At 43.8% G+C, this 70,727-nt stretch overlaps 4 protein-coding genes across 17 annotated transcripts in view; all 4 read right to left on the reverse strand.

Annotated features, from left to right (window-relative positions):
• Positions 1-2,817: 2,817 nt before the first annotated feature.
• On the reverse strand, positions 2,818-31,093 carry LOC117396922 (tyrosine-protein kinase ABL1-like). 2 transcript variants are annotated; one of them, XM_034909149.2, is made up of 11 exons: positions 28,584-31,093; positions 12,282-12,446; positions 11,738-12,033; positions 9,435-9,707; positions 8,998-9,082; positions 8,310-8,487; positions 7,407-7,591; positions 6,769-6,921; positions 6,577-6,666; positions 6,183-6,308; positions 2,818-5,763 (listed from the first exon to the last, which is right to left on the reverse strand). In XM_034909149.2, exons 1-11 carry the CDS (start codon positions 28,714-28,716, stop codon positions 4,127-4,129), a joined length of 3,321 nt encoding a protein of 1,106 aa, XP_034765040.1. In that variant the 5' UTR covers positions 28,717-31,093; the 3' UTR covers positions 2,818-4,126. The 2 variants fall into 2 exon arrangements, with proteins under 2 accessions (XP_034765040.1, XP_058861587.1); XM_059005604.1 differs by lacking the exon at positions 28,584-31,093 and adding an exon at positions 16,509-17,141.
• Positions 31,094-32,484: 1,391 nt separating this feature from the next.
• LOC131702929 (exosome complex component RRP4-like) lies at positions 32,485-37,248 on the reverse strand. The gene is made up of 9 exons (XM_059005629.1): positions 37,057-37,248; positions 36,298-36,399; positions 35,888-35,933; positions 35,371-35,460; positions 35,018-35,083; positions 34,713-34,781; positions 34,207-34,383; positions 33,490-33,618; positions 32,485-33,205 (listed from the first exon to the last, which is right to left on the reverse strand). The coding sequence occupies exons 1-9, from the start codon at positions 37,179-37,181 to the stop codon at positions 33,125-33,127; spliced, it is 885 nt and encodes a 294-aa protein (XP_058861612.1). The 5' UTR covers positions 37,182-37,248; the 3' UTR covers positions 32,485-33,124.
• A 1,211-nt stretch (positions 37,249-38,459) lies between these two features.
• LOC117964693 (PR domain zinc finger protein 12-like) lies at positions 38,460-44,103 on the reverse strand. The gene is made up of 5 exons (XM_034909057.2): positions 43,681-44,103; positions 41,300-41,490; positions 40,793-40,948; positions 40,450-40,567; positions 38,460-39,971 (listed from the first exon to the last, which is right to left on the reverse strand). Exons 1-5 carry the CDS (start codon positions 43,898-43,900, stop codon positions 39,523-39,525), a joined length of 1,134 nt encoding a protein of 377 aa, XP_034764948.2. The 5' UTR covers positions 43,901-44,103; the 3' UTR covers positions 38,460-39,522.
• A 15,323-nt stretch (positions 44,104-59,426) lies between these two features.
• LOC117422366 (far upstream element-binding protein 3-like) overlaps positions 59,427-70,727 on the reverse strand; it is a 23,789-nt gene continuing 12,488 nt past the window's right edge. For 4 of the 13 annotated variants that reach the window (XM_059005262.1, XM_059005266.1, XM_059005261.1 and 1 more), the window contains exons 10-20: positions 70,561-70,663; positions 70,311-70,411; positions 69,854-69,919; positions 69,062-69,203; positions 65,267-65,427; positions 64,578-64,648; positions 64,308-64,384; positions 63,942-64,010; positions 62,130-62,201; positions 61,587-61,717; positions 59,427-60,984 (exon numbers count right to left, since the gene is read on the reverse strand). In XM_059005262.1, the coding sequence (XP_058861245.1) occupies positions 60,976-60,984; positions 61,587-61,717; positions 62,130-62,201; positions 63,942-64,010; positions 64,308-64,384; positions 64,578-64,648; positions 65,267-65,427; positions 69,062-69,203; positions 69,854-69,919; positions 70,311-70,411; positions 70,561-70,663 (1,002 nt within the window). In that variant the 3' untranslated portion in view covers positions 59,427-60,975. The remainder of the gene's footprint in view (positions 60,985-61,586; positions 61,718-62,129; positions 62,202-63,941; positions 64,011-64,307; positions 64,385-64,577; positions 64,649-65,266; positions 65,428-69,061; positions 69,204-69,853; positions 69,920-70,310; positions 70,412-70,560; positions 70,664-70,727) is intronic. The other 9 variants (XM_059005267.1, XM_059005258.1, XM_059005259.1 and 6 more) reach the window with 8 other exon arrangements.

A 70,727-nucleotide genomic window follows, 5' to 3' on the forward strand; every position in this document is an offset into this window, starting at 1 on the left:
TCGATCATCACTGGCATTTAGTCACCGCTTTGATTAACCTCGGCTTATATAAACTTCACGCTGCAGAGACCCTGCACCATGAAACAAACAGTACGGACAACTCTGCAAAAGAGCTGCCCCAGCCGATTACCTAGCGATCATTCTCCAACACCCAAGAACTTGCGCAACGTAAGTATCAATTATATTAACCACTGGGACGTTTCTATCAGCAGCAGCTTTTTAAAATGTTATTAGGTTTTCTGAACGTGTTGGGTGGTATTTGAGTGTACTGATTTTTTTTTATAAAAGAAAAAGTAAAGTGGTTTTAATAACTGCATTGACAAAGAGAAATATAATACATAAACTAAATTTAAGCATTTCTTTTTGAAATTTGAACATTTTTACAATATTAAACAAGCGGTAGTGTAGATATTTTTCAGTAACACGTGTGTTGTGGTTTAAATGAGGCTTTTCCGTCCCTTTTTACTTACGATTTGGTTGGAAGCAACAGTTCCAGCGGTATGTAGTTCTAAATAAGTTCCTACACAAGAAACAGCAAAACGGTTCAAAACGACGCCATTCGAACTCAGACATGCAAAACTCATTTGCACTCAGTTCTATTTGCTAAATTGGATCGCTGAAACTGGAAAAGGTATGGAATGGTTACAAACACGAAGTTAGTGCGTGTTAAATACACTGTCGTGGTTCGTGTGTGACACTTTTGTTCCCCTCTCGCTTTATAGGGGGTGTAAATCGTATCCTCATATGAGGCTGGCATGCATTTGCGTCTTCCAGAGGGTCACCATAGGAGGTCGTCGTGCATGGGTTTATTATCGCATTGAAAAAAAAAAAGTTTAAACAAACCTTGTGTGAACTTGTAAGACCCGTTTATTAACCACGTAATCTTGTCAAATTGCAATAAACGAGATGTGTTCCTTTCATTGAAGAGTCTGAAAATGTACAATTTTACTTTTAGCCACTGGGTGGCACAATATGCTTTGCAACCCTATTCACATTTTTCTTACATCTCAAGGTTGGCTTAATTTTTTTATTTCAAATGGCTAAAACAAATGCAGCTGTAGCCATGAGTGGCTCATTTTGATGTGTTCTCTGTGCAGATGAAGGGTGCTTGCCCCCTGCCCATCCTGACTGGCTCATTTTGATGTGTTCTCTGTGCAGATGAAGGGTGCTTGCCCCCTGCCCATCCTGCTGCTCCTCCTCGAGCTGGGCAGCTGTTTAGTTGCGCGCACGAGTCTCAAGGATGGAGCGGCTTTGGAAGACCCGCAGCGCCTGAACGCACAGCTCAAGGGCTTCCCCCGCTTCTGGCTGAAAGCAGAAGTTGTCCGGGAGAAGAAATCGGATGATCTGAATTCGCTGGTGAGCGTCGCGAAGGAGCTCCAGGGCTACGGCAAGGAGCGAGCCGGATTTCGCTTTCGATTCGGGAGGGGAGAGGAGCTACCGGGAAGTGTCAGAGTGCAGGAGGCACCCGAGCTACTCCGGTTGATTCTGAACCCTGTCCAAAAACGAGCCGGCGACCTGGAGTCCATCCGATGAACTGAGCGGGTATCGCTTTCGATTCTGGAAGAAATGACCCAGACTGCTTCTCATACCGCAACAGCAAATAACACTAGGAGCTAAAAAGTAAAAAAAAAACCAAGCAGTGTTTTTGTTTTGTTTACATGTGGTTTGTTTGAAACTCAAGGTTTTGTCAAAAAAGCTTGCATTGGCTTTTTATTTCTGTATTTTTATTTATTTATTTATTTATTTTTGCATAATGCGAGTTAGATTGTACCGTAAACATAGCAGGTCATTTGACTAGTCGATGGATCTACTATCCTGGGAACAGCGTGTGGGCGGTTGGTACATGAAACTTGGCCGGTATCCACTGTAGACCACGGGCTGTAGTTGCTCGTTAAAGTTTTCTGGCCATGTTCTGCTAAAGCTACGATACCAGATAAACATTTCATTAGCGTTTCAATGAGAAGCTGCCCTGTTAAATTTCTGGCTTGCATAGTACTATTGCAACACGAATGACACATTAAACAGCAGCAGTTTGTTTTGCTCGATTCTGCGGGTAGTTATGTGTCGGCATTGTGACTACATTGACTAACATATAGAACTCGAGTTCCCCTTTTACTTAATAAAATACGGCAGTGTGGTATACCGACCACAACGGTTCTTGTTCATTAACTTTCCAACTACCGATAAAAGCGTTACCAAATAATTCCATAAATCATAGGGAAACCCGCCCTTCCATTCAGTGTGTAGGTAATCCCATGTGCAGTTTTGAAAGAATCACATGCATTTCCATTGTAAAACACAGCTACACGAGATCAAAGAAACGTCTGTTTGCAACCAACCTAAGGATCGTTAAGCAACCACGCTGCAGTTTTACAGTATAGTGTGTTACACTTCCATTGACTTTCATGTTGCTAGTAAATGACCTTCTATTTAGAGACGCTCCTGTTTTCTGCCGCTCAGCTATTTCGCAACACGTTCTATTGGCAAATCTGTGTGCAGCTTCAGGATTGCAACATTCCCATCGTTATACAGGGATGAACTGTTTCCAGTGTGTTTATACATCACTCATGTTTCAGCACTTTAATAAAAGCGATAGAAAATGAAGCTGGGTTTCTTTTCTCTCTTTCTAACACGAGTATGGCAAATTATTATGTATGTATGTATGTATGTATGTATGTAAATGAGAAAACACTCAAACTACAAATCCGAATACAGTGTACAAACACAGAAGGTATCGAAAAGAGAATTCCAGAGCCAAAAAAAAAAAAAACCGCCAGGGATGCATAACCAACAACCAAACAAAGTAACAAACTTAAATGAATTTCAAGTAACATAAACGCTTTGTATTTTATCGAACAACAAAAAAGCACCAAAGGTATTACAGAAACAAGAGGGACAGCACAGATATTTACAAAGGAAAAAAAAAAAAAGAAAAGTCTACTGTAATGGCGTGATACAAAACGAAACAGGTAGTGGCACATTATGTTTCATTGAAAGAAAATAAATCAAAAACTAAAAAAACACAGTACCATGATTTAAAAAAAAAAAAAAAAAAGGCAGCTTGCGGTAGCTTGTGTTCCGAAGTTACGGCCGTCAGTGAGGGCAGAGGTGATGCAAAGATTATGAATACTGAAAAATAATTACAAAGTTAAAAAAAGGGACAGTCCTGGGAAGAGAACCTCTGAATGCAAAAGTCTGACATTGGTTTAGTAAATATACAGTTCCTCTCAACAGTCGCCCCCAGTGCACAGTGACTCCAGCATTGATCCGACAGACCAGGCCAGTGTAGTGTTCACAAAAATACATCAGTCCTCAGTTCTTCTCCAATGTGCAGGGGACAGTAGTGTGTTCTCATTATAGTAGATGATAGCTTTACAGTCACTCAGTATAGTGGATGGCTATGTCCATCATTTGCGGTTCTGTTGGAGGCGTTTTAAGGCACTGGGGAGGAATGTGCACAGAAACTAAAGACCATCTTCTGGTTACTTTTCCCCCACCCTCCCAGAAGCAGCACTGTTCAACCTCCCTCTCTTCAAATCGCTGTCCAAGAAAAAGGGTATTGTTTCCACCCCACAGCGCAGAAGGAAAGCTACCAGAGAGAGACATACACGAGGCAAAAGAAAGGCAACAATAGCAAAATCACAGAGAAACTGATTCTTGTAGGGCTTCTGTTTTGCTGGTTTGAAGGCAGACCGCTTGCAAACCAGCAGCAAATCTCGCATTCTGCAACTCTCCTTGCAAATGGAATAAAAAAAAAACCGCGACACACAACAGAGCTGTGGTGCAGTTCTCAGGACATTTCAAGTGATGCTCAGCCGGGCCCAAGCTATTCACTGAAATGGCTGAGCAAGTAATATTACACCTTCTGTAATAAAATTAACAAGACAAACTGAAACAAATGAAGAAGCAGGTGCCTGTTTCTGTGCACAGAACCTCCCCTTGTTTTCCATCTCCAGAGCTCAGTCGGTCCAAATCGCGAGCCTCATTCCTGCACCAGATACCGCATTCTGATGCGTTTTTCTTTTCTTTTTGTTATTACTACTACTACTACTACTACTACTACTACTACTACTATTATAATATTTTTTAAAGATGTTTTATTTTTTTAAACAAAATCGTTCCTTCGCTACCTCTGGACGATGTCGCTGATTTCCTTGACGGATGAGAGCAGTTTGGAGAAGTCCTGTGCCGAGGAAGGGCCCCCCGAGCTGGCAGGGCAGATCTGCAGCTCCCTCAGGCTGACCTCCAGCTTGTTGATGGCCTCCCGGAAGGAAAACTTGTTCCTCATCTGCTGGATGGAGTCCACGTAGCCGACGCAGTAGCTAAAAAGGTTCTTGCCGGCCTCCAGCACCGCCCCGTGGCTGCCTGTCTGCTCTGAGTTGCGGCCGATGGCGGCCCGCAGCTGCTCCGTCCCCTCCAGGACTGTGTCCCGGGTGATGGCCGAGCTGGAGAGCTTCTCGGGGGGCTGTCGGGTTTTCCGCAGGGAGACGCGGGTGCAGATGAGTGGGATGAAGGCTGTAGGGGACGGCTGTTCACTGCCGGAGCCTGGTGATGGCTGCTGCTGCTGGTTGGAAACGGACCCCCCTGCGGTCGAAGACTTGCCTTGCTTGGAAGCGATGGGGAGCATCAGCTTCTTGCCGCTCTCGGGGGGCTGCAGGGCTTTCCCGGATTCAGGGTTAGAATCCGTGGCCTGAGACATAGCTTTGCCTTTGGCCTCCGCTGGAGGAAGAAGGGGCGCGTCCTGGGGCGGGCTCCGGGACAGCTTTCCTGACTTGGAGGAGGAGGAGGAAGGCGGAGGGGGAGGGAGTGCGGGTTTCGGTTTCTGCAGCTTCCCCTTGTCCTTCGGGGCCGGGTGATCGGGGGGCTGTTTGACCCTCCTCATCCTGGAGTCCTCGGACAAGCCGAGACCCGAAAAGGCATTGGGTTTGAGCATCAGCTCCGCCTGCAAGGTGCTGGTCTTGGTTCCCTCGGCGTGCCTGCGGATGAGTTTGGGCGTCAGGTTAGGGGGGCTGGAGCCGGGACTGGATTCTGTGTCCTTTAAAACCTCGTCCCCCGGCTCCTCTGTCTTTTTAGGCAGCCGCGGGGGCGGGGTGAGGGTGCCTCCGCAGGGGACGGGCTCCGCTTTATACTCTGTGGCTCTCTTGCGGGGCAGGGCGGGCTTGTTGTTCCTGCCTCCGAGCGTGCCGGAGTCGAAGTGCCGAGCCGAGGACTGCAGGTCCCGGGGGAGGGTGACGGACCTCCACTCGCTTTTGTCGGAGCTGGGAGGCATGGCGGAGGCGGAGCAGGAGCGCAGAAATCGCTTGGAGTTTGAAACGGGGTCCTCCTCGCTCGGGGTGGGGGCGGCTCTGCCCCCCGCGCTGGATTTCTTCCGAGTGCGGGGAGTGAAGAAGAGCCCTGCGGGTCCTGGCACGGCCACCACGCCGTTCGGGATGCTGGCCCCGTTGTTGTTGGCGGCGGCGACGCTGTGGAACTTTCCGGGGTCGACGCCTGCCAGGGTGTCGTTGAAAAAGGTCCCATTGTTGAATTCATCCCCGGCCTCCAGCCCCCCTCGCCTCTCCGTGTGCCCGTCCATCTCGCGGAAGGAGCTACTGCGCTTGGGAGGTGCCGGGGCCGTCTTCTTTTTCTTCTTGATCAGGGCGCTGAACAGGCTGGTCTTCTTGTCCCTGGGCAGCAGCCGGTCATCCTCGTTCAGATTGCTGTCCAGGAAAGGCCTCTCCTTCCTGGGGAGCATTGGAGACACCGCCACCTCGGGCTCCGCAGCATCTGAAAAGGAACAGATACTTACTTTATCAACGGAAACAGTTCAACTGTCCTTGTAACCAATATAATCCTGGCACCACTCTGCTCCTTGCAATCAGGGTTGGGGTCAATTCCCTTTTTTTTCAATTCCCAATTTCAAAGGAGGAAATGGAATTGGAAATTATTAAAAAGGGAATGGGAAATGGAATTGGGTATTGATTTTAATGACAGAATTAGAATTGAAAAGGGAATTGACCCAACCCTGATTGCAATTGGGTTGAACGCATAAAATAATTTCATGAAGGAACCTACAAATCCTTTCTATATTTAAAGGGTTTGCTATGCTGCATGCAATTAAGCTGCAAAAATGAGGCCCTGTAAGCTCTTGGAGGTATGAGAGGAGCAGGAAGGTTTAGAGCCGTAAATTCGTATATTGTGCATACCTGGGCTGTCGCCATCCTTGTCCATGTTCCTACGCATCGTCCTGGTTTTGGTGGGTAGAACGGGGGCTTGCAGCAGGGAACTGACATGCACTTTTGTACCCTTCTTTCCCAGCTCCTTCTCCACCTCTGCAGGGCAGAAACCAGAACTTGTTACACATTCGGTCCATCAATCTATCAGCACACACCAGCTGCCCTCATCCTTTATTAGTAACTGTCTAGTGGGAATGTGTTTACAGCGATTTATGGTCCACACCATCAAAGCATTAAAAGCCGGCCAGTACATCTGTGTTTGAGAGGATAACGTTTTAAAACCTTCTGTGTAAAATCACTCTGTAGTGAAGGCAGGTTACAAAGCCTATTTTCCCCAGTACAGAATAATAAAGACCTCACTCACCGTCGGAAATGCTGGATTCCTGAAACATCGTTTCAAAATCCTGGTGGATTTCGGCGAAAGACGGACGCTCTGCAGGGTTCCACCGCCAACCTTAAAAGGACGCAACATTTTTCCCCACGTCAATTAAAATCTTGCACAAAACTGAGAAAAAGTAGTGAAGATATCCAGGCGCTTCAGTAAGTGAATACTCACATCCCCGCATGAGTTCGTAGACCTTCTCTGGGCAGCCCTCCGGCCGGTCCATGCGGTAATCCTTCTCCAGGAGCTCGTAGACCTGAGACAGGTCGATGCCTGGGTAGGGGGACATGCCGTAGGTGGCGATCTCCCAAAGCAGGACTCCAAAAGCTGCATAACAAAAAAAAAAAAAAGGTAGGTTATGATCAGGGGTTGTAAACAGAATGGTACCTGGGTCTTGTAATTAAGGAAGAGGGACAGCATTTTTGATTCTAGACCGAATGTACTTATTTGTATATGCTTCATGTTTTCATCTGCTTGTTGGTGTCGGTATTATTATTATTATTATTAAGTCATTTAGCAGACACTTTTATCCAAAGCGACTTACAGAGTAGGGGGTGAACTATGCATCAGCTGCAGAGTCACTTGCAATAGGACCTCGGTTTTACGTCTCATCCGAAGGATGTATTTTTCTTCAGTTCTTTTTTTTTTACCTGTAACCCCTTTAGCTGACTGTGTGTAGAACTGCAGCTGTTAAGTTTACCAACTGCCCAATACCTTTACAATGCTTGATATGTTTATTCAAAGTCTTGGCAGGGGCAACAGTTTTAAAAAAAAACAATGCTGTCCGAACGCTATAAAATCTGATTGCTCACCCCACACGTCTGATTTAATGGAGAACTTGTTGTAGGCCAGGCTCTCTGGAGCGGTCCACTTGATGGGAAACTTGGCTCCTGCGTGCGCGGTGTAGGTGTCCCCCGTCATAAGCCGGCTCAGCCCGAAGTCTGCAACCTTCACCAGGTGGTTTTCCCCTACGAGGCAGTTCCTGGCAGCAAGGTCCCTGAAAGAAGACCAGAAAGAATCGAGGTCAGCTGTGCAGGACGCCAACAACAACATCTGGGGGTGGCGCAGCCGGAGAAGGGACTGGATTTCTATTTATATAACCTTTATTTAACCAGGAGATTAAAAACCCTTTTATAGGGGCGTAATGGCCAATGCAGGAAGAGTTCTGCATAAAAAAAATAATTAAAAACCATACGATGCAGCTGTTACAACACAACCAGTCAGTCATCCATTACGTTAGCAGTTTATTATTTAAAGAGGCATTAAAAATGAAACTGTTTGAGAAAATAAAAAGCAACTAATTACACACACACAATATATATATATATATATATATATATATATATATATATATATATATATATATATATATTTATTTATATAGCCTTTGCACAATCTTCTCATGCTTTGTTGGAGATAACATGTCATAATATTGTTTTTCATTTAGATGACTACAGATTCATCCCCTCTCCTTCCCCATCGGTGAGATGAAGTTAAATCTCCTAGGAACATAACCACGAATGCAGACGAGCTTGGTTCTTTTGCACAGTGATTAGGACGCCCACTTGGTCACAATCAAGTCCTGGATGTAGACAGTTTAATTTTCCTTTAGCATTAAATCACCCAACATGCTGGAACGGCACAATACGAGGTGTCCAGTACGAGGTGCAGCCCGGACGGACGAACGGACAGACGGACGGTCTCTGTGAGCGCACCTGTGAATGAAGTTCTTCTTCTCCAGGTCCTCCATGGCGGAGGAGATCTGCGTGGCCATGTGGAGCAGCACCACCGCGTTGACCTCCTCGCGGTTACACTCCCGCAGGTAATCCAGCAGGTTCCCGTGGGTCATGAACTCTGTGATAATGTAGAAGGGAGGCTCCCGTGTACAAACGCCTGCGGGAAGAGACAGCAACAGCTTGAAAGAAATTCAAAAACTGCAAGAAACTAACTGTGCGTTGAAGCGGGCACCTGGAGTACAAGAGAGAAAATGCCTGGCTATGTACAGCATGTCCAATTCAATACAGTTCTTAATTGCTAGAAGGCTACAGACAGCGGGGTTTATTGAATTGATTTAAAGGGTAGCAGATCTTAAACACAGCCATGTTAGAAATCATTAAAAAAAGAGACTTTGTGAAAACCTTTACAAGAGAGAGAGAGAGAGAGAGAGAGAGAGAGAGAGAGAGAGAGAGAGAGAGAGAGAGAGAGAGAGAGTTCTCTTTTTTTAACTTTAAGGTGCAAATAATGGCTTGTCTGGAGACTAACACGATCAACATGCAAAAAAAAAAAAATCTGCAAGCACACATATCCTTGAACACTCAAAACACACTAATCTGGGATTGGTTTCCTCCCTTACAAATCTCCTAGACCCACTTCATGTTTTCAAATTCCGCCGCTATCACTCACCCAGCAGCTGCACCAGATTGGGGTGCTTTATCTCCTTCATGACAGCAGCTTCTTTCAAGAACTCCTCCACTTCCATTGTGTCCTCCTGCAGAGAGACACACAAACAACTCATTCTGCTTCACCCAGAAAATCCTGCACCGCCTGCAGAGTGCCATGTCTAACTAGAGCCCACGTGACATGAACAAACAGGGGTCCTTCTCCCCAACATGCCCTATCTCTGAGAGCGAGCAGATCCAATGCATGACACTAGGGGGCGATCCAACACTTCAACTGTTTCTTTGAAAAACACCCCCTTTTACTGAAGGTTAATAATAAAACGGGTCTCACTATGGACTTCAGATTAAACAACCAATTAAGGCTAAAGGGGATCCCTAAAGCCCCCCCACAAGCAATGCTCCCAGTCTAGGCTGGTGCTCTGCTGCTTGAATGGAAAGTACCTTGAGGGTCTTGACAGCCACTGTGAGGTTGTACTTCTTCCAGACGCCCTCGTACACCTCCCCGTACTGCCCGCCCCCCAGCTTGTGCTTCATGGTGATGTCCGTGCGCTCCATCTCCCACTTGTCGTAGTTGGGGGAGACCCCGTAGACGGTGGGCTTGTTGCGCTTGGGCGCCGGGTAGTGCAGGGTGGTGATCAGCCCGTCGGCCACCGTGGAGTGGTGGTGCACCAGCTCTGCCAGCGCGTTGAAGCGGCTCTCTGAAGACACGTACAGCTGCAGGGGAGAGGAGGGGCCATTACTCACAGTCTGCGCGCTGGGTACGGCAGTCCAGCCTGGTGCTCAAATTAACTGAGAACGTCGGCTCAATTAAACCTGGCAGCAACAAGGCTCTGGAAGGCTCGATTCAAGAATTAAGGACATGGTTGGAAAAAGACCACGGACTAGAGCCGCACTGGAGGAACTCTGCTCTAGTGCAAGGAAGGTTTGCAAATCTACGAGTAGGGGAAGGAAAGCTGCATCGAACAGCGGGGGATCTCTGGCACAGCTAGCATACGGTAAAGGCAGTCCTGCAGCAGGGTGAAGTCTCTGGAACGCACTGAAATTATTTGAAGACACAACCTGTTATTTGAAAGGTATGCAGCCCTGGCGAAGCATGAAGCTCTGTAAAACACTGGTAGAACGACGATAGCCCCCCTACACTTTATTACCCCATCATAATCTGTGCAGGAATTTCATTACTGTCCCAGAGGAGATAGAGAATAAAATAAATTGCTCTCAGCGCTTCCAGACAACTAGCAGGGGGTGAATCTGGAGTCTCTGTGGGTAGAACTAAAGATCTAATTCCACCCCCTGAAAGTTAAGAGTACTAACAGAACCCAGATCAGGGCAATCTCAGCCACAAGATGATGAAAAACTAAATCACTCTGAAAACTACTTTACAGGGCAACGCTAGAATGTAATCTAACAGGGCACACTGCCTCTTACTCCCTGTGCAACGTCTGAACCACACATCCTAAAGATCCTTCTCTTTTGACACTACCGTGGTGCCTAGTCTTTGCATTAGCTGCTATCCTTAAATCCCTATCCCTCTTCTATTTCTCATCCCTCTATCCAGCTGGCGGCGTTTCAGCTTCCAGACATTCCTTAGAAAACAAATCAACTATTTAAAAAAATATATATGTAAATAAAACAGCAACACAGCACTTCAGTACAACAGCAGTTTAATAAGAAAAGAATGCGGACCGTTTTGATAAAAAAAAAAACCCTAATAAAAGTCATCAGTGATGACCTCCTCTGCGGCAGTAACAGCAGCAGACATTAAACTTGAAGGGAGGTAGGTGTGCTATGAGAGGAATGCCTTTGCCGGCAGGCTATAGCTGCTTTGCGCATTTTTCCAATGCCTCGCTCTCCTGGTGCTCGCCTCACTGTCCGTTGGGATGGGATCAGATCATTAGAATGGCTTCCCCTAATGACAGATGCTAAATTGCAGGGATGAGTAATGGTGGAGTGGCTAGCCAGTCCAGTGGGGTGCAGGAGACCAGCGGTCTGCAATGTGGCGTTGCCCTACACTTGAACAAGCTCTGCTCCCAGCTCTCCAGTGTTGAACCGGTTTGCACTTAGATTCAAACTGCACCTGGGATTAGTACTGCAGCTGGTCTCTACTGCTGCTGCACAATCACCCTGCATCTTAAAAGGCTGTGACCTGTAAGCACAACACTCAGCTCTTCAGTCTAGTCACCATGCCACTGATGACAAAGAGAGGCTCTTCATTCTCAGTTCTCCAGTGAAGAATCCACAAGTTCAAATTCTCAGCTTTCTAGTGCCGTTGTGCTGCAACATTAGTGGGCCGTGCAGTCAAATCAAATTAGCTCGAAGCTTCTGGGCTATTTACCGCCTTCCTGCTATACTCCATACAGATCCATTTCCTGGCTCCCCAGTACTGCCCTGCGCCACAAAACACTAAAAATGAAACCCTGAAACCCAATGAAGACCATCTCGCTATGACAAGTTACATCATAAGCATGTTCATTTTCACCTGATGAGGGGGGACATGCAGTATGCACCCAGTCCTGGATTTCAGAACTACCCTGTTTTAGGAATATAATGAAAACGAGCAGGTGCCAGCAAAATGAGCCTCAAGCGAAATCTACTAAGTCAGCAGGAGAACGAGCAAGTCTATTCGGTTACCACTGGGAGTAGTAATTCGTGCAGCTCATCAGGAACTGACTTAACAGACCTCTGATTGCACAAACTCCTGCCTCCCGATCGTCCCAACAACACCGCGGAAGGAGAAGTGCTCTCACCTTGCTGTCGGAGGCAGTGTTGATGCGGTAGTGGTAAACCCGGCCCTCGTAGCGCAGCGAGATGGACCTCTGCCCCGGGCTGCTCTCGCTCTCCCGCACCAGGAAGCTGCCGTTGATGCCACTGCTGAGCAGGTACTCGGCCGCGTTGCGGGAGACGGGCCCGTGGTACCAGGAGTGTTTCTCCAGGCTGTTGACGGGAGTGATGTAGTTGCTGGGAACCCAGCCCTGCCCGTTCTTTGTCTGTGCCTCGCACCACTCCCCATTGTGGTTGTAACCCAGAACACGAAGCTTTTCACCTGCACAAAACCAGAAGGGTGGTTACGTCCCTGGGACAAGGCAATCCGGCCAGTGGGGAGCTCAGTATAGTACATTTGAATAGATCTGCTGGACAGATCCACGGAGATCTCATTTACAGAGATAAAAAGCACCCTTGCTCTTCCAAAGTGTACCATTATGTTTAATAAGAGAGTTGGCAAATATAGATAAGGAAATACAGCTTCAGGCCAATTCTTTGGAGGGGTCTCACCTCGTTACATGTTCTTACCTTTGGTTATGCTGAGAGTGTTATCCCCACTAGCTACGAAGTCATACAGTGCAACAAAGAGGTTGGGGTCATTTTCACTGGGTCCCGCTAGCAAATTCTCTTTGGAGTTCCAACGAGCCGCTTCGGTCAAACCCTGGGGCTCGAAATCTGGTCGCTGGAGAGCTTCTGTGAAAGAAGAATATAGCTTTTAATAAAAACGTTTTATTCCAGGTCATCAAGTTCTTATGCCGAATCATCACAGAGCCCCAAGATAGAAGTACAGGGTATGTAAAAGCAATTATACAGCTCAGGTCACTGAAATAGCAGACTTCAATTTCGTGGGAGTTTCATTCCATTGCAGAAGGTCAAACTATTAAAAATTAGCCTTCGTCGAAACACCTGTGGAGCACATTAATTCATAATGCCTCATTTTGACGTGGAGACATTTTTCATGCATTCTTCTCCAATGGCCAATTACAAACTATGCCTCAGCGTTGATGGAGATGCCAGAGCCTTTACAAGGCTTGCGATGCCCAGGTTGAAGTAGGAGAAATCAATGCCTCAACTCAGTTAAATTATTCTGGGGATCCTGTCTGTGTAGTTGTGAGTGTGTTAAGGCAACACAAAATGCAATTGCATTACAGTAAATATGCCAAGATTTAACACAGAACAAATGCGGCCAAATCCTAGATGTGGTTCAGTTTACTATCCTTTAACAGCGCTGTAAGTTTTTAATTGCAGCACCAGTGGGACGTCTGACATATCAAACCCATTCCTTAGACCACAGACTCAGTGGAGCGTATTTGCCAAGCTTTTGCTTGGACCATGTAATGTGTTGAATTAGGCGATTCAAAACATACCCAAGTGGTTTCTTACTAGTTTCGTGCCAGACGCATCCTGTTACTGGACAGGTAAAAACAAAAGGAACGATTACAGAATAGGGGAACGTGCATCTCAAAGCACAACACACAGCACACGAAGACTGAGATTAGGAGTCAGCAACAGTAACGTGCCCCACGCTGCTTCACAAATTTGTCAGTAGAGATTTAGTTCTGAGTGACTTATTCTTCTCTTTTGAGCTGGGGCTGAGATAACCAGATCTCAATTCACGCAGAACCATGAATGGCTGGATGTGAACCTGGTTCAAGAGAATGTGTGTGAATGCAGAGTAGTGCTGCGATGCGCTGTTCATAACCAGCACTCACAACAGTGCAACAAGGTCATGGCAGACCGGGCTCGTTGCCCAAGGTCTCATAATAAATTAGTGGCTAAACAGGGATTTGAAACCCGGTTGCTATACTTTCAGTATTACAAGAACCCTAACAACTAGAGTCCTAGTTTACACAAAAAATCCCAGATCCTGTTACTCCCGCTCATTTCTGTTATTACACAGCATGTATTAGCACACGTCTGTCTGGTGTCTTTCTGTTTCAATGCCTGCAAGCTTGGTTTGTGTCATCAGTGACTTGCAACCACAAGTGGATGACCTGGCGATTCAGTCATCGAGGAGTTCCATAGTCCCCGCTCCTCCATTCCATTTCTGGATTTGTGATCTGAATCACTGAATTCAGGGGCTGGTGAAGGTGAAGGATTAACACACCAACACAGGACTAAAGCAGAGCTGTTCGGATGTATTGTTAAAAAGCCAGGTACACAGAAACCGCAATTTCGTTTCTGCTGTGCTCCCCCGCAGCGATGCAGGACGTGCACAAACGTTTACATTAGCAGAGCAGGGGGGTGCAAAGCTGCAAATGGTTAACAGCTTAAAACTGACCGACTGTAAAACAGGGAGTTCCAAGTTCTTTACTACCGTTAAGATCCCTTTCTTGCAAAGATAAATGGTTCATCAAAATCACATACTCCCCGGATAAATATTAACAAAAGTAAACCGCTACCTTTCTCTCTTTAAACGGTTCGCAGAAGACAAAGATTTTAGTTGGTACTATATTATTTTAGTACTACAGCACGGTATGTGTTATAGTCGAGTATTTACATTTACGGGGGCTCCACCACTGCAGTGGAAACATTCCACAGTACAGTAAATGTGTCAACTCTGTGTATCCGGATTGCTAATCAGATAACTGTCTTATAAAAAGGAAAACGACAAGTCAATCTTTCAGTTTGCTTTAAAGTCGCTTTCAATTATTTATTTATTTCCCCCCCCCCTCCCCCCAAAGGAAAAAGAGGAAGTCTCCACTAGCTGAGTAATAGAAGAGAAGCACACAGACTGGAGCCGACTCTGGAAGCAAACTGCTATTCAACAAAAACACTCCACACTCAAACATTCATTACATATTACTCCAGTCTTATTAAAATGTGTTCTTTCTAAAAGATATATTATTTTTATTGACTGCGAACAGTCTGGAAAACCTCAGTAACTGTTTAAAATAATGCACCCCCAGTACTGTGATATGAATTACTGCTATATAAGGACCACCTGTCTGTACTGACCAGACCCCCTTTCTCCTGTCTCTGGCAGTACACAGAGGCCACCTGTCTGGGTGCGTGTGTGTTTAACTCCAGTTGTCCCTAGATGGTATGAACAGGGATCCTTAAACTGTGTTTCCTGCCACAGAAACCCTACCAGCCCCCGTGAGCGAAACGTTAGACTGTACAAGCAAAACTGGCTCATTCCAGGAATACCACACATTAAAAAACACACAATACCCTTCCACACTTGATACAAGCATCAGTCACTGCCAAAAGAGCAACACAAAAAACGAGGTGGTTCTCAAACGAAAGCGTAGGGCAAACCCCCTGAATGACGAGACTTGAAAGGAACGACGGTAATTAAAGAAAGGCTCATTCCTTCCATTTGGTGATCCCTCCTTTTGTTTAATGGCTAAGTCTACATCAGACGTTAGCAACCCCTGAGCCACCGCTGATCACAAGGGGCGCGAAACCAAGGGCTGACCGCGATCAGTGAGGAATGAGCACATATCCTGCGCTGCTGTAAGAGGGAAGGTTTTAGGAATGTCGTAATGGTATAATAGGCTAAGAAGGGAATGCACTTTGCACATTTTTTTTTTTTCCTAGGAAAAACAGGAAGAGGTATACAACTGCAAAATAACAAAACACGCGGAATAAAAAGATTGAAGAAAAATGACTCGGGATTCACTCCCGGTCTGTAGCTCTAACTGCTAAGCCACACTATCTCCCAGTCCTGTAAAGATGAATACGTATTTCAATCCGCGCAACTTCAACCACAAGGATAGGGGTGCAAAAACAGCAGTGCGGTGTGTGTGTGTGTCGAAATGCACATGTTACAGACCAGATGGGCTGCCTTGTGAGATGTGACATCAGATGCTGCAATTCTGAGGCTAAGACACACCTGAGCTCATTACCGTTAGGTTGTGGGGCTAATCAAGCTCGGAGTAAAACCTGGAATGGGTGAAACTGCTCTGCAATTGGATAATTATTTCCATCCCTGGACCACCCCGCAATCTCTGACAAGTGGGCCACACTGCTTCCCAGCTCTATTAACTACGCCACATTGCCGAGCAGTCTTTGGCAGTAGTTTTAGTAACCCGCTCTGTTACCCAGTCCTCACGTTTCACCACCAGATCACACCTCAAGCTCCTTATCTGTAACCGCTAGACCACCTCAAACATAAAGTACAGCAGATAACAGGTGAAGCACCTCTAAACAGAGATAACAAGAGAGTCCGGAAACACTGAACTGCTGTGTACGCAGCTCTACATTTACACAAAACATACTGACATCTTATTTTCTTTTGTTTTAAATTTACACATCTCTGTTACTGAACACTGTTGCAAGCACACTAATCCACTGTCTTTGAAAAATTACAGGGATCTAAGAAAAAAAAAGCACAAAGTTAAAGTGAAAGCAATATTTATTGAACTCAATGCACACCATGATCAAATATCAAAGCCTTTTACAAAAACAAAAAGATCAAACGGGTATATAATTGCGCACAGACTGTGCTGCTCTCCTTGAACAAACTGACTAAGTGCTTGTGTTAAGAAAAGAAAAAAGTGTCCGTGTGGCTCACTGGTGTTCAGAGTCCCCCCCCCCACCCCTCCCAGAGCCTGTGCGTCTGGCTCCTCTCCCCCCTTCTCTCTTTCTCTCTCTCTCTCTCAACTCAAGCATGTGTGATGCAGCTGAGGCCTCGTCAGAGGGACTAGCAAGAAGTAAAAACTTTAGGAATTTGTCTGCCCAGGCCTCCAAGAAGCAGGCCGAGCGTCTTTCTTTCTGCCTGCCTGCCCCCGTCCCCTCCCCCTCTCTTACCTTCAAAATAACAGCTGGAGGACGACGAGAGGCCCTTTTTAGATTTACACCCCACCAATTTCAGGCAAATCTCCAACATTTTCATTTGTTTATTTTCACTTCCACTTTTAAAAATGACTTGTTTTACTTGTTCGGTATATAGATTTAAAAAAAAATAAAAAATAATAATAATTATAATAATAATATTTCAGTTATTAAAAGCTTGAGTTCAGGTTGTGTTCAGCCCTAGCCTGGCACTGCCCCGGTGCCTCGGAGGTAATCCGACTGCTGCTGCTGCAAAGTCTACAAATCTTCTAGTCGAAGCGTCTCCATTGTCTCTGCTGTTCCTCAGGAGCTTTTCTTTCTTTCTTTCGTACCCTCATGAACTCTCTTCCTCTGCGCCCACCCCCTCACACCTCGGTTCTTCTCCGATCGGTTGGTTTGTTCAGCCGCACGCCGCTGGAGATCCTGCCATTCCTCTCTCTCCCGCTCTGTCCGTTTGCTGGAGATGCACAGGGACTTGCTTGCGTTCCACTCTGCCAACAAAGGGCCCCTTTCAAGCTCTGGCTGCCTTGCTGAATGACATCAGCTGGCTGGATCCACCCACACAAGGCAAGGAAGGCAAGTTAACCCTGCACTTCCAACGGACGCACTGCACCGCCTCCTTCCTCTCTCTCTCTCTCTCTCTCACTCTCTCTCTCCCCCCCAGCACAACACAACGAAACAAGGCAAGTTTTTCTCATTGTCTTGGTTGGTCTGCAGGATAACAAAGCTGGTGTAACACTGTGTCGTGGGTAGGGGGTTGTACATTTAACATGTATGGTAAAGGAGGAATGTTTAGGGAGGGTTAATGCTAGAAGCACAATGTGTTGTGTTTATACTGCTGCACCAGCCACTTTTACAGCTTAGGAACAGATGCATAAAAAACAAACAAAAAAAAAAAAAACAATGTTTCTAGATAAGGAGCATGTTTACCAAAATAAGGTTTTGAAAAAACCAGCACGCTGATGGGTACAGTATATTTGAATTTTGTACCGACTTAAAATTTGACAAATACAGCGTACAATAAGCTACTTTAAGAAATGAACAGCCTTTAATAAATTGAAAAGATGAATTTTAGTGTATGGCGACTGGTGAATGACTAATTTCTCCTAACAGCGAGTACAACGGAAAGGCAAAATATGCTTACCACTAGTCAGACCAGTGAACTCACAGCTGACTGCGCAACACAATTCTACGTACTTTACAGCTGCTGTTCAGGAGCCAAAATGAATCGGTGTATCACACAGATAGACCACAACATTGCTTTCTACTGTTTTACTTCCCTGACTTTACCACGCAGCCTAGACACTGCATTTCATAACCCACTGAGGAACACGGAGCACAGCTTTGACCAGACTGTCTGATTCATTCTGGACCCGGTATATCACCACACCACATGCCTGCTGTACATGTACCTGGGGTTGAAGCGTGGTATACGACACGAGCAAAACCAACAGACCAAAACATTTCAATTGAACCCAGAAGCAAAACGGCATGAGAAACCTGCCTGGAATTCACTGCTTTGACACATTCAGGACGCAGAAACAACTCGCACTCCTAAAGACTCTCTCAAGACGCAGATTTTGCTTGGCAGTAATTTGTGTTCCTATCTGCCACTCTGTTTTCATACCAGTAGTGGCTGGCACAAAAACACCACGCTATGCATTAAGCTCAAGTATCGCTGCATTGCTTCACAGCAAACACTGTACTACACAGCCTACTGCTGCCACTTACTGCCCACAGCAAAACCATTACCCAGATTTTAGAAATTCGCTTGTGTACAGCTGTGGACAAAGGATTAGCATCACCTACAATTTCAGGATTGAGACTATTAAAAAACAAAACTATATGAACGCAACGATAATTTCGATCTTTTACTCAACATCATGTAAATCAAACAAACTAGAAAATGGTATCGCAAAAGTCTGCCGGAAGCCATAACAGCAGTACAGTAGTATTGTGTGTCACATTTTTCAATTTTCCGTTAAGTATATGGAAAACTACAAAGCGGTGTGTAATTCAATATGTTAAGGTAACATTATTTCAGCCGGTTTAATTCGACTTGAGTTAATTCTAAATCGGGGGGGATGCAAAACGTTTGGCCGTAGCTGTAGATAAAGAGGCTGCAGATGGAGAAACATGAATCGCATAATTCTGAGGTGAGCTCATCAGAGCATCGCTCCATTGTGACTAAATAATCCCAGTGCTGTTTAGTTTAGTGGACGCCTTCGACCAAGGGCAGGCAAGCTGGGTCCCTCCACTCCAGTTCTTTGTTCCAGCACGGTCCTTAGTTCTTAAACTGAACCAATTAAACCGCTGGCCAGGTCCTAAACCACTTTGTAATTTAATTATACCTATTAAACCTGGAAAGGAATTACCCCCCAGGACCGGAGCTGAAAAAGTCTGGATGAACCACAACAAGAAAGTTTCAAGTTTATTCAATTCAGTGTTTAAACAGGAAATGACCGTTTACGCAAAAAGGGTTTAGGCGATCACACACATTAATAAAATACTATTTGAATATATATTTTTTTACTTAAGTTTGAACTTTTATCGTATTTCGAATTTCACTTTCGTTCCTTTTCAGTGGCCCACGGTATCAAATTACAGTGGTATAGATTGTCTGAAGATATTATAAATGATGAAAAAAACAAAAAAACAAAGGAAGATTCTCATAAAAACAACTTATTTTTGGATCGACATTTAATAAAATATACTACACCGTTTAGGGTTGTTTTTTTCGGTTTACTATATAAACATTTACAGCCTTAAGAATAACCAACAAAGCTTGCACATACAAAACCTTACAGAGGAAAAAACAGGACCCAGAGAGTTACTTTATGTCCGAGACCCCTGGGGATTAGACAGGCCAGCAGGCTGGTAAAACACACTTGTGAGATCATATTACAGGGCGAACAAAACAAGCCTTTCTTGATACAAACACAGCAGGGGGGGGGGGGGGGTGCACAGCCCCTCTCCACTGCAGATTGTATACGTTATCAAACCATTAAAAAGGGATTAGGACCAGGAAACTGGTCGAGCAAACATCTGAACTACTGCAGAATGGGCCTCCCCATCAACCCTGCTTTACACAACACAGACCTGTACTAGCTGTTCAACCGGGCTTCGCTGAAAAGCAGAAGTCGTGAATACTACCAAGGTGTCCAATCAAGCACCCTAAATAATGCAAGTGTGGAGACAAGCTACTGTACTGTACAATTACCCCGCTGAAAACACAGGCGTCAAATCAACTCAGCTCACTTCAGTGCTCGTTACCCCATGACCACCTTGCACACTGCTTTAACCTAACTTCTGCTACACTACACCCAGACTTGCCGAACCCTACCCCTGAACGTACCCTGCTGCTCTTTTCCTGGGGATGGGGGCTCTTGAGGCCGCTACGGGATCACATGACACCCTTCCCCGTCACACATCCGCTAATCCCCTCCCCTGAGACGAAACCCAACACTGTCTAACAATGTCAGAAATGTCAGCCAGCTGAGCGCTGGCACTCCGCCTGCTCATTTTACTTTGGGAATGAGAAGGACTGGAGAAGTTTCACCGAAACATTCGAATAGGAATGAAGGAGATAGAACCCGCAGCTGGACTTAATATCAAGTCTCAGAAGGCAGCTGGGTGGAGGACAAAAGGGACCCGAGGAGGTTTCAACTGCGGGACAGTGCCAATCATTTCAGCTATGTGACAAGGAATTCAGGAGCCACTTGGGCATAGCCAAGGCAACATGGTCAGTCTGTACACTTGCTCCAGCAGCAGCAGCACAGCCTGTATCACATTCCCCAGCCCAGCACAGGGACATACTGTTATGTAAAGCAAGCATGTTTTAAAGCTCTACAGTACCATACGATCTTCTCTTTCCCAAAAGATTACAGACGCCGTACTGCTTCAGAAAACAAGCACGGGACGCTTCTCCAAAGCAAACAGATCTCCAACAACATTCTGATTTCTTCACTACTCGTTGTGCTTGGGAATGTACAAAATACAAAAAGTCTGATTGCTTTACTCTTATGAGGCACTGTAAAAACAACAATACATTGTGCAAACCGGACTGTTTACCACTGAATCTGGCTCGCTCATCTGTTTTCTGTAATCAACTGGTACGAGAACCACATTTAATGTCCCTGTTTTTATATGATTCTGACTCAGTGGAGAACTATTGCTCTGAAAACTCCCCCAGCAAATAACCGTTTCAAATCTGCAGCTTTTAATAAACTCGTCCAAGTAATCACACACGCTGAAAGCGCACGGGCAGATTGGTTTGTCTTTTTTTTTTTTTAAGGAGTGACACCTTCAGCATTTTATTTGTTTGCCAGGCAAGTTGGAGCAAAACACAATAACGTTTCTGGAAACTGTTATACAACTCCCCTATGATGTTTATTTGTGTCCGTTGTCTGTTCCACGTCCACCTTGAGTCTAAAGAATTAGTGGATTTTTAACTATTCAAAAACAGAACGTCACGGCCAACCCACTATTAAGCAAAACGTGCCTCTCGGGAAAAGGGTTCCTATGTAAGCGATTAAAAGGACGAAATATTCACACGTGTGGTAATTATTACCCCAGCTAAAGGAAATCTAAGAGAAATGAACAGTGATGCCGAATACTCATTTAGCCCGTTATTTCTCTGCGTTTAAGTGAAAGCAGATGCCGCACTGCCCAGTTATATCACAGCGTCGTGGGGATAGGAGCGCCTTCACCATCTGACTGCAAAACTCATCTCGTCTAAGCAAGGCCTGGGAAACATCTCGTTCAGCTGCAATGCAGAGCTGCCTTTCAAATCTGATTAGATACTGCCCTGGGACAAACTGGGGTCCCCGATGCAGCAATGGTGGAGCCTTGATGGGCCAAAGTCTTGTCGTCTTGCTCCTAACATCTCAATGTGCTGAATGCCTCGACGATTTCCGTCTGTACCCCTGTATCCCTTGTTAAGATGTTAGCTCCGGTGGTTTTTGATTGCTGGTTTTAACCAAGAAACAGAGATAAAATGAGACTGATAGTTATTTTGAAGAAATCAGGCCTCCAGTAAATGTGTTCTGAACTAAATCACACAGCAGGAGTAAGTCAGGTTTACAAATAGGACTGGTTCATGCACCTGAAATGGAGGAACACTGTTTAACATGAAGCTCGCAGCTGTTGATCAATTTAAAAAATATAGAATCTTGTATTGAAGGCAGTTCTGAAACCCAGGACTGGGGTGCAGCGCTAATGTGAGTTTCAAGCCCTGGTACTTTGTACACCAATAGCTAAACCTCTCTCAAAACATCAGAGACTTTGCAATGAGTGGAAACGCTCTTCAGGTTTCTCCAGCCCTCCCTGTCCTAGCAGAGTTCAGTATGGAAGGGACAATAAAAGCCTGTTTCTCCACGGGAGTAAAGCGCTTGTCTCAGGATACAGGAAAAGGCATCTTGCAGCTTTAACAACCCCCCCCCCCCCCCCCCCCCGACGTTCGCTACATTTTTTTGTTTTTCCAGCTCTCCAGAGTGCAGACCGACTCGCTCCATTTTCACAATGATGTAAGCATGCTGTACTGCACAGGCTTAAAACAAACCCAGAGCCAAGAAGGAACAAACCAGAAATGGCACCACAGGTCCGCACAGACATGCCGTCTCCCCTCTCTGCTGTCCCATCGATAACGTCTCAAAAGCGCTACGTGGGGTTTCGGAAGTTTTTAGAAAACCCTAAACGCAAGCCAAAATCCCTGAAGAAATGCACATTTCTTTTGGGAGTTGTAATATTATATATTTGTAAACGAGCGTGGTGCTTTTGAGCCATTCCAGGTTTCACTAGAAGCACAGCTAGCCACACTTCACAGACAGCTAACTATTTTAGAACACAAAAAACAATTTAATAAGCAGCACACTTTTATGCCAGGCAAGCCATATTTGTATCCCTGAAAATGATCGCCAGTTTCATCACAGTAAAAGCAAATTAAATTGTTTGTTTTGTTTGTTGAAAACTTGTGCTTCATCAAAGACTTCCTGATTACAGAAGAAAAAAATCTAGTCATTGTTTTAAGTTAGTCAGAATAAGCCTTTTGGAGGAGAGAGAATACACAAGGCTGCCTAATAGGGAAAGAATGATCGGGTTCTGTAGTTAACAGCCCTTCCGTTCACGAATCACAGGCGAAGTGATTAAAATTAAGCAGCTTGAAGAGAAGCCAGACTTTTCCCTTTACTTGTATATCGCGGTCGCCATGGCTACATCTTAAATCATTCAAATAAATTACACACACATGTTACTGCAAACAAAAAAAATATATATATCCATTCTGAGAGCCTGGATTGATTTTCATTCACCTGGCACAGGTTTGTGCCAAAAGACGTCATAGTAATCCTAACAAAGACAAACAGAACAGAGGTTTGGGAGGGAGGGGAGAAGCAGAGCAGAACGAACCTCGTTGAGAGATAACAGGATCCACATGCAGGACCAGACAGGGCTCCTGTTTTATCACAGCACATTTCCAGGCACATTCCCAGTGCCTTTACTAAACTGCATCGCTGTTACTACTTTCATACCCACAGCACTTTTAACCACTTGCACAACACAAACCATATTTTTAAACCAATGTTCGTAAGCTGCTATTACAGAACACAAGTTAAAAGTACACACGCATATAAAACTTTGAACTGAAGTTTTATTCCAGTCTGCCTAGGACTCTGGACTTTAGACAGCCAATGATAAGACATTTTAAAAAGTTTTGACTGCACTAAAACCTTTTAAAACAAAAGAAAGTCTGTTAGCCTTTCGCTGATTATGCAACAGCTGTGATCCCAAAAGGCTTTCGTTTGGCTTCAGAAGGTCCCGGGTTTAAAAGGGTTAAGGTGGCCATTTTTTGACCCCTGCGGTGAATTGTCCAGTCGGTCTGACAATGCCTCTCCTCCCCACGGTCTCGCTGTGCTCCGGTCAGGTTGCCTAGACAACAAAGCTGCAAAACACATGCTAGGGAGATATGCAAGTTATTCCAGAGTGCGGAATGCACAAGAGGTCACATTCCTGACTCGGTGCTGCGGCGTGCCTCGCGTTCCAGTTTTTCTGCTTCAAAATAAAATAAATAACATGAATACAAACAGGAATGTCGTGTCCAACGGGCGGGAGAGAGAGGCTGGCGGCGATATTGAGAGAGAAAAAAAAAATAATTCTAAAAAAGCGCCTGGGAAACACAGAGTAGGCGACACAGAGATCCCACTTCGACACTTTTGACCCTTTTTTTCAAAACGCGGCTCGCTGTATGGAATCCGTTGATTTGCAAACACTGCCGAGCTGTTAGTTAGTCGCGTGCAGGAATGTTGTGTCCCAGATCAATCATTTCTCCTGTCTTGTGGTTACTTGCGCTGAAAGGTCAGTGCTGTGGTAGCAAAAGCAGGTGCCACAAAAACAAACCAAAAAACGTATTTACTTTTACCAAATGCGACCGATTGACCTTTCCTACATATTTCACTGAAATCTGACCCAACCGGGAAACAGAACAGAAGAGACGATTCTAACAACTGATAAATCACCCAATCCAATTATCTGATCAAATCTCCTCTCTATACGTTCTGCTTTCGGTATGGCTGATAAGACAGACAGCTGTCCCCCCCACCCCCCTCCCCTCGAGGAAAGCCATCTGAAATCCATTAGCAAGCTGCTCCTGCTCCCTCTGTGGCAGGCAGAGGTCACAACATGATGCCATTCATTCATTCATTCAATGTGCGCCCGCCACCTGACAGCTGAACGCATGAAACCGTCTGATTACAGCAGGGTCCCCACTCTGAGCAACAGTGAAATGAGCCGGGGGAGCTGGAGCAACACTGGGGAAACCCACGAGCATGACCAGCAGCATTTTAGAAAGACAACTGGAGAAGTGGAAAAGGGGAGGGTTATAGAGCTGGTTTAAAACTTCATAAAACAGGACCTCCACTGGAAACGAGAGCCTGCTTAAATATCGGCGTTGATTTATAATTTCTCCAACCCTTCTTTGTGCCAAGAAAACCAACGCAGGGGGTCTGGGGAACTTTAACCTTGGAGGAGGGGGGGGGGGGCAGGGGGGAATAAAATAAAGAGTACCAGCCCCCACCCCAATAACCCAGAGTCCCAGGTCAGGCCATGCAACACACAGTAGAAGCGGCGATTTTCAGAATTTCAGGAGAAACACAAACTTCTCCTCTGCAGGAAAGCTGGCAGGTGTTGTCGAAAGCAACTTGCCAAACCGCGATGGATCCCAGTCAGGAATCATTGGGTAATCACCAACTGGTCTGCACCTGCTTGCACATGACCAAAGGTATCAGGGTTCGGATAAGGGTGAGGGTTAGAGGTGCTTCCACTACCTGGCTCTCAGTTTCCATTGAAATCCAGATGAACTCTTTGAAAGGGTGTTAAACTAGTACAAGACACAGTCTGTATGAAATGCAACTCTAAACTTGTGACAGAACCGCAATACTGAGCTCAACTATTTGCCGTACCTCTTGGTAGAGTTTGCTCTGCCCGTCTAACAAACTTTTATTAAACTGACTTCTAAAACCTTGCAGGCAAAATAAACAGCAAAGCATGGTGGGATGTGTGCAGGTGCGCTTTCATTGGTCAAACACTAGCCGGGTCTGCCAAGCTGCAACTGGAAACAATGCTTTAGTTATCGCTTTGCTAGTTTTCATGGAGTTACTCGGGAGGTTTCAATAAAGATATACAGAGGTAACCTTTTGCCACATTAACATTCTTTAGTCCCTCTTTACCGTACACATAACAATTGCTATATAAAAAAACGTTTACTGCGTTGTCGTATTCAATTACTGTTTTTTAAGCGTACAAAGTGTGTGCCCGTGGAAAGGGTAGATCCTTTCCAGAGCCAGCTCACAAGAGATAGCGGCGAGTAAGAAAGTAAATAAAAGGGACTTCAACTCGCGTGACGAATATCTGATGGGAAAGTCGTCAAGTCAACATACTTCAAAAACAGCAAGAAAAATCTGAATCGGCACAGATGATGGTGATCACAGCGGGGATCCTGTGAAGTCCTTTAGGCATTCAGAGCCTATTAAAACGTGTTGTTTTTCTTTTTAAATAACATGAAGCTGCATTCTCATAACTTTGGGGAACTTGCCACTGAAAACGTAGTCATGCAACTATTAATTTCTATTTTCTTTTATTTATGGTTTGTAATCTTTCATGACAGAAGGGGCTCTTGTAACAAGAGAAATCCCCCAGGGAAGCCAGTAACAAGCCATGACAGTTCCAGGACGTTCACATTGCAACCTTTGGGGTCACCTTTACCCCAACGGCCCTGCTTTCCCTTGGTTTGTGCTCCAAAGGGGAAATCCAATACTAGCCAGTGGTATATGAGGGTAGGGTTACTCTGAATACAACCAGTCAGGAAAAGCTATTTAAAAAAACACCTTATCCACTGTGCACCATGCAAAAAATAAAAGCAGCAAAAATGTACAGTATAACGTGAACTGGGATTCAAATCAAGGATTGCCTTTTTGAGTAGCTTCCCACATACCTTAGAAATCAAAAATTTAGCCGTGACTTCCAAAAAAAGAAGTTTCAACATTTGATTATAACACGGTCGTGTTGTTTCCCCAGCTGGCTGGCGACAAACTTTCCACATTACTTTTGGAGATAAGCTGTAAAAGAGTGGGACACAGTCCAGGAAAAAAAAGAGTGTGTGGAGGAAGCGTCATTGTTGTTTTGGAGAGTGGGAGTACTTGAGGGGCAATGATCTGGAGGGAAAGGGTTGCAGTGGATGTCTGTCGCTATCCTTCAAAACAGAGGCCATCAAAACAACAAGGAGCCACATCCTCTGGACATATCCCCTCTCCTGCTGTGCTGAAGAGGAGGCAACAGAATCATCACTTTTTTTTAGCCTTCTCCAGAAAGCAGAGGACAGGAGACCAGAGAGAGAGAGAGGGAGGGAGGGAGGGAGGGAGGGAGGGAGAGAGAGAGAGAGAGAGAGAGAGAGGGCTGATTGATCTTCTCTAAACAATAACAGCAGCAGCAGCATGCAGAAAATATTCTACGTCAAAAACAGATCGAGCTGACCAGGGTTGAGGTCAGTTCCTGGTTTTCAATTGCACTTCCATTTTAAAATCAATTTCTGCGATGGAAATGGAATGGATATTTTAGAGACATCATAAATCTGAAGCCAATTTAACCGACTAACAAAACAGGGACTTGTGAGAAGCTCGTTTTAACACAATGCTGCGAATTGCAATTTTGATCAGTGGTGTGCTGGAGCTGATTAAGTGGGAAATGCTTCGTGAATGTTTGGCCCTGAAATGTTTTAAAAGCACACACAATACTGTACACACACGGTATACAGAAACACATATTCATATACAAGTCTTTGCACGCCCTGCAATTCGTTGCACCAAATCCTGTCCCTTCTGGGACTTGTAAACCTGTTTGGCGAGGATGATGTTTTCCATTAGCGAGCTGTTAGCTTGTAGCCTCTTCACAGATGAATCAGGGAGAGCTCACCAGCGATACATCACTCCTTGCTGGGTGATTCACATCCCCTTACAGCTCCCACAGCTTCGTCTTTACCTCATTACCAGCACTGCTTCGAGTTCTCAGATTAGTACGACACCCCCACTCGGGTCTTGATTAGAAGGCGCTGTGTAGCCTCAGGGAGATCATGCTTTGCTTGGGTGTTCATGCTCTGAAAAGTTCAGCGACATCACTGTGCTTGTTCATCACAAAGAGATGCGGGTATCTGTGTGAGGTGTATGCGATTTCATCATTGTGCAGACATAGCAATGGACTGAAATAAGGCAAATAATTAGCTGTGCATGCCGACTTCATACTGGTCTAGCTTACCGAGTTAATTCAATATAGTTCAGAAAACAAGTTGTTTTGACTACCTAATGTCTAACTTTATAAGGGATTTTAACTTGATACAGAGTGCCCCTACAATTGCAGTGTCCTGGCACGTCTGCATAGCACGCAGTGCCTCCCTTTGGAAGTGTTATGTAACTGCAGTGCTGATCTCAAAAGGAAAAAAAGCTAAATGTAAATTCTCGGTGGCACACCTTGCTATTTGCCTCACTAAGGTGTAAAGAACATTGCAAGACAGCAAAACACTCACAATAAGGATTGACAACGAGAAACTCTGTCAGTTCTAAAAAGCAGCTAAGAAACAACACTTCTGTTGGCTGAGCGACACGCGAGGGGAGGGGGCGTTTTGCCATTGTGCTTCGAAATCAAATATATTCATTTCTCACGATCCTGCAGCTGAACCGAAATCCACCAAGCACTCCTACTTACTGCGGTATGCCACATTATAGACGTTTTGGATTGCTCCTCTATCCTTGTGTTCTTACTCCCTCTTTAGGAGAAGACAATGAAATTATATTACACACACAGTAAGGCACCATCTCTAAAAGGTAGGCCGATCTATTAATAAGCAAGCTGCCACCAACCAAATGCAAAGCAACAAGGAAGCTGAACAGTAGAGACCTCTTCTCCAGGAGGAATGCAGCACGGTCTTCAGGGCTTGTTAGGAGGCAGGGAGCATGCAAGGCAGCTAGCTTTCTGCATTCTGCAGGGCATGTTGCAACACATTGTCAAACCCTAGTGTGGAGACAGGCTATAAGGACATACAGATGCTCTGCCTCACATTTCCAGCAAGCTACACTAGTGCCCAGCTCTGCAGAGTGGAACGCCTTTACAGAAATACCTCAATAGTTTTCTTACACTGCCCTTCTGGATTTGATGCAGCCCTTATTGAGGGATAATCTTAGAAATGAGTCATATGGGGAGGGGTGAATTTTTTTTTTTTTTTTTGCGGGTTAACAAAATTAGAGCAAGCCATCATAACAATATAAGGTAGTTAAAGAAAAAGAAACGAAAATAAACCAGGTAGACGTGCTAGTCAAAAATGCTGCGAAAAATTACAAAAGTATTGTGTCCTCAAATGAGGCCAACGGCACTTAACGGGTTAAGAAGTGGATCCCCTCCAGGTGTGTAAGTGAAGGCCGATGCTTGAAGCACATGTTCTGGCTTACACACAGTACACCAGGGGAGCCGGATTAAGCCACATTATTCGTACAGCACAGAAAGCAGGCTTACCGTGCTCCACAAAGACGTTGCAGTGCTGGGCTCCATGCCTGGACGACTCCCTCTTCACCCCCTTGATAAAGGGCAGAGCCGGCAGGCTTGGTCTCCTCTGGTCCCCGAGTACTTTCCCTGGCTGCTGACCCATAAAGGAAAGATGCCTAGCCAACGCTAAGAGCCACAATCACCTCCAGCAATTCGGGGCCCGCCAGGGAAAGAAGGCAGCGAGCGTGTCTGAGAAGAAAGCTTCAGAAGAACACCTCAAGACAGCAACAGCATACCTGGTTTCTGATTTCCATGTGCAGTAGTCCATATATCAAAAAAAAAAAAACTCTGAGAGGCTGAAATCTTCCAAGACCTGCCTGCTCTTTTATTTTTCAGTTCTCTCCTTATTAAACATTCACTGGTGACACTACTGAACTTGCACGACCTGTCTTCAGTTGTCTACAGTGTTAAGGCCTCTGCAGTGTGCTAAAAGGGGAACTGACATTGCCATGAAACATCCAGTTTGACAGGTTTCTCAAAAAAAAAATTTAAAAACCTTTAAGGCACACAATGAAGATAAACAAGATGATGCAATGCGTTTAATGTGCTAGCGCTGCATGTCTTAATATAAAACAGTGGAGCACGTGTGCCTCCTTATTGCTGGTGGGCTGCTGTGCTCCAAAGGGCTGATATGCTGTAGTGAAGGTAATGTGGCTGTGTGTGTGTGTGTGTGTGTGTGTGTGTGTGTGTGTGTGTGTGTGTGTGTGTCTAATCAACTGGCAGCTTATGCTGCAGAATGCGCAAACTCAGTTCCATTCATTTGTTTCAAATTGAAGAGACCAGGTATTAAAATCAAACCAGCAACTAGAAAAATAAACCTGACCTGCACTCAAATGTGGCAGAGCTGTGTGGACAGGTAAACCCCCTCCCTCTGATCCGATCTGACATTAAATACAAGTCTGTTTTGAGGACAACATAAAATACTGACAAACTTCCTCCTCCACTGCCTAGCGAACTGAGAATAACTATTTGATTTGGGCTAAAAGGGAAGCATGAAATATTACTTTCTTTTTTAACCGACTACTGTACCACAGAGTCACTTAAACGTTTCCCACTGTCCTAAAAATGAAACAACGAAAAGTTTAAACATCTGCAATACAAAGACAGAAACGCGCCACACATTCGCCTTCCCAGGTTACCAGTGCATGGGGTTAAGCTTTTTCAAACAGCTTTGGCTATTAACCCTTGATTGCTACCTTAAGCTCCGGTCCTAGCCTAGCATTTTAAAAAGCCTGCCAGCCTTTCACATTATAAGGATCTGAGGTCCGAATCCACTCTCGAAGCACTTACAAAAATGACTGTGTACCTTAGCCAAGACTTCAATCTATAGAGGTCTCATAATTCTCAGTGTCCAAGTATGGTTTCACATTCCCAACGACAACAAAGTGCTCACATTGCAATAATATGTAGTGTTATTTCAGATGTATTTATATACACATATACACACACACACACACACACACACGTGTGTTATGGTGTGGCTTTCGTTTCAGGATTCTTAAATTGTCAGGGCTCTCTGCATCACACGTCTCTTTGCATTTCAACGCTAAAATTAATTTAAAAGCCCCGAGCTGTTTTTTATAAAAAATGTTCAACCCTGATTAAACGACGTTCACAACTGGCTCACACCGCCTCTGTGCTTCTCGTCATGTTTTTACACCAGCGATCCCCGTTGTCCACGTACAGTCAAGGCCCCCGATATAGCTTGCCTTGTCTTGTATTAATGCAACACCCCGACTGTGTTTTAACATATACAGATATAATTATAACATAGAGTGATGGGGGTCTCTGTGATATAGCAGCAGCGATCTACACTGTCAGAGGGCGAATCTGCGCAGCGACGCGCGTTTAATACTCCCTGCCCCCGGAGTAAGTCTGTTCACGTCCCGGGTCCTTATTGCACGGTGCCACGCTAAAATATGTTTTTGAGGTCTCTCTCTCTTGCCTTCCTTCGGGCTAGCACGTAGAAGATCCTCAATGCATGACTAAACGCAAGTTATCCCCTGACCTCCTCTGTGAGTTCCCGCGGGCACAAACAGAACCACCCAGCCGACAAGTCCAGGATAATACAGTCCAGGGGCTCGGTCTCCCTCCCCCGACTCCCCAGCCCTGTCTCCTCCGTCCTTCAAAGCCACTCTCCCGGCCTCTGCTTACTCCCGGACCCGGGGAACCCTCTCCCAAGACTCGGGCAGCGAGTCTCTCTGACGCCTCCCTCTGCCGTGTTGTTAGCGACGGCTCCAGCAGCTCGGTAATTGGAGGGGAGTCTGACGCACCAGCTCGGGCAAACAAGACTCGGGTCCCGTGTTTATTTTTCGTCAGTTTATTGTATATATTTCCAGTCCCTCTTCTTGGGAGAAATAATGTTTAAATCTCAGATCCGCGCAGCCGCCATCATTCAATACGCAAGGGGGAGGCGGGGGTTCACGGTGTGCGTCGAGGGGACGCACGCAACGCGAGGCGAGCGCGCAAGAAAAAAAAAAAAAAAAAAGTAGGCGGGCACGTACGCGCGTTTGTCAAATACCGGCTGCGCGAGCACGTGCAGCATCGAGAGCGCGCCCTGCACAGAGATGCCAGGAGAGGGTCACATGAGTTGATTGGAAAAAGTGAGCCGCGTGCAGTTACTGCCCGTGTTTATTATTTTAAACACTGAAGGCTGCGATGATGCACTTTCCAATGCACAACACAGTCCACACAGCAACAGCAACACACACTGACGCCAAAACATGTCAATACAAGAAACAAAGCACAACAACAAATTACGTTTAAGTTTGCACATTGAAATGCAAGGTACTGTTCACTGCCTCCCAGTCCCTCTGCTCTAACTACTAGGCCACACTGCCTCCCTCCCAGTCCCTCGGCTCTTACCACTAAGCCACACTGCTACCCTCCCAGTCCCCAGGCTCTAACCACTAGGCCACACTGCCTCCCTCCCAGTCCCTCGGCTCTTACCACTAAGCCACACTGCCTCCCTCCCAGTCCCCAGGCTCTAATCACTAGTCCACACTGCCTCCCTCCCAGTCCCCAGGCTCTAATCACTAGTCCACACTGCCTCCCTCCCAGTCCCCAGGCTCTAACCACTAGGCCACTCTGCCTCCCTCTCAGTCACTCAGCTCTAATCACTTGTCCCTGCTGCCTCCCAGTCCCTCAGCTCTAACCACTAGGCCACACTGCACCCCAGTCCCCACTTTCTCCTCCTCTGTTCTAACCACTAGGCTCCTCTTTCTCTCGATGTCACCAGCATTCCTTGCTTTGTTTAAATCCTCCCTTAACAAGAACTCTCATGTGTTCTAGTCAGCCAACAGCAGTCACAGCCTGAGACCGTGTGCTTGTTCTGTAGTGTGAGGCTCTTGTGGGCAGCTGTGCACATGACTAGATAAAGCAGCATTCAACACCACAGTGCAGCATCACTCCACCAGTCATTCTCCACTGATCGTAAACGAACAACACTTTGGGTAGCGCTGTAAGACTGGACAATTATCTATTCAGAGATACCAAGACCTTTAATGAACAAGGGCTCTGAGAAGTGTGGCTCATGGGACAATAAATATCCCACCCCAGGTACTCCAAACCTGCAGGGGGAAGCCCAACATTTTCTCCAGGACTAGAATGCAACTGCTTCCCTTTGTGGCCAAAATGCAGTAAACACACACCTGCCCGAGATCCACAGATCATTCTGCAGCATCTTCGTGATGTCAATTGTTTATCAGCACAATGAAAAGTCACTGCACCTGATCTAAAACAGAGTGTGTCATTTTTCAATCTAGTGAATTTTATCCTAAGATAAGTGATAAGTTTCTTTTGGTGCTCAGTGTATTTAAATAGAATGCTTTATTCATGCAATCATGCAAGAAAACCAAAAAAAACAACAAAATCACAAAAAAACACTTTAATAAGAAAAATACATGAACATGTATTGCGAAATACAAACCAGCTGCAAAATGAATAATCTTCCATTGGGGGTGACTCATACAGCTCATTAGCTTTCTTGGGCAGGGGGGGGCTACTGTCCTTTAAAAATCACACTGGTTCCATTAACGTGACTGGTCTCGACCCTCTAGCAAGTGAAAGAGCACTAGAACTACCAACCGCAGGACTGTGTTTTATACACCACTAAATACACACAAACAAAACTTCTGCAAGACTAGTAAGTCTTTATCCTCCAGGACAATGCAGAAGTTCAACCTGTGCCTGGATAGAAACATGTAATACATTGCACAAGAACTTCTTCCATTCAATATAAAACACACGCTTTGGTCACATCTACAGTACTGGTGCCATGCTGAAGGCAGTGTACCAGCACAGTGCACTGGGGCTCTTGTGTACATGAGACAGTGTTTGATGGCTCCCCCACTCCGGGACCCCCCCAATCCCCCCGAGGGCCCACGGTTAACAAAATCAAAACTTCCAACAGCGAGCGCTCATCTCTTCAGTTTGCTTCAGTCTATAAAAGTTTGAATGATATTTTAAGGGTCTAAACAGCAGTGGTGTTAAGATCCGCCAGCGTCCGCCCCTCATCCTTCTTGTTCGAGGAGTCTCTGCCGGGTCTCCATGACGATCTCCTCCATGACCTCTGGCTTCAGGGTGTCCTTTATCTGAAAATCAGAGAGACGCGTGTGCTGGTCTCAAGCCATCAGAGATACCGGTGTCACAGAATATGTGTCCTCCCCCCAGTTATCCGATCCCCCTAGGAACCAATATTCGGGAACATCTCTACCCCTTATTTTTTTGTTTCTTTGCATGCAAGTCTATATCCATGCAACTAAAACCTTAGCTTGAAGACCTCTGTCCCTTCAAGCTAACCCTAAACCTGTACCATCCGGTTCGCTGGTGGGAACCAACATTCAGGGGGCACCAATAGAGAAGGAGCTGCCGTTACCTGGTGAGCGAGCGAGGACTCGAAGCAGTACAGCACGCTGGTGTCATACAGCAGCACCTTGTGAGCAGACAGGGCGAGGATGCAGTTCTGAAGCCTCGAGATAACCTCCCGGTCACAGAGGGGCACCGGCTGGAGGGGGCGGGAGGTAACATTTTACTCGACAGGATTTGGAGGAAGAGCAATTTTAATGATTCTTCATACGTTTTATTTTACATTGGATATCTGATGTATTACAATTCACACCCAAACTGCACTAAATTATATTTCACACCTTAATCCTCAAGTCCAGCTATGTACAGCCTCCCACTGCAATGCATTTTAAACCATTCTTTACAAGCTACACCTGAACACCAGGATGTGTCTAATTGGGCTCAGGCAGGACTAATTCAGCTCATAGCAAAACCTGGAATGGCATGGACTGCTATGTAACAGGAGTTTAATCTGTGTATCCACTGGGAAAAGGACACATCCATGTTACATCCAGTCTTCCCAGAGACGTCACAGTTTTGATGCAGGTGACTCCGCCTCTCGCTAGCCGTGCACCCAGTCCTGGGTTTGATAACTTCTCTTGCTTAGCTGTATCCCTGAAATGACCAGGTGTGCCATCAGTGATAATCTGAACTGATGGCACCTCCTCCCAGCATGATGAAGTCTGGTAGATAGCAGGAGTTGTTCATCCTGCTATAAGGGAGCCGGGAGTGGGTTTAAAGGCCGTACCTCGGTGCTGGTGAAGAAGCCCCCGGCCTCCTCGTCCTGCTGGGCGGGGGTGGGGTAGATCCACACGTAGCCGTTGTTCCCCAGGATGATGGAGGCGCCGCACAGCAGGTTGTGGAAGTGAGTCTTGCGGCGCTTCACCAGGGAGGGGGAGACCTGCACCAGCACGCCCTGCCCCAGCTGCAGGGGGCGCCGAAGAGACCAGGGAGCAGAGAGAGAAGCAAGGTTTAGCAGAACAGAAATGCAATTTATTAAATGTTTCAGCTAAATGTAGAATAACGCCCAAGAAGAATTGTATAAGGATTGAAAACAAATCCACTTGATAAATAATGACGTTAAACTACAGCTGCCTTCGCTTCTATGAGTTTATTATCCCTGCTCAAAGAATGAATGATACACAGCGTGAATCCACAGGAATGGCTTTGCCAAGCCGACTCACACCCACAGGGAGCTGCTCTCTGAAACGCAGATGTTTCCACTCAATCAGTGGATTTCAATGAACTGCTCACCTTGCCGTACTTCAGACTGCGTGTGTGGAGAGAGAGAGCCCCGTCTGCAAACACAGACTGCACCTCAGCCTGGGCCAGGGGGTTAAGGAAGAGACACACAGAGGAGCACTCCCCCCCCACTCACAATGCAATCCTCCCCACCTGCACCGAGACCTACTGGAACCCGAGTGCATGGGGAGGTCAGTCCATGGAACAGCATGGCACTTGTCCTGAAATCAGTTTAGTTGTGCATCTGGTGACAGGAAGGCTCTCCCAGATTCTTTAGCAGTGGACGGCAGTTTTAAAATCACCAGCCGAAAGGATACACTGATGAGATCCCCCTCCTGCAGGTAATCCCTCATGGCCAGCTCGTCTTCAGATGATCTCCTCCTCTGCAAAATAAACACACTCCAGCCTTGACTGTTGGCCCCTGTCTTTAACCCCCTCGAGCTCACTGTATATACAGAAGTGGCACAGAGAATGGAGCTACCATGGTTTGCACACACACAATGTCGGTGTCGTATTGCTACAGCCTGGGCAAGTGACTTGACCGTTTGTAAAAACGCTGGACAGCCTTTCATGCAGATCACTTGCAGGGCCTGGCTCCGCAGTGGCCCAGGGTACCGCCCCCCCTTCCCTCCCTCCCCCCCCCCAGGCCATGTGCTCGGGGCACACTCACCAGCTCCCCTCCTGGCAGGTTGATGGATGAAAGCAAAAGGACCGAGTCCAGACGGGAATTAGTCTCCACCTTCCATCGCTTCTGTTGAACCTGGAGGAGAGGAAACAGCAACTCATAAGAAAGCCCCTCGACGGCTGTGTTCAATTAAACAACGTACGACTAGATGATGCTGTAGATCCATCGTTTATCGTATGGGTCGTTCCAGCTCGAGTGGAGCAAATCCTGGGAAAGTGCGGTTACCTTCGCTTGTGGTTCAGGATACATCACATCACATCGCATTACATCATATCACATTACATCGCATCACATCGCATGACATCACATTACATTACATGACATCACATTGTTGACAGAGGAAAAGATGGAGCGGAGCTTGAATCGGGAATTGATTTTAAAAAGGGATTCGAATTGAAAAACAGGACTTGATCCCCGACCCGGTCAGTGACCAGCCAGGCTTGAATCAATCCCGGGTCACGACTAACACAGCGATCAAAGAGGTTTCAGTTTGAACACATACCTCAGTGATCCGGCCAACCACCACGTCACCGACCTCTCCATTGAACCTGCTCACAAAAACATTGAAAGCATTGGAGAGTGTCAGCGCGTAGAGACACAGCAGACCGAAGGGCTTTCAATCATCCAGCACACATTTCAGTAGTCACAGTACTTAAGAGATATTAACACATTAAGAATGCAGCTAATTGCAGAGTGAGGATGCTACACTTGTATGTGTGTAGAAGTCTGTCTGTATGGGGGAAGGGGGTGAGATGCTACTGTTCTGTATGTTGCATGCTATTTTATACAGTAATGTATACATTTAAATGACTTCCACACCCCACCCCCATGCTTCTGAGCTCCATCAAAATCAGGAGTGGTTTGTAAGTGTGCTTTGTTTCTTTATTCAGTATGAAGTCCCTGTTTAAGCACCTGGTCTTCAGCGGTCTGACACAGATCAGTTTGTTCACTCGTTCCACTTCACCAGCGACGGAAGCCATGAGCTTCTCATCCTCCGTGTAGGTGCCATGGCCCCTGCAATTAAAAACAACACGCATGTCAGAGAGCGGGTTCTTTATACACACTGGCGACACCTGCTGGATGCGGTCGGGACAACATTTCCACAAGTACTGCGTTAGCAGAAACCTTCCCTATCATTTACAAAAAATGGATCTTCCTACAGTATAAAATGAGCACGGCTAAATTAATTGCATTTCGTTTACAAGGCTAACAGTACGTATTAGCGCACCACAAAATGAAAGAGAGGTTTAGAGATGCGAGCACCGTATTTAAAATGTAGTGACATTAACACAAGTTAAACAGTATAGCATGAAACGGATTGTTTCACTGCCTTGCGATTGAAACTTAAAATAATAATAATAATCAGATGCAAACAAAACCAGAAGAAAGAAGTTAGTGGAGTACCCGGGTATACCCCAAAGAACGCATAAAGACAGCAATGCAAGACTGCGGACAGCAGTCACAGCTATGAGACGTTTCTAAGCGAATCAGGGCAAACACAACTATTTTAGGAACAAACGGTTAACTTCTGTACATTTTATTTCATTAGAAACAAGCATTTTCATTGTAGCTTTGAAAACACGCCTCGGTGCCCGCGTGTAAACCGCAAAGCCCTATGCAACGTGCACCGGTTTACTCGCTCCGCTCGGTTCTTTTCGCTCGATGCCCTACCGCATGAAGCCGGTGTCGGTTGTAATGACATCTCCCGGTGCCACCAGGTGTTTGCTTTCGTCCTGTGACACCAGGGAACCGGGAGCGCGTTTCCGTGCAGCCGCTAGTCTCATGTCCGCCGCCATCTTAACTACGGGCACGCCTGTAGCCTCGACGCTGTTTGATGACGCAATTCGCTCTATACGAAGGGTAAGCACCACCCTGTTTCTTTTGGGCAAATTTAACTGGTACATCACAAGTGGAGTGGAATTTGCAAACCTTAAAAAATAAGAACGACGCTAATCTGATTTAAAACCATCTCGTTTAACATGTTCGGACACATTCATAGCTCGCTCTTCTTCATTCATCTATTGCTTTAAAAAATAAAAAGGTTTATATGTAGCCTAGACAGGTGACATCGGAATATCGTAATGGGCACAGTGACTTAACTAGTTAACGCGAGGGCGCGTACGTGAACCTGCTTAATTTGTACTGCTTCTGTAAATATGACACCTTTATCTCATTAATAATATAGCAATACACGCCGGACTACACATCCTCGGCGTGCTACGCCCTCTTGTGGACCTCAAAGGAAATTGCATCTAATTCCGAAAGCTAGATTTATTGTATTGGTAGCTGGTTTATTTGACGACACGTGGGAGAGCCTGTAGTCAATTATTTAATTTGTATCAGGTTCGATCCAGATTTCATAATGGTATCCCTGAATACGTAATAGCCTCCTCTTTAAAAAAAATATGCGAAATATTTGAAGGAGCAAGACATCTCCACGAGTAGAATGGCACCCCAAAATGTCCTCCTTATTCTAGGAAAGCAGCACAGCTGGGGATGTGGAGTTTGTTGCTGGATAACTTCACTCACTATACTTATAGTATCCATGAATAGAAAACCGTCTCTTCTTTAAAAAAAATTACATACGATTTCAATGAACAGCCTCTCCGACAAGTGCTGTGTGGCACCCCAAATCTGATCTGGTCTAAATTCTATCAGACAAAGGGACGTTATTATCGTCTTGCCTGTTTTAAAGAAGCACACACCGCTGTTTGTGAATTCTCCGAACATATCAGTATCTAGAATATCAGTGAAAAAAACAGAGAAATATTGTAAAATGATTCATCCATAGTCAAGTGACACAGTGGGGTGCTTTTGTCTTTAGGGAACTATTCAAAACTACTGAAATTCTTCATAAGGGATATCGTATCTATGGCTAAGTCGGTGTTGTGCTGTATTTAAACGAAAGGCCTCAAACTAAGTAGGGGATTGTTTCTCGTTTTAAAACCTTGATAAACATATCAGCTGACGAAATTCAATTCTCAGAGTTGAAAAAAGCAGCGTCTAACTTCAGTTAAAACAATGGCTTAAACAGAACATGTAAAGAATCAAAACATGATCACACGGTTTTTTTTGTTGTTTATTTTTTTTATATATACGTAACAGTTTATTTCGAATACAAGGTGATGAGTAGGACAAAGTTATTTACATACATACATACACTATTCATAATATATTTTACCCAAGTCTTGTAAATAATATTTTACATACATATGTACAAAGATAAAGTGACAGTTCAGTATTTGTGGAAGTAGAGCACAGTTTTAAAATTACATTTACATTTTGTATATATATTTACATACACATTTATGTGTGTTTTTTTTTTTACACAAATATTGTCATCCTCCACACACGAAGGTTTGGTAACGTACGTTTAAGAACACTAGGGGCGCACTAATCCATAAAATAAGCAGCGGACTATACTTCCCAACAGCCGCCAGAGGTCGCTGTATACAACATGAGCCGTTTGCACACACTTTTTTTACTCGATTTCTATAAACTTCAGTACATGGCTTGCTGAATAATGTACAAGGGGTGTTACTTCAGTATTTCAGCATTCTGTAACTAACTTAGAATTTCTACATTTTCCTGAGGAACTGAGTGACCAGTTCTACTAAGGGGATATTGTTCAAGGGACAGAATTCCTGGTGTACTTTTAAGAGAGCGGCTGCAGCGTACCCTGGTCTAAAGAACAATCAAAGCTTTTTTTTTTCTAGTCCAACTCTTTTATTTTTCCGTTGCTGCCTCCTTCTTGTATCCAACGAGCCTGTGTCAAGCGAAACCATTCTCCAAAGTCTATTAGAAATGACAGCCGCAGAGCTGCCATCTGCAGTGCCTGTACTTTCGCTTGGTAGCATGCCTGACACATCTGTGGAAAGTTCTGCTATTTTCGGAATATGGAAGTATCACTTTTTCCCCGCGTGTCTTCCAAACAGTGACGACTGCTGTTTCTACTGCTAAAGGCATAAAGCATGCCAGTGCTGTGCATTGACACTTAAATTTACCGCTATCCGATCCCTTAGCAAAACAGCACCTTCACTAAGGGAGGCGGGCAGGCGGGCAGTGGCACACGCTGACCTGGCAGGAGAGCTAGGAGCGACAGGAAAGCGTCACGTGTTTGTGTTGTGCCTCGCCTCCTCACAGCACCATGGTGGTGATGTGGTGTGCCAGGGCGACAGGGTGCGGGACGGGCATCTGCGAGGTGGGAGAGAGGCCCTGCAGGGAGCTGACGGCCCCGGAGCTGGAGGGCCGGTGTCGGGCGCTCTTCTGGTGAGCCCGCAGCCCTGCCAGCTGGGAGTAGGCGCTCTGGCACACCAGGCACTTGTAGGGGCGCTCGCCCGTGTGCAGGCGCACGTGGTTGCGCAGCGTGGAGGACTGGCTGAAGCGGCGATTGCAGAAGCGACACACGAAGGGCTTGTCCAGCGTGTGGATGCGCATGTGGGAACGGAGGTTGCTGCGGGAGTTGAAGCCGCGGTGACAGATGACGCAACGCATGCGGCAGCCCGAGGAGGAGGAGGAGGAAGAGGAGGAGGAGGAGGAGGAGGAGGAGGATGGGGGGGTGGAGCCGTCGCACATGTGGAAGTCGTCTAGAGGGAGAGAGAAGGGGGGTGGGGGGAGAGAAACGCTGTTAGTGTATCGAGCACAGAGCTGTCTTAACCCTGCTTTTTCCCTGCAGGGAATTCAAACGGTTAGACCTGCTGCACAACGTGCAGTTTCACGTCAGACCGCAGCGTGCTCCACTTTATTGATCTGGGGGAGGGATAGGATCTTCTTGTTATCATTACCAAGACGCACATCTGCTTTGTGCTCCGTTGTAAAATTTGCAGCCCTTTTTCCCCTAAAATGGAATATAGGCCTGTTACTTTAACACAGCTCGAATGAAATGCCTGCACTCTAAATGTTCGAAGAGCATCTTCTTGCATGGAGGATTCCACAGGAAGTTTCAGGTGAACTGGTTTCCAGTGCTAATGAACCCTTTCCCGCTTGGCTCGCTCCCTGACAGTGCTCAGTCTTCCCTGTCCTCCCCCCCACCCCCCACCCCCCTGCACACAGGACGGTACCTACCACTCTTTTGTTTGATCTTTTGATGATCTTCCTCCATTCCCGGAACGCCAGGGATTCCCAGGAAAGTGTTCTGGGAGTTTCCGTACCAAACCAAGAGCTCCTGATCGGGCGGGATGACCTACAAAAAAAACAGAGAGGCATTGAATATACATATAGTACTCATTGAACACTAAGAATTGCGGGAGGAGGCTGTGTGGTCCAGTGGTTAAAGAAACGGGCTTGTAACCAGGAGGTCCCCGGTTCAAATCCCACCTCAGCCACTGACTCATTGTGTGACCCTGAGCAAGTCACCTCTAGGAGGCGCTGTCCCCCCTTTGAGCCCCGGGCAGGGGAAGCCGCTCACCTCGCAGGTTTTGTAGAAGATGCTGTTGCCAATCTGCACCACCTCCAGGTTCTGCTCCTGCTCGTTCCGCGCGCACTTGATGTACGTCATCCAGCTGCGGTGGTCCTCCTGGCTGGCGTCGATAAAGTAGCGCACGGTGCCGTCTTCATTAAACACCTGGGAGCGAAGGTGAAACGCGAAACGGCGTATTAATATCAAACACGGTCTGAGGCACGCAGCGGGACAGTAATATCTTGAGGGGTTTATTTTTAACGGGTCTGGCGGTTGCACCTGTGTGGTCATTATAACAAGGGGAACTATGATCAGTTTGTATTGCATATACTTAGGATTACTAAACATTCACTGAATTATTGTGAACATTTCTCTGGGGGATTCATTTGAGAGGCACCGTTGCTATTGTGGTTGCAGCAATATCAGGTAAACAAAGCCGAAGGGCCATTGAATGCATGGTACCCTACAGAACGCGCTACACTGACGCAGCCGCGTCATTGCGTCTCGAACTCTTACCTCCCACATGAGATTGTTGTTTTTGAAGAGGTCCACGTGTTCGGGGGACATGACCCTCCCGGTAAAGGGACCCATCTCGGTACCGGCTTTGATCCAGGTTTTGGAGAAGATACCGAGACCCTCTCCCGGGATGGAGCTCTGGGCGATGATGACTTCACTGGGTAACACCAAACTCGACAGCTTTTGGACTTCTAAAAAAAAATAAAGGAGCGAGGAAACAAAAAAAAGCGAGTTTAGTTTAGCGGAACAATTAATTACTAAGCGCTGCACGTGCATTGGCACCGTCCCCCCCCCCCCCGTCCCCCCCCCAAATCCACGCCGTGTGGATGAATGGCTAGCCCCTAAGTGGAATGAATGACTCTGAGCATAGACGACTTCTACTTAAAAATAAATAAATAAATAAATAAATAAAAAAGAAACGTTTTCTTATCATACTGCTTAAATTCAACAGAAGCACATGCTGGAACATTGTGTTTGTTCTTTGGTGTATCTGTGTTTCCAAAAACCGTAGAGCATAGAACATATAGACTGATATACATTATTATATCATTATAAATAACATTACATTGATATTTGGTATTTGGTTTGGTGTATCGTTGCTGGAAAAACCGACATTCCTAATATAATTGTATTATTATAGTGTCGATATATATATAAAGCGAATCTGTTGGTTAGAATGCTTTAAAAGTCTTGTAACAATTTTGTAACGTTTATTAATTTGAAGTACGTTTAACAGGATTATTTAAAGAAATCGGGATGTCAACGTTTTGCTAGTTAGACAGATGAAGAATGAAACTGTCTATCTGAAACGCATTTCTTCATATAGCCTTTTTGAAACTAAAAAATCAACATTTTTTATAATGATTTGATATAGATGCGTAAAACGGATAAGTAATGAACGAACTTAAAATAAATGATTATAATTTAAGTATTCTTTTTACCTGACTATCCGATTAAGGATAGCACGCAATATGCATAACCACCGGCAACATTTTGCAATTTTTTTTTCGTTCTTAATAAAAAAAAAAAGAAGTGTCTTTAATGTTACAAATCAAAGGAATTTTATATGAGGAAAAAAGACGAAGAAGAAGAAGCCAGGGCGGCCCAAAACAGAGGTTAAACGGGCATCTATTACAAGACATCCAACAATTTGTCATGCCTCTAAGCTGATATACATTCATTAAACTCAACCAGAAAGAAACGTCTAATTCCAAATTCATTATCCATTCAAGAACTTTGTAGCAATAAATGTGGGCTGAATGAAATGAGAACTTTAAGAGGCCCGGGAATTTCTGTGACAAAAAAAATGGAAAGGAGATTAGCTGGATGACATAGTGTGAAAGGCAATTGAATTAGCCTTCATGGCAAATTAGCGGAGGAACAGCGATCTATAGGCTGGGAAGAGAGGAAAGTAAGTCTCCTTACAAGCCAAGACAGCGAAAAAGAGACGGTCCAGAGACTGATGAATGAGGAAATAAAAAAAACGGGACATCTTAAAGAAAAGAGTCTTTTTTGCCCCCCTCGCTCTTTCTATAGCCCTTGGTTTAAGTGTGAATTCTCTCAGGTCAAGGACAAAGTTAACCAAATGAATTTAATACCGTTATTGTTAAAGTCGACACCAGTTACACGCCTAATGACTTTCTAAATGCGGGGTCTCGACGCGCTAAACGCTTTAACCACGCTAAATGGGAGAAAATAAAAGAGGGAAAGCGGGAAAACAAGGGAAGGTAGGAATGGGAAGGACAAGCAGACCTTGGGAAGAAAACTCGAACACAGAGTCGGTTTTTTTTCTCTCTGTTTTTAGTTCTCTCCGCGCCTGACAGCGAGCGCTGATGGTCAGACCACACGGGAGTAAGAACCTGCGAATTCGACTCCCATTATTTCAAATGAAATCCTCCCTTTTGAGGTTAAAATAAAACAAATCACAGACGAGCGAATATTAACCCGAAACGTTTTAATATAAAATTTCCAATTACTAAACACTTCTCATTGTTTTTTTTTTTTAAGGATTTGGAAGGTTTGTCGTTTTAGATATCTGGGTATGACACTACATAGAAAACGACTTGGCGAAAATACTGCTTCTAAAAACCAAACAGAAAAAAAAAATGAATTTGTTCAACATTTTTTTGAGGCCCGTTTTTTCTAAAAGTACACATTTACAATCCACGTGCGCCTCATGCGCAATTCTTTATTTTTCACCCACAGGTATATTGTTTTCAATAATATAAGCTTGCGAGCCCTGGCGAGTGCTGGTCACCTGTTTGTCGATTTTGGTTTGTACATTCGTATCTATATTATGAACTCTGTGTGACAAAACACGACCACAACAGGTACAGCCTACAAATCTGTATACACCCCGGCAACGCCGTCCGTTCACTTACCTCCCGAGAAAGACTGTGCCAGGACCTCGGCGGTGAACGCCGTTTTGGGGTTGGCGTTGGTGTTCTTTTCCTCAAAGAGATGCTCCCCTAGCACGTTTCTCCATCTCCCGTAGAGAAAACTGTGCAGTATATCTGAGGTGATAATATCAGACAGGGACAAGCCCTGCTGTTTGAGTCCAGACTTCAGTACCATTGCTTCGGCGGGCAGCACGGAACCCATCACGCCGGCAATCTTATATATCAAATTAAATCTATAGATATAGATATAGAGATATATATTGCACCTTTAATTTTAGAAAGTTCTATCTTTCTCTCAGAAAAAAAAAATCTGCAAGAATACAGCAGGCTCGAGTGAGGTTAGAAAATAATAATAAACGAAGCGGATCTGTTGCCAAAAAAAATGTGTTCCTCCTTGAGAGACAGTGAGGCCGAAAATGTTCCTTCTTGTCAAAGTCTCGGCTGCCTTTATACGTGACGGGTCTGACCCCCTTTCTAATTAGTTATTAATGACCCTCCCCTTATGTTCTATAGACTTGTTCTACCAGAAAAAAATAGCCAACCCTTTATTGAGTGCCCCGTCCCCCCCCGTCCCCCCTGGGGATAGAGGGGGGGGGGGGGGGGGGGGAACAACAGAGAGCGAGATAGACACAACAAGCACCTTTACACAACACGAAAGACGACGCATCCATCACTAGAGCCCACCAATAGAGAATGTGCACCTGCTGTTTCTTTGGGCTAAGGACCATGCATGACATATCTTTTGAAATATAACGATACCAATACTACTACTACTACCATTATTATTATTATTATTATTATTATTATTATTATTAATAGTAATAAATCAAGGACTCAAACACAACGCGAAACAGCTGAATACAGACCAGGTACTAGAACCCTTTATAAAAATATTGCATGCACAATATATCCAAACTACTGTACTGGTTAGAGAACAGTGTTATATTTATGAAAATACGATGCACTTTTTGCATTTGAAAAGGCTTCGGGTTTATCTTTAGTGCGGGCACTGTATATGTTATGACTCTGTCAGAAACAGGTCAAGGGCGCTATCTGGTAATTCTAAAACTCGCTTTTTTTTTTTTTTTTTGATCTGAGAAAATGATCGCGTGGGTTGTATGCATTTTTATTTAAAGCAATTTTGTTTTGCAGATATCTCGCAAAGGAGTATAATGTCTCAGGTTAAACATAATGAAGCAGGTCTGCGATTGTCTCGCTTTTATACATTCAGAAAGCAATATACCAGTTATGCAAGCATCTTCATACAATGGAAAGCACAATCCTTTATTTCTGTGTAGTCGAAATTACATCTTACAGGTGGCAATCGAACAGCCTAGTATTCTCTCTCTCTACACACATCTTTTTTTTAAAAAAAATAATCCCAATTATATAGGCTCCACACGTACCTACCTTTTGAAATTAAATGCGGAGGCCACGTTTTAAAGTGTAATTTTCTCACATCGAAATAATTCAGCACGGTAAGAAAAAACAACGAACTGGATTAACAACCAGCAACCATCCTCCTTAACATCTAAGAATACTTTACACTTCTACTCCGGTCAACTTTCTGCCTGCATATTTTTTATTAACCAAATTCTTTGCTGTGCGGATAGACTCCCATCACTTGGAACGTCCAGCCGATTTGATTTCCATTGAGATTCGCCGTTATATGATCTAACTTTTTTCAAAAACAGAACGGTTTTGATGATGCAATTAAATTAACACACAGCAGAACAAAGCTGTCAAACACCCAATTTTATACAGAACTTGATTTTATTAATAAGCCAAGAGTTTTGTTCAGTCAAAGTATATTATTGCGATAATGTTTGATCGAATTAAAGTCCTTCAGCTTTGTGTTTAATTCACGGGAATCCCTTTGTTTTGGTTGCGGCTAAACCTTTGCAAGACTTTTCTTTCAGTATATAATGCTACGAGAAAAAAAAACCAGACATTTTTACGCGTTTTAAAGAAAGATTGTAACGATTTCTGCTAGAGAGCAACCCAAAAACGCACCGACAGAACCGAAATTGTGTGTCGCTATAGATCTTAACGCTTTTTTTTTCTGATCGTTTTTAGCCGACAGGTGAAAACACGAAACGTGTTTTAAAATCAATGCCTTTTTAATACTGTGTAACATTTAGATCCATTTACATTAAAAGGCATGCGTACTACAGTAAAGTAAAACACACGTGTGTTAAACCCCGATTAGGAAAAGCATTACTATAGTGACCGAAAAACAATCCATTACTGACTAAAAAAAGTTTCACCCTTTTTTAAATATCGTGGTTATAAAGCGAATCGCTTGTGTGCTTCTTTTTGATAATATGTTTTATTGATTGGTAAACGTAGGCTGAATACAATGACGTGGTTACGATTTTAACGTGTTTTTAATGTATTTTAATGTATTTTCCAAAAGCAGAAAGACCCGTAAGACCCCAGACAATGGCTATCTGTTTCTATTCCCCTCTTTCTGCATTGTGTGTTGCTAACCCGTTTAATATTCATGGCTGTTAATAAAAACGCTTTCAGTATATCGTGCTATTGTTAGGAGATGTATATATAAGATTCGTCTTTCAATAGCTACAGCTCTTTCTATTTCTTCCTCTCCATTTTTCTGGCTTGATGGACTGGGAGTAAATGGATCTCTCTCTCTTTTCTCTCGCTATTCCAGCCGAGAGAACATCTTTATCCCAACCCCAGACTTTCTGGTTTCCCATTCAAGGGACACAGAAATAATGTCAAGTGCTGCAAATCAATCTTTCACGGTGTTTTTGAGGGCAATTTGACACCCGTGCACTCCTCCTTTCTTTGAGAAGCTAAGAGGGGATGGTCAGGGAGTCTGGACAGGGTTGCGGTGTGACGAGGGGAGACGAGAAATCAAATGCAAGCTGAAGAAAGGCGAGCGGAGTGGAACGGGGTTGCTGGAATGGGGTGACAGAGAGAAAATAAAGGTGACTGGCAGAGATTAGTGCTTAACAGCTGCTTTCGGGGTCTCTTTGTAAACCCCCCTCCTTCACTTCTTTTATATTCAGAGGGGTTTTTTTTTCTCTGCCCACCCTGAATAGGATTTGCACACATTGAGATTGATTTATATTTATTGTAGTAAAACATTTATTGCCCTCAAAGACGTTTCAACTTTGAAAAAAAAAAAAAAAACCGAGGCAAGAAAAGGGAAAGAATGGATTCTTTCTTTATTAAAGAGGTATTAAATGAAGCCCATGGAGATAATATTCAGTGACCAGGCTGAATCTGATTTGCTTTCCCCCCTCAATTAACCTCTTGTGAAATAGAGGTTCTCTAGAATTAAAAAAGAACTTTTCTTTTTTCGAAGTGAACAAAGTGACTGATTGTGATATAGCTGTCCTACCAGATTTAGGTTCCATCATTGAAATTAACATGTTTTTTTTATTATTTTTGTCTTTCATGTCCCGATTTACAGTAGTTACTTAAATAATTGGATAATTATCTATCTATCTATCTATCTATCTATCTATCTATCTATCTATCTATCTATAACACAGACACATAACCCCCCTCTCTCTCTATACAGATAGATAGACAGATAGACAGACAGATAGATAGATATGTACGCATGTGTGTGTGTGTGTGTGTGTGTGTGTGTGTGTGTATGTGGTTGTGTGTGTGTGTGTGTGTGTATGTGGTTGTGTGTGTGTGTGTGTGTGTGTGTGTGTGTGTGTGGTTGTGTGTGTGTGTGTGTGTGTGTGTGTGTGTGTGTGTGTGTATGTGGTTGTGTGTGTGTGTGTGTGTGTATGTGGTTGTGTGTGTGTGTGTGTGTGTGTGTGTGTGGTTGTGTGTGTGTGTGCGTGTGTGTATGTGTATGTGGTTGTGTGTGTGTGTGTGTGTGTGTATGTGGTTGTGTGTGTGTGTGTGTGTGTGTGTGTGTGTGGTTGTGTGTGTGTGTGTATGTGGTTGTGTGTGTGTGTGTGTGTGTATGTGGTTGTGTGTGTGTGTGTGTGTGTGTGTGTGTGGTTGTGTGTGTGTGTGCGTGTGTGTGTGTGTGTGTGCGTGTGTGTGTGTGTGTGTGTGTGTGTAACAGAAAGCACAAAGTCTAACCTATTCTGAAACACACACGAAGAACCATAAAAAGTAAAAAGTAGACCACCACCCTTCTAATCTGACAATCAATATTCATAGTTTAATCTTTTCCCTTCTGGAGAGAATGGGAGCCATTGTTTAACGGGGAAGACGGAGAAATCCACATTTATGGGAGTTTTTTTTTTTAAAGACCTTCTGCTTCTTTTGAAGTTAGAAGAAGAAAGTGCACTCCACCCACCCCATGGAAGTTAAGATTTTCCCCTTTAAAACATCTGCTGGGGTAAAATCGCTCGGCTCTAGGGCAGATAGGAGAGTCTTTAAACTCAGGCCATTGAAATGATATTAGCGCAAACACGGGAGTCTGTCTCGCTCAGGTATCGATTTCAAACCCGTAATAAGAGAGATTAGCAAATTGAAAAGTGTGCAGGGATTTTATATGAGAAACAAATAGCAACAGAACAAGAACACACCTGAAAGCGTAAGTGGTGGGGACAAAACAATATTTTATCATTTAAGCAAGAAAGTGTTTATATATAATAACTAATGTCCAGTTTTGAAATAAATAAATAAAATCATTTTTTTAAACAAATTTATTTTTTTGTTTGTTTTCGATCCTTTTAAAGTACACCCTATAGAACTGCATATTTGTATCTAATTTATTCATCTGGAGGTAAAACGGTGATAAAAAATAATATATCCTTTTATATTTAAACGCATGTCTTTGTCCCCCTGCGTATGCTTCTGTACAACCTTGCGTCTTATGTGAGTATCCATTTCAATTAGCGACAGAGGACTGGACAAAACTGAAACTGAAGTGGAACTTGTAAAGTGTAAAAAAAGAGAAAGAAAAGAATGAAAAGAAAGAAAAAGTTAGCCTGCAATGCGCTATTTATTAAACATTGATAGCTCCTTTCTTTGCAATTTGGTTTAGTTGCACAATGAGGCAAGCTGCCGTTTCGGGGGCTTTTCTAACGGGAGAAAGGAGACTACAAGACCCCTCGAACAATAGAGATCTGCAAATGTTTTTCAATAGACTTAACTCAATGAACAGTAGATTTTTCAGGACAAGAAAACAGAAGTGTTGGCTGCAAAGCTGCGGCTGAATTTAATGGCTGGAGAGAGATGGGCTTTTTTTACTTTATTTGGTGGGATACAATTTAATTAGCTTAGTCCAGCCCTTGAGAGACAAAAGACGCTCAATATGTATCCCATCTGAGCCTCATATGGGGAAACAGACTACTGAAAGTCAAAAGAAACAGAGAGAAAGGCAAGCTTTTTAAAATAAAGAGCGAGCGAATGAGGTTTTTTTGTGCGGGGGGAGGCGACAGGTGACTGGCACGCGTAAAAACAAGGGGGACACTTTTGGCACAACGATGATTATTTCAAAAAGGAGAAAAAAGAGAGACAAAACAGAGGTTTCTCCAGGTTTTACCCACTTAGACCAGCTGAAGAAGACAGGGTGAAAGGAATGAAAGGACCAGAAGAGGGTTCTAAAGCAAACAGAGCCTATTAAAAAGCGCTTTGGGAAGGAAGCAGGACCGAGAGGAATTGGTTATGGGAATGTACCCAAATGTTGTGCTAGCAAGAGACGAAGAAGAATAGTCTCTGCTCCTTTCTTTCGTTTATGCATGCATGTATAGGCCTATAGAATATAACCTGGATTTAGAGGGCTAATGGAATTACATATATCGTTGGACGGAGCAGTGACGCACGACGTACAAAATTCAACACAAATAATACTAAATGGAAAACATTTTTGTCCGTCTTTGTTAATCTTGTACATCTCGAAATCCCCTGGCCTGTATGTTGTTTTTTTGTGTCCAAAATACATTTGAACAAAATGTATAACTGCTGTCATATACAATAAACAACCGTCATATGGTGTTTCTGTTGTGAGATTGTTTGAAACGCGTACGCAGTGACGTGTATTGTATGGGTTCAAGACAGTGGAACCGAAACGTAAGGAAAACTATACCCTGTCACGTAAGCAGACACGTTTAAACATTCTGCTGAAGGATAATTTAACACCGCCACTGTTTTAACCAGTTGTAACTTGAAATTCAACAAAGGACTGCCATGCCTTCACAATAAACACATACAATGAAAATACAACAATGACTGCTCAAAACACACCAGCATTACTGCAATAAACTGCAGTATCTAAGTATTTTGGACTGTAATGGCAGGGTAGTACTGCTCATAATTGCAAAGTGCATTTGGCAGCACCCTGATTTTGAAAAATTCCTGCGTCAAAAACGCAGCATTAGCGCTGCGGCAGGCTCAGTGTTTGGTTCTGAGGTAGACTGATAAACTGATTGTATATGAATGCTATTAGAAACCACATCTAAATCGTTCTGCAATTGAAGAAGAGAAACTGTTTTTTTTTATCTCCATATTGTATAAATTGTTGCATACCGTACAACCTGAAATGGCACGGTGTTGAAAATGCTATTACCTTGACGACGTGTGATACTGCACTTCAGTTCAAGTAAATTGTAAAGTCGGTTCATGTCTCACGCGAAGGGTTACGTCTAGGAAATGCATTTTTAACCGTCTTCTGCTGACATCATGTTTTGTGCATAAACACATTACAAACACTCGTCCTTCTGGCTAGATAGGCCACCGCTACAAGTGTAGCCTGTTGCAAAAGCCAGGAACTTTATGAAGTTAAAAAAACTAAAGCTAGTGAACAGGGAAAACTCCCAACACACGTCACTTACCTACCTGGCTAGCCTGAGACACGAGTTCAATTTTTGCCTCCTTGCTCCTCCCCCATGTCCACCCTTTTTGAGCGACCCCTTGGCCTTAGTTTTTGTGTCAGTTCGCCTCGTCCACTTGACCAAGCGTCTGTAAAATAACAATAGAACTGTATTAATACAACAACAACAAAATGCAATTAGGAGGGGGTCATGAACTCTTGAATTAGTGGCAAATGCGAGCTCTAATCTTATGGTACCAACCAAACCGCGCAGGAGCGATAGGCCTTCCCTTTGCGCATTGATAAGATGACACACGTCCACTAAGCAGCTTCTTCGCGTGCAGAACTTTGAGCGGTACAAAAACGAATGCCTGTGTGTTGTTTTAGTACTGGGATGCGAACTGCAAATACAGTTCACCTGTGATCTATTTAATACGCTACCCCGCCTGTAGTCAATCCGTGATACAGAGACTCGACCGAGATCACAACATTCAGACGGAGACAGATCTGTACTCAATAGTCAAATGCAATAAATGAAAGTGAATGAAATCAATTGAAGTGATCTATCAAGGTATTCAGGTGCACATGGGGTTCCAGAACACTACAGAGCAGGCTGTTTTGTAACGGCATCATGTTGACAGGTTGGTCAATTGAAAGGATCTGTTAGGAAGTGAACCTTGCAGAAGAAAAAAATAAGGCGTAGTTCTTCTCCTGGCCGATAGATGGCAGGGTGGAGCAGATAATTTCTCAAACGCAGTAACGCGAGGGCTGTTCCCTTACTGCGTGTGCATGTCCTGCGTGTCACGCACAATCACACCTGGTTTTCAATCCGCTGTTTCACCTGGAGGGACATGTTCAGGGCGGTGCAATGCTGTAAATGGAGCCATGCATGACTTCTCTTCAGAAACACATTGCATGTCAAGCAGGGCTGTCCAATCACGGTGATGGAGAGGCATTTCACCAGGTTTAACAGGTAAAACGATATCGTTTACTATTTCAGGGACCGGGTGGAGGGCTCATTGGGTCAATTAAGGGTTGGAACAAAGACCAGGAGTGGAAGGGCCAGCTTTGGACACCCCTGCTTTAAACAGACCCATCTTTTGTTTTGCAAGTTGTGTTTGTATTCCAGTCTTGCTTGGTAGTGATGTGGTGTCATTCTTGTATTGTGGACCGACCTCAGCTAATTGAACTACTTCCACAGTGCGCTGATCAGTGCTCGACCCAATCCAGTGAATCTGGGTAAGATCACTTGGGGTGCTTAGAGATCGACAGTGACTTTATAGCAAAGCAGAATGCAGGGTACAAGCGGGTGCAGTTTGTATTAGTCTGTGGTATGGTAGGTCTCAGATAATCACTGCTCAGTGAAGGCTTTTTATTTTCCAGCCTATAAATCAAGCTACAGTTAGCACAGGCGACGGCTCCACGGTGCAGCCCGCAGATGGGGTTTCTGCAGAGGTTTGCTTCAGTGCAGGAGCTCCAGTGTAGAGCGCAGATCATTGAAAGCCTATTCACACAATAGCAGAGAGCAGTGAAGTGATCCACATGCTGTAGAAAACAGGGTTACACAAGCGGCTACTGTGAGCAGCTTTTTTCAAATCCAAATCAGTAATCATTGACAAATAATTGTCAGCGATGATTGATTTAGGCTTCTCATAACTTTGGATTTTGGAGAAGGTGCAGTGTAACAAAAATTATTATTATTATTATTATTATTATTATTATTAATAATAATAATAATAATAATAATAATAATAATAATAATAATAATAATAATAATAATGCAATTAAAAAGAAAAAAATCTAGTGGCTGGTTTCACAGATCCCACTTAGCACCAGTCTTAATAATACTCTGTTAACTTAGGTAGGGAGTTCAAGACTGTGTGAAACCAGCTTTAGGACAGAGAATGCAGTATCAAACACTTTATATATTATGAAAACAAATTGACAAACATGTTCTAAATGCTTGTCTGCATGTTGATTTTCACAGCGATCCTGAAGGATTCTGCGTGTAGTTACAGTGTTATGTAGTGTGTGTTTTTGTTAAAGGCGTTATAACCGCTACACTGTGTCCAAATTAAATACTAACAATAACAGATGGAATCGTCTTTACATGCACAGTACCAGCCATATCAATTACATCTACAAGTACACCTGTAAAGCCCCATTATTACACTAAATACTGTATTTAAAAATGACCCCAGGAGGTATTAAGGAATTACACCGGGGGGGGGGGGGGGGGGGCGTATCTCAGTTCATTAAGCCAGAAGGAGCCACCTGGTAGTGAGTATCCAAAAGGAAAAGCCACAGAAAAAAAACACTTTATTTTCCTGCCAACCTTAAATAAACCCAGTCTTACCTGCTTGGATAAATTCAGAAAGATGTTTTGCTGCACAGCCGAGGCAGCTCTCAGTGCGCGGGACTAAGCCAGGAGATCCCAGATTCAATCTACAGACGCACACCGGCGCTGTTTGATCTCACTTTTGGGGATGACCCTCTGAAGTGCACTGTGAGTTATTAAAAAGAGATTACTGCGCAGCTAATTTACCAGGGCTCATCAGGGCTCCCCCTCCCAGAGGGTGACTCAGGGGAGCCCGGGCAATCTGCTGGCTTGATATCCCTGCTCTACAGGGATGCCCAATCGTAATGACAGGCCAGCAGACTGGTAAGAGAGCAGGAAGGAAGGGGCTTCGCGGGATACTTCACCACCGCATTTCTCTCTGATTGAATGCCTCACCTGTTTACTGTCTTGTTCTGTGGGATTCTCTGTTGCTGCCAGGCTGCTGACTAGCTATCTCTCCAGCCAATGGGTTCTGGGATGTGGATTTTGATTTACATACATACATAGTAACAGACACACATACAGGTTATACAACAAAAAAGAGAAAGCCTTCTATTTGTAGCACACACTAATGAATCAGTTCCTCACATAAGCAGGCAGTATCCATGTACTCTGCAATATATATATAGATATATATATATATATATATATATATATATATATATATATATAGATAGATAGATAGATAGATATAGATATAGATATAGATATAGATATAGATATAGATAGATAGATAGATAGATAGATAGATAGATAGATAGATAGATAGATAGATAGATAGATTGATTCAGGTTGAATCAATCAGAGGCATTAATCACCTAGGACTGGTCACCTACCCAGAGCAATGTAACCCTTTTGTAGACTTGTCCTGCTGAATCAGTGCTGTCCTGGCTGTCCACCCTTATCGACAGTGCTGTGTCAGGTGTGTTTCACTTCCTTTTATTAATCCAATCCCCTGTCCTGCACAGGTAGAGCTTCTGTACCGCGAGGATAGGAAAAGATCCCGGAGCCCAATTATGCTCTTAAAGGTGTCAGAGCTAATAACATGTAGTGCGCACTCAGTCAGTACGCGAGCCTAATTAAAATCCTATTTACTAACCGTATCAATTAGTGAAACCTCATTAAACCCTCATGATGCGTTTTAATTAGGCTGAGTAGGAACTGGAGGGATGAGCTGATAAAGATGGTGTCAAAGACTGAGCTGTCAAGGGCCAGGAATCTGTCAAGCTTATACAAAAGAGAGACACGAGTTTTGGGACGCTAAACTGAAAAAAAAAACCATACAACTTAATGAATGATGCTTTGGTTTGGTGAAGATACATGATTTATTTTTTGTAAAACGCAAGTACACAGAATCGATAAACCTTAAACCTTAAAAGAATTCAAAGAATGATAATCTCTTCAGCATAGAAAAAAAGAAAGGAACGAGGGGACTCGATTGAAGGCAATCAGAAATGGTCGAGAGTTAACCCAAGATATTACACATTGAATAGAACAAGCTGCATACATGGAAGCCGAACCGAAGCACATTTTTACACACCGTTATAAAGACTATCGGGTGACGTATTAGGATCTGAAACACTGGAACATTTAAAAAAAACGACTAGAGTCTGCGCTTTTAAATGAGATCTCCCCAGTAGGGGAGAATGGTGTGCGAACAAGCGACGAGCCTCGATGGGCTAAAAACCTTTTCCCCAAATGTTTTAAAATAAATAAATAAATAAATAGAAAACACTGGGGGAAATAAACTCTGGAAACTATAAATGCAATTTGTTACAAAAGTACTGAAAAAAAACCCCTTCGGAGAAATAACTAGACAATCTCAATTGAATATTAAAACGATGTCTTGACATCTGAATTATATTTCTTATTTCGTTCCCACTACAACAGCGTCCAATTACTCGCTCCGTCGCAGTACTCTGTGCGTGCGTTTATTACATTACTCGAACTGCGTTTGAAATAAAGTCTAATGGTATTGTATTTCTCACAATTCTTCCCCCCCCCCCCCCCCCCAGCTATAGGCATAATCACAAAAAAAAAAAAAAAGAATGCGTAACAAATTTGAAAGCAGCTGCCTCAGTTGTCAATGGGAAGCAAAGCCACTTCCTTGGAGACTGAAACAATGGCATGTGTTTGCCACCTCGCTGTCGAGGTTTAGCCTGTGTAAATATTTTTAAATGACAAATCTCACCATAGCGCCGCAGTCTCCCGGGACAAAGTGACACGGGGAGGCGCCACTAGAGAAACGTGCGTGCCGCGTGGGGTTATTTAAATCAAACCAACATGTTTGTAAATGTATTGATCTGCTCGAGCTGCGGTACATTTAATACAATTCCAATCTGAATAATAATAATAATTTAAAAAAGGTATTCTGAAGCAAGTGCAAATCAGTCAGAGAGCAATGAAATAATAGCACCGGTATAGCACAGGTGTAAGAGGGGAAAACTAAACTCGAATCTTGTCACCCGCCACTCATTAACATCTCTGAAATGTCCAGGATGCCAGACTATAATCAGTCAACGTCGACACATTCCGGATAATATCACTTTGGCGGTTAATATCCGCCACAGTTGTAAATCGTACCACAGGCTTCCATCTCACTTAATATCAGTTTAGGGAACAAACGAACACACCCGAGTGTAAGGTTTGAGTACAGAATTACTGCAGCGCGGCCGAGCATCGCAATGGAACTGGAGTTTGTGTCCACGGTATTATTAAAATGTGCCGTGCGCTAAAGTATGTAAAGAAGACTGCACTGAATTAATAAAAAATGCCAGTTTAAATTCGTTTATCACTCAAGTTTTTTTTAAGATGGGGAAGGGGATGAAATCCACACAGTAGAAAAAAAAAATTCAGTCTTACAAATTCATATATTTTACTGAACACGACTCCCTGCAGCGGTAACGGTTTATATCTTCATAACTTTATGATAAAAAAAGCCCCCCCCCCCAAAAAAAAAGCAGAGGGAGATAAGCCATTTAGGTGTGTCGTAGAAACAAACGGTTTCTCTCTCAGGAATAGTTTTGAACAGAGCTTCACAATGAAGATAGGGACGCGTGTCGCTTGCATAGCCAGTCTGGGTCCTGGGTGATTCACATATACTATTACCACGTCTTAAATATATCAAATGACTCTTGTTTGTTGAAACGGTGATGGCACAGACTCTTTTTTTAAGAGTACGGATAAGGCTAGCTGCCCGAACCCCAGCCTCGCCCAGGCAAAAGCAGCGCAAGAGCCGAAAAGGCGGAGGTTGTAAAGACCCCGCAGAGACGCACTTTCATTTATTTCCCTCGGTGAATAGACTATACAAGGCTCCCCGCGGTCACAGCCGATTCAGAGAGGGGCAGCTCTGACAAGCGACTGACGGCCCGGACAATAGGATGGGTCTCGATAATCTCTCCTGGACTTGTGGCACCTGCACCTTCCACTGCGCGGACAGGATTACACAGACAGAGAGACTGTGAGCAAGACACAATCAAAATCAGATCAGACACCAGATCCGACTCTCTCTCTCTGTCTGTCTCTTCTAAATGGGTTTAAGAAACACGTAGCATTGCCTCCATGACAGGAGAGGGCAAAGTGATAATCTGCTGTCCACCACCCTCCACGGGATCACAGCTACTGACATGGAAAATGCCGCTGAATTTCTGGAGCCGGGGTCGGTCAGTCTCCAATACCAAACACACACTGGAACAGGTGTTCCTAAAGCATTAGAATACCGGTAGGCGAAATCCAATGCAGGTACTTACCAGCGTGCTAATGTTTCATGCATGCAGGGTTCGTGCAATGCAATAACAGAACAGCCCCTGTCGTGCTGCTGTCAATAGGGTGCGAGGTGCTGAAAATGTTCCAGAGCGATGCGCGAAGTCCTGGAGCGCCGGCCAGCAGCACTCTGTCAAAGTCAGTCAGAGCTGCAGTCCTGCATGTCGCCAATGCTGCAAGGAGATGCAGCCTTTTAAAAATCTATTGCATCGGCTTCATATCAGGGGTGTTATTTGCACAAATAGCTACATAGTGGGTTATGGCACAGACAGGATAGAGAGAGAGGGGCACTGGAGGTGTCTGAAGGTGAAATGACAGATGTCCTCATGAGGTGAGGATGCAGAGTTTGGTCTGTTTATATCAGAAGACTCTTCTGTGCAACACATCAAACATCAGCTCAAAGGAAGATGCCACTCAGTCAGGATGGGAGATAGAGTCATTCCTTATTACTTCAAAAAGACAAACTGAAAAGGGTGTATCCAGCACATCTGTACTAGTTTCACAGCGCAAAGCCACTTTGCAATTGACAGTTTAAAATCACACCAGCACAATCAAAAGGGCAGCATTACTTCCAATTCATGAACGTTGCACCCAGGCGGACATCAGACCTCCCTCTGTATTTATTACATTATTTTCAGCAGGATTCAAAAGGTTTCACTGAATGTATTTTATTTGGGCACAGTTTTAACACAGAGCAGGAGAACATCATGTAAAAAATCAGGTTCAGTTTCACCAGCTATCCTATGTAATGATATTTTCACAAACTGGGGGAAGAAAACAGACCATATTGGGAAAAATGCAAAAAACAGAACCTTTGCTGTACTGGTCATACTGGAATCTGATCAAGTGCCCAGAATAACTACCTGAAAGTTAAAGAGTCGCTTAGAAGAGCTGAAAGTGATGTTTTATTAATTCAGTAATAAAAGAATACAAGGCACACTGTTTTACTGTCAGATTCTGGAACTTTGCAGGTAAAAATAAAATTATAAAGAAACATAAGCAACATAAATAGAAGAAAATATGTTCCATGAAACATTGGTACATCCCACGAACAGCATACACCAAGAGGAGCTTTTAAGCAACACAAAGGGAACTAAAGCTGGGATGTAGGGAAGTACATGATGTACATACAATATAAAAACTAATATATATATATATATATATATATATATAAAATGCTTTGGTTTCAATGTTATTACATGAGGAAATATCTTGCATTAGTGGAACAGAAATAAAATATAAAAACATATAAAGAAAGCCCTAGTCCTTTAAATCATTTATTTGCGGTTAAGCGCTTCAAGGCCAAAATAAAATAAAAGCTGCCTCATCTGTATTTACAATTCCACTTAAGAGGATGCTTCCTCTGCTAATATTGTGGCTTTTATGACTTTTGGCACCGCTTGCCTACACTCAGTATTCAATTAGGGGACACCTTTGAGTTCATTAAGGAATAATTACCCTGTGCTATTGATGCCAAATGTTGTTTTGGCACGAGTCTCTGCAGATGTATTAGAGACGCAGCAGCAATATCAGCGCTCTTCCCCTCCTATCGCTCGCTAACTTTTTAAAGCAGCCATTTAGGAATCCCATTTTTCAACATTAATTTTCCACAAATGTCAACTGAACTTTAATTGCCGGAACCTTTTTAAAAGCTTTTTTTTTTTTCTTCTCCTCCTCCCAGCTCTCCGAGGAATAAGACATACGATGCTCTGTGATTTCCCCTCCACAGTTCAAGGGATAAACGCGTCTGAAATAAACCACACATTTAAAGCAAGGCGGCCTTCGCTTAAGCATTAGCTAACATAACCATGCTAGTATTTCTCTGCAGTGCCGCTCAAGGAGCATCCTTTCAGGCCTCTTCAGCATTGACAATCTTTTAAGTGCAGACCTGCTGGGAAAGCAAGATACCTTTCATTACCATCACAAAAAAAGTTCCTATGGCAACCTTTTCCTCCTGTCATTCAGAAGTCTTTCCAGCTAGGGTTTTTATGCTGGGTACCCCAAAAACATTCTGTAGGATTCTTACATTCTAGAGATTTTGTTTGCATCAAATGCCTGCCTGTCTGTGATTGGGGTCAACCCCTAAATCAAGGGGACAAACATTTTGGCTACTGCTCATATGCAAGGTGCTGCCTTAATTGAACACCTACAAGTACTCCATTCAGCAGCATACATTTCTATGGGTCTGGGAGTGTTTTAACGGTGCACTGTGTCAATCTATGCCTGTGTGGGCACTATCACATAGCAGCGCCAACAAATTGATTCTCTATTTAAAAATAAAAAACAGCACAACTTGATGGAAATTGTCTATGGACTGCTGCCATAAAAAACATTTTTTTTCTAAAACGCGTTTGTCCGAGCGTCACTGTGTCCTAGCAGGGTAACACAATGTGGAATCCCAGTCAAAGTGAACAGGGGATTAAATGCTCTCTCGTCTTATATAGATGAACTGTATATAGCTTTCAACTCCTGCGTTGGCAGAATCCCTCAGAACAGAAGCTAAAATCTCATTATCTGGATAACCATCCGACACCCAGGGACTGGAGTAGGTAGGAATATTAATGTTGGATTGAGGTAGTGGGAGAAATATGTATAAAAAAGGTATAAAAATAAATAATGAAGACTGCTATACTTTCTCCACAAGAAAACCTTGCGGTTATTTTATTATATAGAGTGTAAAATGGCAACCAAAAAAAAGAGTAAAATAATTATTTTTTTTTCAACATGTTGCCATGTTATTCCAAATCACAGGGTCCTGAAGTTAAGCATATCAAGCATAATTAGAAAAAAAGACATTTCAGTACATTTCAAATAGGAATGTGCTAATAAAAACCACAAAAATAATAAATCAGGTGAACAAACACAAAAAAAAAGTCCACTTTGGGGTTTTTAATACATGGTTAACTGTACACACACAAGAGAAAATAACCCACTAAAAATGAAACATTCTGAAATCATAACATCCCTTTTCATTAAGCAACTTAATCTTAGCACAATGCAGTTAATACCTAAATTCATTTAAACTAATTAAATCAGACATATATTAGAATCAAAACACAGCTGTAAGAAAACAACAAGAATAGTAATAATGAATTAAAACGTTATTAGCATTAGGACTGTACATACGTCCACAGTGTGTACTGAAGGAGGAGGGGAGGGGTTAGGATAAACCAAGAACAGACTCTTAATACTTAATATAAAAACTACTATTAATTATTACACAGGTAGATTCCAAATGAGGCTTAGCAGTCTTGAATATTAAATGTACAGAACAAACAAAATGACAACCTGACTTGTTTTTTTTTTTGTCCCTTCAAAAAAGATGCAACATCAAATTTCAAAATTGTTAACATTATCTCACACACGACAGAACAGGTGTTTGGGGACCACAACCCCACAGATAACTGAAAACAAATAGGTGAGGAGGCTGGGAGGGAGAGAGATGGTAAACCAGATTGTGAAAGCATCCTCTTTGCATTTTAAAAAAAACAGAATGTATTCAACCATTTGCATACAAGTATAGGTTTAAGAAGATCTCAGAAAGCCAGCACTTAATACAAGAAATTCAATGTTTTATTTTAATTTAACTTCACTTGAACTCACTATAATAAAAATCCATAAATCTTGCTTATTTATCTTCAAAAAAAAAAAAAAAATCACCTAAAAATAATTGAGCTACCAGTGTCCAAAAGAAAAAAAGGGGGATAATTCTTCCTTCTGTTTCAAACTGAAATTAGATATTGCACCTTTTTTTCTTAACCAGGAATACAAAAATTACATTGAAAAATATAGCATGACAGGAATTAAATTTAGGAAATCGACAGCCGATCACCAATCATGGTATCCTGTAACAAAGCAACACCTCTTCATGAACAAAACATCACAGCTTCATCTCAAAAGAACAAACAATTAAAATGTTAGGTAAAAAAAAGCAACCTACACAAGAAATGTACACATGTTTAAAACATTTGTCAAATAAAAAATATTCAGCAAATTTTACTCAAGACTGCTAAGCCTAAATAAGTTTTTATTGCAACAGAACTAGAAAAAATAGATTATATTGCGTTTTGCTGAAATGTTACAACTCCGGGTGTACATTTTGGAGTTTCTCTTTAAAAAAAACAAAAACACAAAAGTTTTCTAAGCCCAAAACAGATCCCGGAATTTGTCCATTCAAATATAACTGTGTCCACAAGTTTTAGTAACAATTAAATGTTCCTGATTTAGAAATTCTGCAATTTTTTTTTTTTTTTTTTTTTTAATCATATAAGTCATTCTACAGCTAGTGTTTCTCACTAAGAAAAAGTAAAGTAAAAGTCTTCAAATCAAGGCGTTGCAAATCTAGAAACCTCTGTTAGAAAAGGTTTTTTTTTTTCTTCCTCTCTGCAATGATTCCAAAATCTTCAACAAAAGGGACTTGCGTCTAATGTTCCTGCAAGAAAAAAAAAGAAAAAAAGAAAGCGAGCAATCAGCGACAGTCCTTAAACACACACTGCAGGTATGCACTACCACAGAACGGGTCTCTGATCTACATTTCACTGCAGCAGACTTTTAGAACAAAGAGAGAGGGGCCTTTACTACAGTGAAGAATCAGCTATAAACACATGATGGTACAGGGATCCGCAAACGACAATGGAAAGAACTAAACTGACTTTACAAAAAGGATGTTCAGGTTGTCAAATTACAGAAAACCAATGTATAAATCTGTGTTATATCCCTTCCAACTGGCTTACTAGCATTTTTTTTTAATAAAAAATACTACAGATACGTTACTAATACGACCAGGAGCCAGCAAGCATGCCCTGGCCAGATCTGAATTGAACAGAATTACAGCAGTTATCCGATCACTAAGGATCAGCAAGTATGTCATAAACTGGTGACTATGAAGAGGGGACGAGGGCACCTTCACTAGATCAGGTGCCAAGTCTGAACATTTCATTAAGACATTTAAACAAGGTTGTGCTATAAGGACTGGTGACAGAGCACTGCTTGAGGGATTTACAGAATGGAAGGAAGCTGAATTGACTCTCCTACCTGGAGGCCCGGGGCCTGTGTTGGCTGAGTGCCTTGCCCATAGTAGGTCCCTTGCTGTCGATAATACTCTGCCCAGGCTGCACTATAATCAGGTGGAGAACTCTGCTGGGAGGCAGGACCCACGGCCTGACCTAAAAACATGAAATAAAAATAAACTTGAGCAAATCTACCCGGAGGAACGTTAGGTAAGCCTCGATACTTGTTTATATAAAAAAAATATATGCAATTTCTGCAGAAGCTGAAAAGCCAGCAGTTAACTTGTTTGGGTGGGTGAGGGTTAGAAGGTTCTTATACTTTGTGTACATGGTTCAGTGTAGTTCATTCAACAACGACGAAGAATCTGTCCTTAAATCTACACTTGCTTGACCAGTTTGATTATTTATTTACTATTAAAAATGGAGAGTGCTGTCTTAATCTAGTTTCAAATGACAAGCTTCCTGCATGTTAGTTTGTCAGTAAGCGCACGGTTTCGCTCCGTGTCAACGCTCACAGAGCTGTGATAGAGGACTGCCCTATGAATCCCGCCCAAGCCCCTGAACCTACTCTGCTTCTTGTAGTAATCTTCCCATGCCTTGCTGTAGTCTGGGCCTGTGCTTTGAGCCTGGCTTTGCTGACCTGCACAAAAACACAGGGAGAGAGAAATTAAAACGGGATCCTCTTTCAGCACAGGCCTATATAAAAATTAAAAAGACGGTGACCTAAGGGACAATACTCCCAAAATCAATCAGCATGGACTATCTATTGCAGCGGTTCCCAAAATGTGGTACACGTACCCCTAGGGGTACGCGAGAAGTTTCCCAGGGGTACGCGGGACAAATTGTGTAATAGCGAACACTAGGGTTTTTTTTTCACATTTTCGTAAGACCTGCCACTCAGACAAAAGCTTTAAAACACATTGGGAATTCCTTTTAATTTCGGGCGTGAAATGATACTTGATACTAGTTGGTTTCAAAAACAAAAAGAGGCGCTGTGGGGTGCAAGCCAATCACGCAGCTGCGGGATACTTGGGTTCAGCACGCTGGTGCACACCTTTATTGCAAACCTGCAAGAGGTACCAATGAGAACCAAAGATACACAGACAAGGACGTACAGAGCCCTCGCCACCAATCACTGTACAGTGCAAATTATATGCATTATATTTAGGACTTCTGTTTTTCATTTTTCAGTGTTTTTTTTTTTTTTTTTTTTAGCTATTTCTAGTTTTATAGAAATCTTTTTTTTTTGTTTTTTGTTTTAGGGCTTTTGCTTTTTATACACTTGTATGAAATTGTTTTCGGTAACTTTCCAAAATGCTTGGGTGTTTGTCAATATGTATAGTAACTGGACAGTACTTGCACACTTAAGTTGGACCTTCTTTCCTTCGCCGTCTTCCACAACTAAATCCTTATGGTCACGGGCACATTCTTCTGGGAAAGTGGTGAAGTGAAATGTGTAAGCATTTCCAGTGTTTTTCCAGTGTTTACTGGCTATACAACGATTTCATTTTTTGTGGAGTGTGTTATTTAGAACTCAAATCAGAAGCTCGAATTATATTAGTCATTTATATTGTATGTATTATATTTGTGTATTACATGTGTACTTTGAAAGCATATATTAAAGAACATTAATATAAGGGTACGCAGGCAGTGGACAGGGCTGGAGGGGGCACCTTACAATCAAACGTTTGGGACTCGCTGCTCTATCGCATTAAATACATTTGAGAGCTGTACGTACAAAAACTATTCTGTTTTGTTGCCGGATATAAATTCTGGACTTCTCAATTCTCTCACTTCAGAAGCAAAACAATTTTGGAAAAAATTCCTTATGTGAGCCACACAGGCACCACATCTATGAACCTGCAGTTTAGCGGAATTACTTTGACTTAACAGAAGCCCACAGCAGGGAGAGACTCTTCCATGCACTCAGGCTTAATCCACTCCTCCTGCGTTAAGCCTGCCCTTCTCTTCTGTGCCGTGGCTTTTGTCCAGCTCTGCAGAGCAACAATGACCTTTCGGCTGGAGGTGGCTTGACTGGACAGTGATCGTGAAGACACACAGAAGGACAGCCTGTTGGAAAGCCAGGGGGGGGTGTGTGGAAGGGGGGGGCAGATGCATGATTTCAGAGTTGGAGAATGCCGAACTGACTTACAAGTCAAGACCTTTGTGAAAGGGGGGTGGGGTCACTACTGGAGGCAGCTTGCACACCCCACCTGCCAGTGCAGAGAGAGCTCTCGTGCTGACCAAGACAACACCGACGTGTGCGCTTGCTGCGCTGGCTTTTTAAAAGCTCTTCAGCGCTCAGGGGTCTGAATGCTTTCCTCCACCCGTGAGATGGGTTGGACTGACCCGGAACCCTGCTCTCCTGGGGCACACTTGCCTAGCTTTTTGTAATACTCCTCCCAGGCGTTGGAATAGTCCACCTGGCCAGTCTGGGGTCCATTGTGACCTGTAACCAAATACAGATAACACCGCTTGAAAACGGGGAGTCTGCATGAGGGACTGTTTTCATGTGTGTGTGTGCGTGGGGGGGGGTAATTGCTATAACAGCATTTACTTCTTTTTGTACCATCAAGAACTTAATACAAAAGTGACTTTCCTAGTAAATGGTGGTCGATTTGTCAGACAGGAATGCCACGGCATCTTTGTAAAGCAAAAACCATTTTTGTGTTTTTTTTTTTTAAAAAGATGTTAAGTTAGAGAAGCAGCCCTCTCCACTACCCAAAGGGAAATAAAAGGGACTCACTAGGATCCTGCTGGCCCTGCTGCTGCCACGTCGGATACGTGGTTCCCCATCCTCCCGCCATGAACGTCTGAGGTCCACTAGAACAGAGAATGGCAAGAGTCACATGAAACAAGCTTGTGAGAACGCATTATCCACAAACGTGGTCATGCCACAAAAAAACAAACAAAAAAAAAATTTACTTGCAAGGAACAAGGGCACGTTTTGCTAGCTCGTGGTCTGAGTAACAGTGAATATATGTGCGCTTTCAATAACTGCTTTCTAGAGACTTACTTTTGGTGGGTAGCAGCAGGTCCTTGGGTGAAAGGGTTTAAACCAAAACTGCTGCCTCCAAGACCCGAACCCTAGGGGAGGGAATGCAGAAAGGGTTAAATCGCGAAGCTGGTGCACAGGTCACAGCCAGGGCTGAGGACTGAGAAGCCACACTGACAGGGGTCTGATGGAGAGCCGCAAGAAGCTTAGAGAGTCTCGCTCCGGACATTGAAGGAGCTCAGCACCAGCTCGCCAATTCAAAACCCCCGAAGGACAGATCATTCTATCTGACAAATCAAACACCCCCCCGCCCCCACTGAGGCCGCTAAACTACACTGTAGCGCCAGTCACCTTGGGTGATGGCAAGCGAAAGGGAAATAATTACCATTTCACATGATTTGCTCGTTCATCTGCAGCTGGGAGCACATTTCAGCAGATTGTTTCTAAGATCGTGGTTTATTAATAAACTACAAACTGAACAATTTACCCCCCTACGCGGTTCATCTATCCAGAAAACCCTGTCGTGTTATATTACTTTTTTTTTTCCTTTTTTTAAATGGCTCAAACACACGTTAGACGCTGTGCTCAACGGCAGGTTTATTTTATTTATGTATTTATTTTTTGTAAATGTAAATATATTATTGAAATATAAATTTCAGAGAGACAGAGAGAGATCAATGTATTAAAACAAACAGGAAGGACTGCTGTACCCCGATTTTCTCGTCTATCAGCTGCCGGGCGAGCTCGATCTGTTGCGGGGTGCCCCTGATGGAGAAGATCCGGACGTTGGGGTCTGTGTTGGGAGGCGGGTTTCTCTGGAGCTCGACGTGGGCACCTGCCTGCTGGTTAATGTTCTTGATCGTCTCCCCACCTGAGGGTCACGCAAACAGAGAGAGCAGGGTTAAAAGAAAGCATACGGGAACATGGTGCCGAAGCGATCAGGAACAGATCAAACCGCTAAGCAATCAGTCTTATTTCCATCCCTGCACCACTGCACACACAGTTGTGATGTACATCACTGTAGAATACACCAGGAAAGGGTTGGAAAAAAATAAAACCGCACTCCTTTAAACTGTGATACCAAAATGCTACTTTATCATCAATGCCTGCAATAGATATGACGGGAGATTTGCTGCAATCAAAATTCAATATTCAGACACTATAAGGATACACTGGAGACGCTTTGTAGACTGCACAGCCCACAGCTTTAATCACAGCTCTACTGAACCCATTACCTCACTATCCATAAAAGCGGAGTCTGGCATCTTCAGGAGACACTGCATTTCAATATAGCAAACTAGCAATTCAGCATTAAGCACCACGTTTCTCAAACCCATAGTACTCTAACCACAACGCCAATTCCACCTTTTAAATATTCTACATCATCTCAATTATACCTGGCAAATTTCACCATTTGTCCTGAGAGCACAGACAGACAGTCTAACATGATGTGTTGATAAACGTCAATTCAAAACGACTCCCTTTAAAAAACACAAACGCATGTTTTTGAAAAGTCCGTGAAATTGGGGACAAAAAAAAAAACCCCAAAAAAACAAACTTCCCACATCCATTTGAAAAAGACAGGGGAAGCACACTGGTAGTACAAACACCAGTCAGTTACAAACATGTGCAAAAGGATGCAATTAAACAACATTCAGGGGGAAAGAAATAAAGCAAAACAAGAATGGATTAAAGCGTAACCCTCCGGACATGTAGAGCCCTTCTCTTTGGTTCCTAATTCAAGTCACCCCCCTGTACCCCCCACTGCAGTTCAAAAAGCAGAGCAGAGATTTGAAAGCCCTGTGGATGTCCGAACATCAATTACATGTTTGTTCACTTCTGGGTGACACTTTCACGACCTCCTCTGACCTGCCCCTGAAAAAGCTCCTTAGAGTGCCCCCCCCCCCCCTCCCCGCCTCCTGTTCTCCCTTCACTGGATCCAATAGACTGCCCATGGGCCATTAACCCATTGTAAACCAAATTAACTTTCGCATTAATGATGCCATTATGAGGTCTGCTGGTAAGAAGCAGCTCCACTGTTCAGGTGGCTAGAGTGGGTTTAGAAGGTTAAAAAGTTAACACTGAAAATAAATGACGCTGGCAAATTTTTAGCTCTGTGTACCCCACTGCAATAGTTAACCCTTTGACGTTCTGAAGCCCACCAGGTCACACTAACGAGCTCATGTTAAAATGAAAAACAGCTCAACAATGGAGTATTACTGCTGTGCTTGTCAGTGTTTCATTACAAGGACAGTACTGTAAATAAAAATAAAAAGCATTGTTACAGATTGATACATAAGCCCCATTTAAAAATGTTTTTAAAAGGATTAAATACGGTGTAGATCATACTCTGACTATAGGATCAAAACAGACGGAACAGCAGAGTAGCCAGAGACTCCAGCAGCTCTTTCTTCGTAAACCCAATGAATCCAGCCAACAATACATGGATATAAAACACTAAGACCAACTGATGTAACAACTACTAGCCCACCTTTAGCTACAGCGCTGCACCCTTTCACAGGACACAATGATGGGACCCTTAAGCTTTGAAAATTGGTAAAAAACACACAATGGCTCCAAAGAGCACATTCCAATGCTAGATTCCCACACTACCGGAGAGGGGAACGGGGTAGAGGCCATGAAATCAGCTTCCGACAGCCCGATTCTATAAGCTCGGGCGTGGAGAGAGAGACACAGGGGCACGTGTGTTTACTGCAAAACAAGCAAAACCAGCAACACTTGAAAACGGAAATCGTGACCAAGGCTGTTAAAACAGTAAACATATCTGTTCAGATTACAGTATAAGGATCGTGTATTTGTACCAATTCTACAAAACACTCAATACAGTGACCAAAAGGGTTTGCTTAACTCCAAAGAACACTTGGAAAATTCACTTTGGGTGCTTTGGTCAAAGAGAAATATTACAAGACCAGCACGCAAGTCACATCTTTTAAAAGAAAGAAACTGCTATGACAAACCGACTACACATTTATTACTACAAAATCTGCCATGCGAGTGTTTTACAGTTATATGAAATACTTACAGCACCTAATATTGTACACCACAGCAATAGGCATGTATCTGTATTGTTTTTTTAATTTACAGCGTTATGAGTTTTGTTTGAGACGCGCATTTGCAAACAGTATGCCCAAGTCATAAAAACCAAACAGCAGACACGATTAGCATTGCAAGGGCAACTACCCCAGCAGGGAAGAGGTTAATTCTGAATGAAGGAGCACCCCCGCCCAACCCAATATACAAAATATTATGCCAGAGGGTGAACCACAAGGCATGCTGCGGCAAGGAAACAGACAGACGAGCCTTATACCCCTAACAAACCTCCGCGAGGAGGAATCAAGCCCAGTGACAGCAGGGTTAACGGTGGCACCAACTGCACCCAGCATCGTAAAGCGATTCATCAAACCGGCCAAAAGACAGCGCTGACAGGCCCCAGACCCAATGCCTTCTCCATCAAGATTGCCCTGTTTCTTATGCTAATTCAAGGAAGGGGCCTAGAGCAGCAAGGTTTATTTGTTACCCACAGCCTGCACAGAAGGTACTTGACATGTCTATTGCTCTGTTTTTTTTTTTAAATTTTACTTTACTATAGGTGGGACACCCTCCCGCCCCCTTTTAGACGGTCAATGACTTTTAAATAGCTGGCAATAGAGTGAACATGAATAGCTAATAACCTAATTCAACTGCTGTCATCCCTGAACTCGACTCCATTGCCTTGAATGCCAGCCTCATTAGAAGCGAGGGGGTGCAGTCTTTCTACATGATTGAGGGCTGCTGTTATAAAGCTTTAACAATTAATGTCACATTACTTTCCACATATTATCCCCCTCATTAAGTGCTTTCGGAAAGAGAAAAGGCACTTTTAGTATTCATAAGAGAGGGATAAAAAAAAAAAAAAAAAAAGGGCTACTGCTTGACCACCCGTGTGCTGGTGGCCCCCCATTATAAACTTAAAATGAACTTTTTTACACGGCAGCAGGGATTAACTTCCACAGCCGTTCCATTCTTCTGGGTTTGATCTGCCTGGAGTCTCAGGGTGGATACTGGGAGTCAGATCCGACTCCTGAGATTTAATGCGTTTCACTTCATTTATTGAGTTTCTCTGCATTCTGGAGACACGATGGTTGGAAGAAAGCAGGCAGGATGATCACTCATATCACCGAATACTCCAGCCCTGTTATTTAACTGGGAAAGAATTCACGTCTCGTTTTCAATCACAGAACGCATGCCAGCAGGAGACCACCAAGTTAAATATCGTACTTTCCTAAATTAAGAGCATTGGTCGAGGACGCAAAAGGTTTCATTTCAATAATCTGAACTGCCAAGACACTTGTAGGTTAAGGATCTGCGCGTGCTATAAAATGTACCCTCCCCACCTCCCCTAAAATTAATTTTGATTGCTCAAACACACATTAGGACTTAAGCTTTATTACAAAAACAAAACTAATACTGCATGCTGGATGAATTGCCTAAATGCCAAACCCTACCTTTCCCAATGACCAGGCCACACTTATCAGCAGGTATCGTGTATGTTACTTCCTGCAGTCCGCCTGGCGAAGCCAGATTCCACTCGCCACGCCCCCTGCCCCTGCCTCTGGGACCAGCAGGGCCTCCAAAACCATCCCGCTCCTGTGGAGGGAATGCAAAATTAAAGATCTCTGGGGGGAGGTGTCCCAGATACTTCAAGAGCCTGCTCTTGATCAGCAGCGACTCCTACTGGATGGCAGGGCAGCAGAATGTTTAAAACAATTAAGCTTCTAAAAATGTATGTGTTTGACAATTTCTTTATATAACCACGGATACACACACATACACACTCCAAGCACTATAAAAAAACGACTAAAACACTCAATCATAGCAAATATCTTGTAGCAGTAAACTTAGTAATCCCATTTTTATTTTTCAAACCACTTGGTTTAGTGCTAAAATACAAAAACAAAACAAAAAACACCACACACACGTTTGCTTTAAGTTTCTTTCAAATAGTGTTCTGACTGCATAAAGAAACCCAAACATTAAAGCAATTCAGAGAGACACACACACACACAAAGGAAGGCACCACTATTCACAGCGGGTGAAAAACTTCCTCCCCAAAAACATTGTGCTTTATTCCAATTCCGACAGTCACCACCTTGAGTCAGGATTTCCACCCCCCTAGTGAAGCAGCCAGTAAGTGGCGCTATACAATAAAGGTACCTGATTTGGATGGGAAGAAGACGGCTGCAGAGGCAGGGGTGATTAATGAACATTGACTGTGTGGGAGATGGTATCTGCTTTACCTGTCTGTACACCTGTCTGATGACGTTGTCGCCTCTGAGCCAGACGGTCACAGGTTCCAGTCCCGCCTGCGGATAACCTAGATTTAATCCATCTACCAACACCCCCCAGCAAGGTATGTGGGGGTGTCGTGTGCCAATGTGGAAAATGGGGGAGAGGGCTCTGTCTGCTAGGCAGATCATAGCCACAATGGACTTTAACTCCAGTACAGGTTCTAAATACAGCTTAAGGTTTTAATTATCTATTTCTTTAGGGGTGGTGGGGAGAAATCCAATTTATCAGCTTGTTGAAAACCCTATCTTGTGTGAGGCACTGAACTTGAATCAATTGGCCAATCAGGTTTTAAATTTTCCCAATCTCCAAATGTCCCCCAGTGCTCAGTAGACAAGCATGCACGCTCGCACGCACGTACAAACACAGTCATCACAACACAATCACATTTATAATAGTAATGCGTACCTGTGCAGTGTGGACAAGCTCGTTGATGAGGTGCACAGCATGCTGACACCTATCTGGTTGTCCCATCACCTGAGCAATTCTCTCTGGACTAATCCCGTCATCTGAGCACAATGGGAAGGATTTAAAAAAAATAAATAGTTAGCTTGATTAAATCAATAAACTATTTAACTGACAATTCAGCTATTGCAACTTGAATTGGAGGAAAATAGTGCTTTTTATTAAAGGCATTAATCTGCATACAAAAAACTACCTGGTTTGAACTGGATCCTCACTCCAGCGTCATTCTGGATCTTTTTAATCATTTCTCCGTTTCTGCCGATAACGATTCCCACAGCGAACCTCGGCACGGCCACCTGTGTAGCGCCAAGGGAAAGATACATGTTTAGCAAAACAATCAAAAAAAGAAGGTAGGAGAAA

The sequence above is a fragment of the Acipenser ruthenus genome, chromosome 31 (assembly GCF_902713425.1).
Source record: "Acipenser ruthenus chromosome 31, fAciRut3.2 maternal haplotype, whole genome shotgun sequence".
Lineage (NCBI taxonomy): Eukaryota > Metazoa > Chordata > Actinopteri > Acipenseriformes > Acipenseridae > Acipenser > Acipenser ruthenus.

Bases quoted from the DNA above. Each gene is read 5' to 3' on its own strand.
- LOC117396922 (XM_034909149.2), bottom strand. From the start codon at position 28,716: ATGGGTCAGCAGCCAGGGAAAGTACTCGGGGACCAGAGGAGACCAAGC. The intron at 9,083-9,434 runs GTACTTTCCATT...GTCTCTCTGCAG, and splicing joins TGGCTGTCAAGACCCTCAAG to GAGGACACAATGGAAGTGGA. The intron at 6,309-6,576 runs GTGAGTGAGGTC...TCTGCCCTGCAG, and splicing joins GGAATCCAGCATTTCCGACG to AGGTGGAGAAGGAGCTGGGA.
- LOC131702929 (XM_059005629.1), bottom strand. From the start codon at position 37,181: ATGGCGGCGGACATGAGACTAGCGGCTGCACGGAAACGCGCTCCCGGT. The intron at 35,934-36,297 runs GTGCTTAAACAG...TTTTGTGAGCAG, and splicing joins GTCAGACCGCTGAAGACCAG to GTTCAATGGAGAGGTCGGTG. The intron at 33,206-33,489 runs GTAACGGCAGCT...TCTGATTTTCAG, and splicing joins AGTCCTCGCTCGCTCACCAG to ATAAAGGACACCCTGAAGCC.
- LOC117964693 (XM_034909057.2), bottom strand. From the start codon at position 43,900: ATGGGTTCCGTGCTGCCCGCCGAAGCAATGGTACTGAAGTCTGGACTC. The intron at 41,491-43,680 runs GTAAGTGAACGG...ATTTTTTTTTAG, and splicing joins GGCACAGTCTTTCTCGGGAG to AAGTCCAAAAGCTGTCGAGT. The intron at 39,972-40,449 runs GTAGGTACCGTC...CTCTCCCTCTAG, and splicing joins AAAGATCAAACAAAAGAGTG to ACGACTTCCACATGTGCGAC.